We start from the raw sequence: 63949 nt of genomic DNA on the forward strand, positions 1-63949 counted from the left end.
GTGCCCACGCGTGTACTATACTGTAGTCAGTCTACATAATGCTCTTTTTTTCCCCACATGGATCATATGTGCACAAGTGCAGGGCCGCAGGAAGCCACACATACAGTACAAAGCACACCCAGCAACACACACGCACACACACACGCAAGTAATTAAGTCTGAAAATCTGAAATTAAATCACAAACACAGGCTAATTTCCTTGGTGATGGCACGGTGAACACATCTCTCCTTGTAACTGGCCATTTAGAGTGAGCCTGTGTCATTGTCTTAGCAAAAGAAGTAATCAGTGCGAGGGAGATAAAGACTGAATTATAGGAGAATAGAATATGAAAAAAAGGAGAGGTTGAGAGGACAGGAGATGGATGGAGGAAAAGAAAGAGGGCCTTTGTGAACGCAAGTGCTAGATGTATACATCTATAATCTGCTTAATTTTACATGCTGTTTAAACAGGCAATCCATTTTTAAATACTGCCATTTTCCTTGGCGAGCGCTTTCTGTGCCGACGTAAGAGAGCTCGTTCTTCACTGCCATCGGCTCAGACACGGAGACACAGAGGAGAGCTGGAAGCGCCAAAGCCATTACTGTAACATCCTCGTGAAGCTATGTCAATCACTTCTGAAACATTACCCTGAAAACAGTTGTTGTTTCTGCCTTGTTCTGCTTTTAAAAGTGAATTTTACTCAGATTAAGGTTCATAAAAACGACCTACCTTGAAGCGATTCTTTGTTTCTCTGTTATCTCTGTCATTTTTCTTCCTCCTCAGATCCAGTTAGGCTATACATCTCAGTATATGCAGATGTCAAGCCGCTTCAAATTTTGAAAGATAAGCACCATCCATCAACATGAAGTGTCTGTTTTAGTTATCTAAATTTATTTTTATGTTTATTTTTTTCAAAAAAAACAACCTGGACGCAAGTGTGGAAATTATGGGGCGACAGAGGGGTCCAGATCCCAGAAAGCAGGAGCAATTTTCAATAACTATAATTAAGAGAAATTATAATTATTGTAATCAAAATTCTGTTTTCAAAAATCGTAGGTACCCTCTTGTTCTTCAAAGCATTATGTAAAATTTCATTTTTCTATTTATGTCTCCGTGGGTTTTTGCAGCAATGTAGTCCTTTGTGTTTTGTATCATGATCAGCTCATCATCAAGCCTCTGCAGAAGCCTGACAACAACCTGATCATGTGAATCAGGTGTGTTGGAGCAGGGAAACATCGAAAAAAAAACATGCAGGGCAGGGGTCCCTGAGGACAAGGGCTGGGAAACACTGTCCTAATGCATGTATGCCAATGTAGGCAGGAGGTCTATCCTCATTTAAAATCAACATAACTCGCTGAAATTCCTGCTGATTTTCCGTCCAAGTCAGACTAGTTGGTACAGGATGCTTGGTTAAATTAAAAATGCTCGTTCTCACACCAAAACACTCTTTGTAGATTCTAACAGTAATTATTATAATATAATATTTATTTATAATATAATAATATTTTTTTCAAACACTATGTTAAAATGTTAAAGTTCAGCAGGCTTCGTAGCATTCTGGATTTTTTTCATATACAGCAGTGCTTTGGATGGCACTTGGTGTCCCCTTCAGGAAATGTGCTTGAGAAATATTTCTATTTATTACACCCCCTCACCCCCCAACCTCAAGATAAAAATGAAATTATGAAGAAAAAATGCTGCTTATGTTGAAAGAGACAACTTTCATTGCACTTCTAGAAAATAAAGAGTAAGAAACACTCAGCTGCTTACAGTAGATTTTCAGAGACAGTGTTAAATATTACTTAACAAAAAGCCCCAGCCTATACAAGAAAGCCATATGGAGAAATGGCTTGTGGGAAATGAAAAGCAGCAGTGCAGCAAGGGAAATAAACCACTAAGTTAAAAAATGATGAGTATTTCTTTCAGCGAACCAGTTGTCAGATGTGTACCTGCACTTCCAACAAAATCTCACACCCTCATGGCTGCCAGCTTTCGCTAAATCAACAAACCTTAATGTGCGCTTGTTTTGTGCCGCAGGAAATCTCCCCAGTGTGAGACGCGTTTACGCTTGCGTGGCTGCGGCGGCCAGCTCTGAGCGTTCAGCGTGGTCTTCTAACTCTGCCGAGCGAACTTCCCTCCGGCGTGCCAGACCCTGACCCTGGCTCCAGGCCTGCCCTGGGGGTGCAGGACTCATTTATAAGCCACGATGACATTCTGGTGCTGGATTCCTCCTCATAACCAGCTCGGTTGGTTTCTGACTAGTCTGAAGATTTCATTTGCCACCAGCTGCAGCTTGCATGTTACTGGAATGTGAATGGAGAGAGGAGTATCTGCTCTGTGGGGAAGGAAAGGAGGAGAGAATATCAAAGAACTGAGCTAAAAATGGACTACATTTACTACCATATAAGGGTGGAAAATATATTGTAAATACCTAAACATACATGATTTTAAAGAACCGAATAAGGAGAAGAAAGCCATCATTTGTCTTCAGAGAGCTCTAACACACCAGGGAATGATTGCCATTTAGGCAACTGAGGTAATAAAATACATTAGATAATAAACAGTGTATGTCTTGTTAATATTTATTCTGTTATAGCCAGGCGGATTACATGTAACAATATTACACAAATAGGATACAACAAATTGTAACTGTATTGCATTATAGTTACAGAAAAAAAAAGAATTTATACAGATACATTTTGCAAACTGGATTATTAGCAAGATTAGAATTTTAAAATACATTTTTAAACAAATGCATGAAAATGTTAAAAGTCTAGCTACAGAGGCCACAGAGGCCAACCGCTAACTTAAGCTATGCAGAAATCCAGTTAGCTAAATGCTACTATTACTTACAGAAAAGTGTGTTGGGACTGTAGGTGGTGATGCTGGTGATCAGGATGGTGTGTGGGTAAAAAAAAACCCAGAAGCATCAGTTTCTGTCTCGACAAACGATTAATAAAAATATAACATAAAACATTACATTAGACTACTGTTTCACCATATTTGGTGTGGAGGTACTATTAAAAACTAATGGAAAGTAATCACATTATATTGTGATGCTTGGATTAGGTTACTAACCCTGACCACTAATACGGTTTTAAAGTTACTGGCCCAAGTCTAAGTATGCAAAAGTTTGGGTGAGTAAATCCTTTGTTGGGTGTTTCTCTGCTGTGACTGGTGCTGTTTCTGGGTGATGGGTTTGTGTGGTGTAAAGTCACTCAGCGGGGGTGGCAGTGATTTATGTGTCGTGCAGGAGGGAGGCTACACATCTTGCTGACACAACTCAGCCATCAACAGGAGTTATGTCCACCCAAAACCACAAAGCAAACTCTGAAGGTGGACCAAAACAGGACATAAAGTAAGCTTTTGTTATTACCTCTCACTCTCTGGTTCGCACACAAACACACACGCACACACACATACACACACACACACACACACACATACACACGCACGAAAGCCTCCGGGCTGGCCCTCCTTCACTCGCTGTTTGTTCATCTGTTCCTCTTTGCCCAGCAAGAAATGTATGCATTGCCACGAAGCATAAATAAACATAGACACACACATGCACACACAAGCGGAGGCATAGATTCACACATACACATGCAATACAAAACAAACAAACCAGATCACACTGTAAATAAGCATATTTAAACACACTCACACAAGCAAACAAAAATGCCCTCGCAGTTTATAAAGATTAGCAAACCTACGTGCAGTCGGCTGGCAGGAAACACACTAATTAGTTTTTATTTATTAGCCGATTGTTTCTCAACAATATGTTTCTTTTGAATTAATGAGTTCTATATTCCTTATCTTATCAGAAAGACACAGACTGATGGATGCAATTGTTGCTCATAACAAAGTGGAGCAGAACTGGAAATAACACTGTTGTCTTTATGCATGTAAGAGCATGATAACATGCATAAACAACATGCATAAATTTGTGGTCATGGTCTTGAGGTGTCAATCTCTCCCCCGCTTCACTCCTCTGAATTACCAATTTCAACTCAGAGGCAGCCAGCTTTATTCTGCTGCCATGTGACTGCAGAGGCAACGTACAACAACCAACTCTGCAGCAGCAGTTCACATAACAAAGTTGCCATTCTGTTTCTTGCTCTGGCCTCTGAGTCTGAAAGCAGTTGCTGCCAACTTGGTGATATGCCATACAAAACTGGCAATGATGGCTTAGCAGGGGCTGGACTGCAGCCAATATATCCCCCCCTCTTATAAACTACACATGCTCGCAGAATAATACACAGCTGTGCTTACAAAGCCAATGCAAAGTTCAGTATAATATACAGAAACATTTAGGCAATGCAAGGTTCGATATAATATTCAGAAACAAGCATGTGGACTGTAGGTATATTTGCATGCAGCACACACACGCAAATCCAAACAGACAACAGAAAACTCCTGAAGCCACTCAGAACCTCGATGCATCTCTGCAAGTAATATAACTTTATTATTTTCTGTTACTTTTGGATTACATTAGTATCAAACATGGTTTTATATTGTTTATCCTAATATAATATTTTATGGTCATTGCTATGTGTTTGTTATTAATTGTTTGTCAAGATATCCTTTCCTCTGATATGTGTGAACAGGTGTAACAGGTGTAATTATGTGTTACAAGCAATTTGTGAGAAAGTCTAATTCATTTCCAGACAAAAGTAATTCATCTGAAAAGTTATTTTCATCCTTTCCTTAATACAGTTTTAATGTTATTCTATGTTCAGAACATGTAATTTCTTGTTTGGTTTTAAAATGTGTTAGTAATGTGTGTATTAGTATTGGTAACTGTTTAAGTACTGTTCACGCAAGTAGCGATACTAAAAAAGGAACACAGATAGCTCATGCAGATCCTTGTCTATGTGGGTCGATTGCTCGCCGATCTGTTAGTAATGCCTTGGGAGCTCCTTCAGGGGGATCGCGCTCCTCTCCCTCACGCAATACAGACGAGAGCTGCGTGTGCACATATGCATGTATGCACATTTAAATGTACTCTGTTAAGCAACTGACACTTCATACTCAAATGTCACATAAACTTATGATGGTCAGCAGCTTGTGTTTTTACCCACACACCATCCTGGTCGCCAGCATCTATAGCATTTAACATTTATTTTAAAATTGCTAATGAGCCCCACTTTTACTATATGTGTCTATAATCCTTTTTTCTGTAAATACCTTTTTTGTATCTTAATTACAAATCCTGCTACTCCTCAAGCCTGCTCAACTTAATGCAAAATAAAGTTTTCTAAAAAGTGGCAGCACATTGTCCTGAGTAACAGGTCCAGACGACACTGGTGACCTTTCGTAATGCAGAGCCAGACAAAGCAGGATGAGGGGAGAGGAGGCGGGCAGCCAGCTAAACACACTCCACCCTTTGCGTCACATTGGTGTGTGTGCTCAGGGCTACACAGGTCTGATTAAGAGCAGCTCAGAGGCTTTTTCCGTACCAATAAACCATTTCCTCCCTCCGTCTTGTTTTTCTCCCTCCGCCTCTCCTGCTATTTCCTCCAAACATGCTGTACTTTTTGTTTTGCTGTGGTGTTTGTGCTCCGAGTACTTCTGGGTGACTCACCTCTCCACCAGGTAACTGACAACATGTCGTGGACATCAGCGAGCTCATTAACATTCTGAAGCATCACTGCCATGGTTGCCATGACGTCAGTGTCTCTGTGGAAACTCATTCTGGGGATCAGGGTCAGATTCACATTCTGCCACGACGATCACGTTACTATTCATCCCGTCAGGCTGTCGGAGAACACACTTAGAATAATTAGTTGCATATTTCTGTCTGTTCTCATAATAACCGTAATTTACAATCAAAACTGTTGTTCTGTGCTGTTGATGCTAAATAGTCTGAAACACCTGCGGGGCACAAGTGCACTCTTAGAAATAAGGGTTCCAAAGGGGCTCTTCAAGGAGAGCTGATGTTCTACCCAGAACCAGTGGCTTCTGAATAAACCTTTTGTGAAGAAATTCTTTGTCGAGGGTTCTTTGTAAGACTAAGGGTTCCATGAAGAACCCTTTTTATCCAAAGAAGCCCTCAAGGATTTCAACAATCCTTGTGGGGTTCATCAAAGTTTGCTTTTTAGAGGGTTCTTGCAAGGGTTCTTTGTAGAACCCCCAGAGGGTATTCTAGATAAAACCCTTGAAATATAAAAAGGTTCTTGGTAGAACACCCTCGGTTGGTTTTCGTAAAACCCTTGGAATATAAAAAGGTTCTTTGTAGAACCCCCTTGGTTGGTTCTAAATAAAAAAGATTTGAAATTCATAAAGGTTGTTGTCAGAATCTCCTTGGCTGGTTCTCAATAAAACCCTTGGAATATAAAAGGGTTCTCAACACCCTTGTTTGGTTCTGAAAACCTGAGAATATAAAACTTTTCTTGGTAGAACCCCCTTGGTTGGTTCTATATAAAACCCTTTGAATTTATAAAAGGTTCTTGGTAGAACCCCCTTGGTTGGTCCTCAGTAAAACCCACTGGAATATAAACAATTCTCAGTAAAAACAAAAAACATCCTTGTTTGGTTCTAGGAAAAACCTTAGAAAAGGTTCTTGGTAGAACCCCCTTTCCTGGTTCTCAATAAAACCCTCAGAATATAAAAAGGTTCTCTGTAGAATGTCCTCAGTTGGTTTTAGAAAAAAAAAAAACTTGGAAGATAGAAAGGTTCTCAGTAGAACTCCTTTTATATGTTCTTATTAGCACCTTCAGAAGATGAAGGTCTGGATCAAACCCCCTCAAGAGGGTTCTGGGTGGAACCATTCACAGATGCTTCAAAGTATAACTCTTCATGTTGGTTTCTGGGTAAAACTCTCTGAAAGGGTTCCAAGAGAAAACCTTTATGGTTCTAGTTAGCATCTTTATTTGTGTGAGTGTGTGAGAAGAAGAATCCAGCAGCGGAGAGAGGTGACAGAACACCTGACTGGTTCTCTAATGTGTGTTTAATTGTCCAAACCAGACTCACACTGCATCAGGACGCCTGTTAGCTCGTGTGAGCAGGAGGATGATTTCAGCATCAGATTAGCCAGCCTGACAAACCTGCTCTGCGATACACAAGTGGACACGAGTTTTATTACTCTATAATCACCTCGACTGAGCCAGCAAGAGGCTGAGACACTTTCTCCCCAGAGAGACGACGGATGATGAGCCTGTCTCCTCGCTGACATTATGTTTGGACAGTCTGGGTTGCTTATTCTCATATCCAGCGGTGGAGCAAGATTATAATTATCTAAAGTGCCGTTCTCGTGCACACGGCACAGGGTATTACGTACAAGAAATTACACATTTTCAGTCTCAAGCTGAGTGATTGTATTATACAAGCCAACATGATAAGCTGTTTATTGTTTAAAGGCCTCAATTACACTTTCTTGAGCCTGAAATCTGTGACTGTTTGGGTATAAATATGGTAATTTTGTTTCATCTGCATTGTTGAGAGTTGAAACTGGCACCTTCACTGTGGCAAATGTTGCTGTTCAGCTTCATATTGGTCTGGGTTTCGCTGTTCTTCTGGCAATACCAGTGATGTTCTGAAAGATCCTGAGAGCTTCCTCCTGTATCACAAAATCAAAATAATACTATGTTACTTCAAAGGGACAGTTCACCCACAAATCAAAAAATGTTTCCTCTTACCTGTAGTGCTACTCAAGCATCAACCATTCACCTAGATAGTTTTGGTGTGAGTAGCAGAGTTTCAGAGATGCCTCCTCCTCAGTACAAAGGGACTAAATGGCACTCAAATATATTAGAATTTCTTTGTACTTGAAAGAAAGTAGCTCCTACACGGAACTGCTCACAACAAGGTGTGGATTTGGGTCATGATGTCTGGAAAGAGACATTGCTGCTGAATTTTACAAATTATTAATTTTTTTAGTGCCATTTAGTCCCAATATATTGGAGAGAATTCAGACATGTCTGTGGCCGATACCTCCAAAATCTAGATAAGTAGATAAGTAGATAAGTAATCTAGATGGATAAGTAGCACTACAGATAAGAGGAAAAATATGTATTTCCGACATTGGGGTGAACTATCCCTTTAATGTGTGCAGTATAGAAAGCTAGAAGATTGCTGTCAGTAGAGTGCAGATCTCCACCAGCTAGCCTTGTATAGCCATACACCTCCTCCACAGCGCTTAGAGCTGGAGAAAGATCTGGCTTGAAGTTTGCAGGGATCCCTGCAAAATAACATCAGAAGAGAATTGGCTTTGGTGGAACATTTGCACGTAGGGAGGCAAGCCCTGGCATTAAAATGTCTAAATCCATGGAAAAGAAAAGAAAAGCTGCTAACTTGGTGACATTCGCGCCCTTAGTAATCAGGTGCTAATTGGACATTTCAGCATGTAGGTTGCTAGCTGTGAGCTTAGTTGCTGTTTGCCAGGGACGTTGAAAACACAATCGAGCATCCTGGTTTCAACTGGTTCAACCACCTGTACAAACTTTAAAAGCAACCAAACCTCAAAGCACGTTTTTTCAGCTAAAAACAATAATTCTGGCTATTCATTAGTGTTGCTGATTGACTCGGGATCCAGATATTTTAGTGTAAAATACATGAATTCTACATATTGTGCTGTGATTATCTATATGTTTATTTATTCTAGACTGTGTGTTCTGTGTCTCATCTGGCTGCAAGACCAATTTTCTCTTGAGAACAATCAAGTTAAATTTGCAGCATCATAAGCACCGCTCTGGATGCTCTGCCATCTTTATGTTGTACAGATTTTATCAGCTTTTTTTTTTCATTTAATATTCACCCTCCAACATGATTGCTGCCTTCCAATAATAATAATTACATTTTATTGACCAGCTTTATTGTGGAGATCGTGGGATGTGACGACGCTGTTATTGATCAGTCAGGTGTTTAAATTCGGTTTAACTCAATTATCTAAACCACTTCATTGCAGGTAAAAAAAAAATGGGGGGGCACCCTATCTGTAAACCAAAATGCAACACAATGGGTTTAAACTGAATATTTCGGTAATTATTTGAAAGTACTGCAGAAATAAAATGAGCGAAGCCTGGAAGCCATAAAAAAAATTAGCATTTCAGGTTTCTCATGGAAATGAACTTTATCTTTTTTTTTTAACCAAATGACATTTACCGCAGTTTCTTGACATATGTCAAGATATGAAATTTCGCTGAAAACTAATTTTAAAAGGAGTTCTGACAACAGGTCAAACTGTAACAGGAATGGGTGAAATTATCTCACCCTATTGGCAGCAGTGAATAGATAATGCTCTCCTCTCCCTCTGTGGTTGACAGTGACGTGCCCTTTATTAAGGCACTAAACCCCCAACTGCTCCAGTCGAGCTGCTCGGTGGCCAAACAGTGAACAGCTAAAAGGGTATCTCCCTAATGTGTCACTATGTAAATGGGAGACGCCCTGCAGCAAATATGAGAATTCCAACCTAAATGGCTGAGGGGGTGAGAGGGGGACGTTGGGATTTATTGACCTATGCCAGAACAAAAAAAAGATGAGAGACTGTTTAAATAAATTAGTCTGCTACATTATAATTATAGCAGATTAAGTGACATCAAATCATATCTTGAAAAAGCTTTTTATTAATACTAGTGCACGGTTTTAATTCTATCATCTCTCTGTATATATGTCTTATTATTATTTTTATTTTTTTTAATATATTATTGTTGGGTATCTTATTTCATTTTATTTTAGTATAATAATTTTATTTGCATCATTTTCGTCCAGAAAGTTTTAATTCTGGTTTAACCATGTAAAGCACCTTATTATATTATTATTTAATTTTTAGACCGTGAGGAGCCACATAAAGCTGAGTCAGTTTCCATGGTGATGTTATGCAGCAGGCGGTATAGCAGACTGATGACCTCCAGTCCTCAAATTTGACTGACGTGAGCAAGAAAACTCAAGCAGTCTGCTCGATCGTCCCAAAAATATTGAACAGCTGTTTGCAAGGTGACAAAGTATTTCAACTGCAACACGCTTCTGGAGTTATTCGCCACATAATTAGCTGCTGGCAGGTGGTTGGTTTTGCCTGAGCTTGATCAAATAGTCAGAAAACAAATATCCATCAGATTCAGACAGGCTTTCACTTTATAAATGTACGTCAACTCTGTAGCTGCTGCAGGCGAGCACAGCTGGACTCATAACATTACTGTAGCATGAAATATGTAGCTTTCCCCAGCTTTCAAAAATGAGTGCAGTAATCGGTATATTAGGTGTAATAGGCTGAATCTCTATTTAATATACAATCTATGGTACAAGTTGTTTCCCCCTGCCTCCTCCTCCATGGACTCAAAGCAGTCTGCAGGCTGAGAGTCTTACATTTCTGATTTTGTTTTTTTTTTGTTTTTACAGTGCAGTTATTTCATAGAAATTTCATACGTTTCTTCTTTAATATGCTCACAGTTTCAATGCTAACATGCTCATGTAATCAGAAAATGTTTACCATGCTCACAATTTAGCATGTTAGCATGGTATATTTTGCTAATTTGCAGGTATTTGTTCCAAAGTTCTGGACAAAGTGAGATTTTGATCTGATGATGGTACTGTTTTGTGGAAGTTTGTGCTGAAGGAAAGGTGAGAGTATTGCCAAAGCAATCATCTGGGAACCATGATTGTCTACAAAATTTGGTGCCAATCCATCATGTAGATATTGAGATGTGAGGTGAATATTTGAGCCAAGTCTGAATATTTTTTTTTCTAAAAGTTCTTGAGATATCACAAGATTCATAAGAAAGGGACGGACTGCCAAACAACCTGAAAACATAATTCCTCAGATTACAGCTGTCTCCAGAGCAGAGGCATAAAAAACCCAGCCCACCTTGACTGGACACAGCGATGCGACTCTTGATAAATACTTAAAATTTGTTCTGCACAATGACAGATTGTGACGCACTCCAAGACGTCTATCAGTCTGTGGACTCCAATTTAAAAACTCAGCACTGGATACTGCATATCGCTGCCAAACCACTCCATCTTTCTTGTCTTTTCAGACCTCCCTTTGCACAGCTCAGTCACACAGCTCATACACTGCCTCTAATCCCTCAGGGAAATGCTGCATGTGTGCATCCACCTGAAAACACATGATGGAAAAAACACTACCTTCTAAAATATCAATAACTTCTCCCATCAGTCAATCTCTCCCTGTACTGCTGTTGATGTTGAGAGACATAAAAATATTTTCTCCGTAATAAGACGCTGGCCCCACTTCACACACGCAGATGAATAAAGACATACACACACACACACACACTGACAAATTATATGAAAGCACACACTCACACATTTTAATTAGCAGCACTTTAGTGCAGAAAGCACTAAACCGTAGGATAATTAATCTCTACAGTCTGTGTTTTCACAGCTATACCACCTCGGGGAGGGGCCCAGGTTGGTCTCTGCTTTGTTGAGTTCATCTGCTGGGAAACAGGAAACAATAAAGTTGAGAACCTTAAGAGGGAACAGGGGAAAGGTCGTCGGTTTAATATGCTGTTGAAGGCATTTGCTTGTGCTGTACACTGATGGTCAATTCCCGCACTATGAATGTGGAATGCCAACGATCTCTGCCCGCTTCCTGTGTGTGTGTGTGTGTGTGTGTGTGTGTCTGTTTGTGTGTGTGTGCGAGTTTGATTTGGTCACACACTGCTTCTCATTACAAATCCTCTCATGACTGTATGCAATTTGTGGCTGTGCTCTGTAGCCTTTTGTCAGCAGGCAGGCCAAGTACTGTCTCTCTCTGTCTGTCTCACTGTCCATCACTGCCCCTCAGTGTGTCTCTGTCAATCGCTCTGCCATGTCCTCTCTCTTAGAAATAACAGTTCCAAAAGGGTTTGTCCTGAAGGGCTGAGGTTCTACCATAATGATTTGCTCCTGAAAAAAAAAGGGTTGTTTTCTAAGGGTTTTTTCTAGATAAAACCCTTAGAATATTAAAGCATTCTTGATAGAAAGAATAGATGAAACTCTTGCAGTATATAAAGGTTCTCAATAGAACTCCCTGAGAGAGTGTTCTAGATAAGGCCCTTGGACTATAAAAGTGTTCTCAGTAGAATACCTTGGGTGGATTTTAGATAAAACTCCTTGGAATTTAAAAAAGGTTCTCAGTAGAATTCCCTTGCACGGTTCTAAAAACCTTTAGAACATAAAATCATTCTCAGTATGAACCCCTGGTGAGTTCTAGGTAAAACCTTTGGAAACCCTATAATGGTTTCTCTGTAGAACCCCCTGAGTGTGTTTTAGATAGAACCCATGGAATATAAAATTGTTCTTTGAAGAAACCCTTGGATGGGCTCTGGATAAAACACTTGAAAGGTTCTCGTTGAACCCCTTGAGGATGTTCTGAATAGTGAGTTTGAGGTGAAACTTTCAGAGATGGTTCTAGGTATAACCCTTTATGTTGGGTCCTAGGTAGAACTCTCTGAAACAGTTTCAAGTGGAACCTTATAAAAGGTTCCACCAGCAAGCAAAAAGGGTTCTTCTATGGGGACAAGCCAAAGAACCTTTTACAATTCTAGTCAGCACCTTTATTTCTAAAAGTGTAGAGGCACAACCCCATCTGCAAATTGTGGTAATTAGCCGAGAGTGTCTGTGATCATGTACTTCCTGTGTGGATGACGTAGGTTCTGCTTGTTCGGGGAGAACATGACCGGGCCTCTCTGTGTTTGTCAGAGCCACTTGGAACAGAAGAGAATCGAAGAGGAAATTCAAGAATGTAGAATCAGAGCGTGAACCCACAAAGGTACTTCTAATCCTCCTGGCGTCTCAGCGGTAAAGGGCAAATGGCTGATCAGATTGCTGAAATCGAGGCTAGACATCCTGCAGTAATAAACCTGCCTGTGTGTGGGAGCAGATTGTCAAGATAAACTCTGATGCTGGTCTAATTTTACAAACAACGCAGCAGCTGATTTGTCTTCATCTTAGCGAGATGTACACGTCTGTATCGGCGTCTGGATGACTGCTTCATTTGATGGATATGCGGGCTGATGGGGAAATGCAGGCCAGTGCAACAGAGACAATGCTGCCCAGTTAAATGCACAAACACACACACACACACACACACACACACACATACATACACACAGTGGCAGCGCAAGACTAATCCCCTTTAAGTGTCAGTCCGAACTGTAGGGGCACAGCAGGTCTTATACCCCTGCTGTGGGTGCTGGCCTCATTTCCACCGCTCATTTCCTGCCCTGGGCACCACCTTCCTGCAGCTCCTCTGTGACTCCTGTGTCCATCCAAAAAATGTCCCACCTCCTTTTTTTCTGCTTTAAGTATTACACAACTGGAAATCTTTTCAGCACTGAATACTCACATCTTTCTATGCTTTATAAGCTGTGCTATGAAAGTTGGCGTGCTCCTTTTGCAAATTTGTGTTGTAGCTTTTGCTCCTCATCAGAGATTGCATGAGCTGGCCACAGAGTTTTTGAACTGTTAAGAGGTAAATCAGTCCCTCCAGGAAGGTTGTGATGTTGCGATCACTTAACACAAATTCAACCAATCCCTGTGAATTGTGCACAACAACCGAAGTTTGTCCAATCACTGCAACTTTTTTGCAAATTTGACCAATCATCGTAGCTTCTTGTGAGTTGAACAAATTACCAGTCCCCTGTGCAAGAGTCATACATGTTACATACATACAAGTTATTTTTGTATTTTTGTATTTTTTTTTATTTTGTCACTGATACTGAAGAGAACACAACGTTTCTTGTTATCCATGACATTTTTATATTTTCTAATTTTGTGCTTGCTGTTTTGACTGAGTTTAAGGTCCAAAAAGTTTTGGCTTCTTAGTGGAATACCCCCCAGGTGCACTTCTTTATTTATGAATAAAACATATTTTGTTTTATTGTTTTATTTATTTGTTTTGCATTTTTGTAATCCTTTGCCTTTTTGGTAAGTTTCCTTAGAACACTCAGAACAAACTGTGGTTTTATCCTGACTTTGATCTTTGCAGTTTTTATTTGCTTCCACAATTTCATTGCAAAAAACGCCATTGCAACATGCATCATAATTTTTTTTTTAAAGCTGGCATTTTCAGGCATTTTAGGCTGCAACAATCCCCAAAAAAGCCTCCAAAATCCTTGAGGCAGTGGTAAGACTCTCAAAAAGAACAAATCTGAGAAAAGCCAGAAAAAATTTTACCTTGCTGAAATGTGCTGTCCTATCTCGCTATTTACTGACACCCTCAGAGTTATCTTCCCAAACTCCACACTGGACTGGCATTTTAATGCCAGCTTTCTTGCCACAATGTCACTGTGACTCAGTTGTAACAGCTGTAGATTAAAGCTCAGTCTGCAACTTCTGCCCTCCAAAATAGGACAGAGTCACTTTACTTGTACTCAAAACACAGGTCTTTTATTTTGAAGGATACTGTTAACACAATTGATAAAATGTTGTTAATTAACATAGCTGGCAAGTCACAAAAATGTTGATACTAAATGCATCAGTAAAACATTCACTGACAGTGCATTTCCTCTGTTTTCCACCAGAATAGGCAGTCTTGCACTGTGCTATCCAGCCATAGTGACTACAACATTATTCAAATGTCAGCAGTGACTTGAGATTTGTTTATCAATATTTAATCAGAATTATAATCCATCCCTAAACTTAACCAAAGTTATTTTGTTGCAGAACGCAAACTGTGGTGTTAAAAGTCTTGCGGTTTGTATGTTACGTTGTCACCACAACGTACGTATGAAAACAATCTAGTAATATACAAATGTAGGAGACAGGGTGGCAAAAGATATATCTTTGGTTTATATTCCTTTAATCACTACCTGTCACTTTTCTTTTTGTTTCTTGTCTCAGCTTGTTTCTCTCTTCATTTATCCCAGTTTCTCTGACATTTCATCCATCATTTGAGCTCATCCTGTCAATGCTTTAATGTCTCGCAGCGATGTACTGCAACAACAGTTAAGTTGGCAGACAACGCCGACAGTTATAAAGGTAAAGCTTTCAGCTGCTGCCAGAGTGTTTTGACTTACAGTAGATGGGCCTGTCCACCATCACCTCCACCTAAATGCTGTCAAGACGCAGCAGCCTGCCAACTGCAGAAACGCTCCTGACAGAAAGTCCTGCTGCTGGAGAGAAGCTGTCTGTGTTGAGACTGACCAATGGACTGTTTTACAGAAACAACTCAGGAAAAAAAAAAACAACAACTTTGAAAGGTCTGAAGTCCCAGAATCAACTGGGCGGCCAAATTGTTCTCTGCGGATGAAAGAGCTCACATGTCATGTCATCTGTCGTACTGAATAGACTTGAAGCTCTTGTAACAGTATGGAGTCAGTCATTCAAAAACACTACATTAGTCCGCCGGTGCTGCTGCAGTGCAGTTCAATTTTGTTTTTGCCAGCTGAGAGGTCTGCACACTGTGCACATTACCTTGAACGACTGACTCATTCTTCAGGCTGCAGTGCTGTTTGATTTGCAGGGCAACATGAGAGCACGGAGATTAAATTAACAAAGGAAAAGGACAGTTGTTATTTACTGATTTAACTTTTGAAGCTGGTAGACAGGGCCGTAGGAAGGATTTTAGAAATACTGAGGTCATGAGTCCTGACCAGGGGAGTTGGGGATATGATACCCTGAAAATTTTTAAGATTATAGTACTGAGAATATTTGAGATAAACAATAATCATGTAGAGAAATAATGTTCATGCCTACTTATAGCTGAGATGAAAACTGAATAAAAAAAATTATTATTCTTTTTTAGTTTAGTTCCTTCGTGCAGTAAAATCACTTTCACTGTCAAACTGCAGTATCTTTCAGGTTTTGCTCTAAATTACCTGTCAAGTGTTCTAACACTCATTACTCAGGTTCATCCAAACAATCAAAGCAAGTCATAATCGAAAAGTTTCACAAGGCATAACAGTAAAAAAGTAGTGTGCAAAATGTCTTGTCTTGTCTTAAAATCTCTTTAAATATAAACCAATACAATACATCATATTGCGTGCTGAACTATGAAATTTTTCACTTTAACATTTTAGGAAATATAAACGTTAACAGATTTTAAAAAGACCCAGAAAACATCAAGGACATGACCTCGATGTCCTCAGTGGTAACTACATGGCTGCTGGTAAATGAAAGCACATGGATGGGAAGTTGTAGAGAAAAGACTGAGCATTATGAATGATTGGTTTGCTCCATCTAATCATAATGACACAGTTGGTTTCAGTCTGTAATAATCACATGATCTACATATTTGATGCCATTTAAAGGTCCAGTGTGTAAGATTTACAGGGATTTATTGGCAGTATGTGGCATAATTATGTCCATAAGTGTGTAGTAGTGTACAATCACCTGAAAATAAGATTTAGAATGAGCTGTTTACATCTACAGAACATGTTGGCACTCTTCCTCAGAGGCCGCCATGTTACACAGCCACAGTTACTACAGTAGCCTAGAACTGACAAACCAAACACTGGCTCTAACTATGGTCCATGGCCACTGTGTGACATCAAAAAATGATCTGTACCCTGCAGCCACAGTGGCCTTGATGCCCCGCCCTCACTGCTGCAGCTGATATTGCTGTCAATACAGTTTTTAGAAACCAGTGTATTTTGTCAAAGTTATGATTGGGCAACATCAAGGGAAACGCTGTGCACATACCAATGAACCGCTGTTTAACTGTGAGAACTCGCAGCATGAAAGAAAAATGCTTGAACCAGCCAAGAAAGGGAGCGTGCCACTTTTGACAACATTGTCGAGAACATGATATAAACTTTCTTTGATCATGAAGTCTATCTTACTCTACTCTTCTGTGGTTTACACCATAGACTGGAGTCTCTGTTAAGCAGCTGGATCCATGTTATACTCTCTTCTCCTATGAAACGTCTGTATTTTGCACTGCTGTCCAGGCACCATCTCTCTCTATGGAAGCCCATTACCACCAATGAAATGACAAAAAAAAGATCCTTATTATAATGAGAAATCATCATTATAACAAGAAACTTTCTCAACATAACAGCTTATCTCAAAATAGTGAGTTAATATGTCAAAGTAATGAAACTTTCACAAAATGAGAAAACTTTTCATTATTTACTTCTTTCTACTTTCCCTGTAGAGTTAGTATATCAAATAATAAATAAAGAAATCATTCTTAACCTTTAGGTTCAATTCATTATTTCCATGAACTTAATAACTTTGCTTTATATGATGGCCTTTCTGCCCTGGCAGTTGGCCTTTTGGGCCTTCAAGAAAATGACAACACCAAAAGTCAAGTGGCCTTGCCCTTAAAATGATGAAATTCCAGGCCCGTCCTACACATGTGGAGGGAAGGGGAGGGTAAAGCGAGCGGTATTCAGTTGGCTGCCATCTATAACCTCACTGTTAGATGTCACTGAATCCTACACACTGGTTGTTTAATGAAAAAAAGGAATGAAACTTTCTGTCCTTTCCCCATACAGTCAAGCTGCTGCTTTATTTTAGATTTCAGTGAAAGTACAACAAAATAGCCCTAACATTTTACCACTTTATTGTCCACAAATAAACATCTTTAAAATAGCGACAACAGCATTTTCTTCAGTGAATCAAACTGACACAGTTGGAGCTGATGGGAAAAATAGTGTTAAATGAGCAAAATAAGATCAGATATGTTGTGACTCTTTTTCTAAAATGCACTTGTGGTAGTAATGCTCACACAAACCTTCACAACATTTCAGTGTTACAAAAAACTCATGTCCAGCTTCTCGTGTTTGGTTTGAGCCATCATTCATCTAATCACTAGAATCCCTTTTCAGCATTACTGCACATAAAGGTTGTCCTCTCAAGTCTGCCAACAGGAAGCAGCTTGAGACGGTGCAGCAAGACAGTTAGTCCTCATGTTCGCTGAGCAGCACTGTCTTTGAAAACAACAAGCTTCATCCTCAGATGTCCTGCTTCAACATGGTTCTCCTCATATGCACTTCACTGTTCTTGCCATCGCCGTGGTGCCATCCTCTTATTAGAGCGGTTTCAGGAAATTAATTCCTTTTTAATACCCAGGACTAGCCGGCACTTCCGCTGTCACAGCTTCCTCATATCCAGAGGGTTAGTCCAATTTGTCATCATTTCAAAACAACACAAATATGTAAACAGTTTAGAAAATATGCACACACGCAACAAAAAAAGAGAAAAAAATCCAAAGCATTTCTTTCCACAGCGCAGTGTTTCTTTTTTCCTCACTCCTCTGCAGTGCAAAAAATGAAGATACGAGGAAAAAACAACAACAAAAAAAACAATAAATAGACTTCCTCTGTTATATATTTCTGTGTTTATGTATATACATATATTTATATATATTTATAGTTATCGGTCTCTACATGAGCACACAGCTCTTGGCCCGGTCCTTCCTCATGGCCGGGGCCTGGTCCATTTGCTCAGTCCGACCCGGCAGCGGAGGCAAAGGGAGCTGTGAGACTCGTTTCAGGCCTCTGCGGGAACTGCTTCGCTTTAGCTGCGGCTTGTGTGGCCGCCGCACCGACGCCACCGTGGTGATGTGGAACACGTCCCGGACGCTGTTCTCTGAAACCTTGGAGGTGCATTCTACGTAGGCCACCGCGCTGATCTGTCGAGCTATCGTGCTGCCCTGGAAGACGGAGACAGACGATTAGCAAGCACGCAAAGCTAGAGGGTAACGTCAGCCTGGATCCTTTTGTCACATGTTTTTGTGTCATCCTCATTTAAACTCTACAGAAACAAAATAAAACTGAATAAAGGGTGTATTTCCACTAATCCAGAGTTGGTAAGTATATGTATAGTGGAAAGATGAGCCAAGATGTTTTCAGGGAGTTTTGTTCAGTCAATCAATCAGGATCAGGATCAGTTCAAAAAATTTGCTATTCCCATTAGTCACTTAGACACAAAAACAGGAGAATAGGGTTCAGGTTGAAAAATGCAGCAGTTACTTTTTCACTTATATAGCATTTTTCAAAACTGAAGCAACAAAATGCTTTGCATGAAAAATAAAAAAAGAGACTACATGCAATATTTGATCTGCAGTGCTACAAAAAACACAGGCACAACAAACTTTTGTGCACCTTCACAATTAATTTCTGTTGCTCTTTTTCTCTTTTCACTGGTTTGTTGTGGTTTTGTATTCACCTTCTTTTCTAATAGAATTCCTGACTGTGACAAAACAATGTCTTTTCCCTTGTTTCCTCAGGCTCTCAGAGGTGTTAGATGCAAGTTCACTCCACATCAAGGTGCCGTGTGAGCCATTCACAAAGAAAATGAAATTTCACAATATGCATCCGATCCATTACTGTGCCTTGGTGTAAGCAGGCACTATATCTCAACAGTGGAGGACTAAATGTCCCTGAAAGAGGCAGCAGATCTGAGGCAAAGATTCTGATCTAAACCATAGACTGAATGTCAACGGTCTTAACACGTCTAGAGACAAATGAAGCTCCTCCATCTGAGGCATGAATAATGAAGATGCTCTGACTCCTCAATCTGCAGTAAGAGACTGGGAACAGAGCGGCTCAGAGCCCACTGGGCCAGTGCTGACATGGTCTATACAGCTATTTAGAGAGAAGAGGCTCCACTCCTCCATCACTACCCATGAGTACTGTTACAATACACCCAGTTAATTAAGACCGTAAATTGTTTGCTTGAGGTCAAATCAGAGACTAATTTAATTTTTAAAGCCCATCGGCCTCTCTTTTCACTACAGTCCAGTCTTGTCTCTTGTTTCATGATCAGACTTTAAAGGAGCAATATGTAGTAACTGCACGTCCAAAATGAGTACTACAGTCCAAATAGTGAGTTGGATATTAAACTTAAATAGGTCGAAATCTTATTTAATATATGATCTATGGTTGGAGCCAGTTGCCTCCCACTGCCTCCTCTTCCCCATACTCCTGGAGGCTCAGGCAGGAACACTACAGGAGCACAAGACATGCGCAACAGTGTAATTTCACAAGAACAAGCAAAGATAAGTCCTACTTGCATGCACATCCTGCGCTCCTGCAGAGTCTGGGGAGGAGGGGGCGGGGGAAATAACTCGCTTCAACCATTAACTGGATATGAAATAGGATTTCCACCTATTTAATATACAGTCTATTGCTCCAACTCCCTATATGTTTTGCTGTACTCACTTCTGCACATGCAATTGCTACATATTGGCAAACAAAATCAGTCATTCTGGCTCAGAATAGAAATTTCAAAGGAGGACACTGTGCCTGTAGCATTGCTGTCAATTTCAACATACTTACTTACAGCAAATATATTATAGATTTCTCCACATTCATGCAGGATGAACACATGCAAAGGCTGTAACAAATGAGACAGGACTGCATTTCCCACGACCCAATCGCATGCTCTCTAACACAGAGAGCTCTGTTGCTTGATTTTTATCGCGGCTGTGTACTGAGCCACATATAAGAAGCAATGAACTCCTCATTAGGTGGAATGGCAGAACTGGATTCAGGGGTGGCGGCGGCAGCGGCGGCGAGAGGGGGCCGAGGTAGAGATTGCCGTGACAAGCGGAAAAGCTCGATCGGATCTCAGGCAGATTAGTGCGGAAATGTCTGGAGTTCACCCAGTGGTCACTCTCTCCGGCAACTCCTCAGCTGTGTTGGAATTCAATTTAAGATCAGCAACAGGATAACAACACAGGCTATTGGATTAGAGCACCAAAATGTTTATTGTACACAGCTTTGGCATCTGCTGTGTGACACATATTTTCCGGGCATGTCAGAGGGGCAAACAGTAGTTGCCTCGGATGAAAATAGTGAGAAGGAGCAAAACAATAGCTTAATGTAGGCCTGGCCACAAATGGTCCCCGGCTATTTTACATCAGCTCTGTGGTCTGCCACTCCGGCTTTTGTTTATGTATCTTATTTACATGAACTGTCTGTTTTTCTCAGTTGCTGATTTTTTGGAGGCTGCGTGCTTTTAGCCTCCGGCGAGCTCTCAGACAGCAGCAGAAAAAAAGACTCCTTTGTTCTGAGGGCTTTTGTGCGGTGGTGAAAAAGCCCCTCCACTTTTTGTATGTCCAACACGGGAGAGCACATAATGAACACGCTGAAAGCTGATTAAAATTCACAGATTTACAGAACAGTTTATCATCCCCTCCCTCCGCTCCCCGTCCCCTTGGCTTTGAGGTCATGGCGGCGTGCAATAAAAGGGCTCACTCATTCATCAATGTCCGTTTTTCTATTCAACCTGCATTTTGAAAATCCCTAAATCTGCATGAATATTTCATTTCAGGGGGAAGGAAAAAAAACGTGTCCCTAGATATAAACTCTACTAACCGCCCGCGCCTCTTCCGCAGCCCTCGCCATAAGCAACCTTACATCGCTTGTCAGCAAATTTCGGTCAAAATGCCAACCCCAGCAACATGTCCCCGAGGGGTTTCACACCACTCTTATTCTGCGGCGGTTGATTGTGTTGTGTGAGCCTCCTCTCACACTCCCTTCCTGTGGGACATCTTGCCACTGCTGATCCAAGATAGAAAAATCGAAAATAATCGCCGGATTGCTTTCTAATTTCCTTTCCGCGTCAGTGGTTGTTTTCAGATCTGTCTCTCATCCCAAAGTCTGTCTTATTTATCCCACTACTTTCTTCTCACGTATCCATCATGTGCGTGTTCTCACCTGCTCGTGGGTGACAGGGATGAGGCGCTGCTTGGAGAGTTCCCTCAGGGTGTTGACATCTGTCCTCATGTCCAGTTTACAGCCCACCAGCACGACTTTGGCGTTGGGACAAAACTCCTGCGTCTCCCCTTGCCACTGTTGAGACATGAGCCGACAGCGAGACACAGAAATACATCAGTGATTCTGCCAAATCTGAGAGCAGAGCTGCCTGTACTGACTGGTGCAGTGACAACCTTTGGCTCCTCTGACACCGGATACCTGAGCCTGAGAGAGAATTATGCTCTCTCCATAGAGGATATTTTTTCAACTAAGCAGTCAAACTGAAAGAAAAGTGTCTTATCAGTGCTTTTACAACTTCGAATCTACTGCGAGATTAAATAAGTAGAAGAGGTCGATTCCTCCATATTTTGGAACATGAAACATTAGTGCTGAAACAATGAGGCAAGGAAAATTTATTTGCGTAGCACATTTCAACAATAAAACAATCCAAAGTAATTTACAAAAAAACATAAAAAACGTCAAGACAAAATAAAAAAGAAGACAAGCAATATAAAAAGACACTTCAACACAATTAAAAGAGTTGAATAGAAAATAAAAAATAAGATAAAACAGAAAAATAAAAGTTGTAGTGCAGTTTAAGACTCATATTTGAGGTAATCAAAGACAGTCTTCAGTCTTGATTTGAAAGAACTAAGAGCTGCAGCAGACCTGCAGTTTTCTGGGATTTTGTTCCAGATATGTGGTGCATAAAATCTGAATGCTGCATTTCCAGTAGAGCTGCAATGATTAATCAAATAACTGAACAATATTTGGTTTCTTTCCTCCTCTCTGAAAGTAAACTGGGAGGCTGGGAGTAAAACAAGACATATGAAGATGTCATCTTAGGCTTTGGGAAACACTGATTGACACAAAGTGAACCTGTCCCAGACGACCTTAGAGGCCTGGATGATTCGTAACGATCAGAAATGGCCCTAAACCATTCAGTGCTTTATAAACCAACAGCAGTACTTTAAAATCAGTTCTTTGGCAGACAGGAAGCTGGTGTAAAGACCTCAGAACTGGAGTGATGTGATCCACTTTTTTGGTCTTTGCGAGGACACGAGGTGCAGCTGTCTCATCGATTTTTATAGAGAGACCTTTAAAGACGCTGTTACAGTAGTCAAGTTGACTGAAGAGAAGTGCAGGTTTTTACAAAAACCCGCTGAGACATAAGTCCTTCAATATTTGATATACTCTTCAGGTGGTAGACAGCTGATTTTATAACTACGGGAAACTCCACAGGTCATTTTTGTCAGCTCCACTTTTTCAGTCAACAGAGAATGAAACAAAAACATTTTGATTTTATATGAATCGTTTCAGACGTTTATCTGACAGGTTTTGAGGTTGTTTTTCTGTTTCATACAAAGTTAAATTGAAAATGTTTTTGAACCAGAACAATTTGAAGACATCACCTTGTACTCTGGGACATAGTGATCTCACTATGTTTTGCCCTTTTATAGACTGAACAATTAATCAATTAATGAGCCAGTGTGCAAGATGTACAGGATATTTCAGCAGAAGAGGCAGAAATGGAATATAATCTTCCTCAGTATGTTTTCATTAGTTTATTAGCACCTTAAAATAAGAATCGGTGTGTGTTTGTCACCTTAGAATGAACCATTTATCCACAGAGGATGCAGCTCCTCTTCCACAGAGGCTGTCGTGCAGCACTGCCATGTTTCTACAGTAGCCCAGATCGCACAAACCAAACACTGCCTCCAGATAAGGTCTTTTGCATTATCATGACTTTCATGGCCAGTCTGCAAGCTCACTACCATATGCTACTAAATCCTCTATCAGACCTGTTCAACTGCTTTTTTGATGGGCCAGATTTGAAAAAAGTTCAGACTTTAACAATAGTATGTAGTATAGTAACAATAGGGCTCATGATAATTTCCTAAATTCCGAATCCTTCACAAAAACCAACAGATATTGACTTTTCTTTCCCACAAGACAAAGAAAAAGAACAAATTCCCACAGAGAATGTTTGTCATAACTAATCAATTGTTTGAATCATTGCAGTTCTAAGTGAAAGCATGGTTAATAAAGCCACGTCTTATTTTTTAAGAATCCCATGCACTGTTCACTGTTTCACTGCAACATTAAAGTTTCATTACGTTAAGCTCAACTAAGCTGCATGATGAAAATATAAGAACTTTATTCATGGAAGCTTGGCTCAGGATCCTGCAGTACCTGACGTGTGTTAAACCTTCCTCGCGCAGCCCGCATCAACAAATCTATTTCAGGTTCTGTGCAGAAAAGGTTGAGCAGTCTTCCTTCTAAAATCACCCTGAGATTAAATGTCACTTCAGAAACTCAGCTGAACCAACACAGTCTCTCTTCGCCGCGACGCAAATACACAACAGCAGCCAGCCGACAGCTCTGAAATATTCCACATGCCGTGTGCAGAATGTCAGGGTGTCCATTCATCCCTCACACTGAAAACAACCTCCGACCTCTCAAGCCCGTCCCTATTCTGACGACAACATCCAGTCAAACGCTTTGATTGTTTAACCCTCACTCCTCCCCCAGCTGTCATCCCGAAACCTTTGTGACCTGCTTGCTTCTGGAGGTCAAGAGTCTAATTTGGGACGGTGATTGTGCAACAGGTTTTCCATGTGCCCCCCAAGCTTCAGAGATTACCAGGGCGACAGCTCGGGGTCAGGGGTCATGGCGACCCCCCGCCGAGGGATTCATGGGAAAACCAAAAGCTTGACGGCAGCTCCGCTTCCCCCTGTTGACAGAGGGCACTGGTGCTTGTGAGATATTTGTGGGTTAAAAAAAAAGGTGTCCCGGGTTAGATCTACAAAGTCTGCAGGAGCATTTTAGCAGCTCCCCTCAGACCACTAAACACGTCAACGCACCAGCCGTGGGAACAAGGAGCGCAGTTCAAAGGCAAACACACACACATGGCTTCAAGATGAGAGACCGCTAAAAGGCACAGGCCTGTTTTACATGACACACATGCACGCAAACAAACCCATTAAGTTGAATGTCTCAACACATACAGTAGTTATTCCCACCAACAGTAAAAACACATCCATGACCACAACCCCACCCGGACAGCACCACACTCGAGCTGCCACCCAAATCCCAGCATTACAACATCTGTCCCAGAGGCATGCACCCCACCCCTCCCTATTTTCCCTGGAGATTTCTGTTTTTCATTGCCCTCTCCTGGTTTTTCCTCCCGGAGTCACAATTCTCTTGTATTTATGACAAATTATTATATTTTTTCCTTTTCATTATCACAATTTCTTTCTGGCCCTGTGCAACGTGTCCACGCCCTTCAACTCTAAAAATCTGTTTCCACCCAAGAAAGTCCCATGTTACTGCGGTGAGAATCGAGTCACGTCAAGATGCTGTTCAGGTCAAGCAAGTCACAAGTCAAGTCACACAAAGTTCTGATGGTCCCTACATTGAAATTATTTCGAAGACAAGGCTCATGAAAGGCTGAGTTTTATTTTAGCATTGAGAAAAAGAGTTGCAGCCAGCCTCATTAATTTTGCTGATACTTGACATTTTGTGGCATCAATAACAAGCGGCTAAAATGAACAAGAGCTCTCAAATTATAATATAGCCCTACAACTCTACATGGCTAAAAGTGATGACAGAAGCCACTTCTAACTAGTTTTGTATCATTCATATCGATAATTATTTATTACGTAGACTGTTACTGTCTACATGTTGTGTACTCCAAGGGGTTGAAGCGACTAAGGTGAAAAAAAGTAGTAAAAACCCCATATGTTTGATCAAATACTACTATTGGTGCTTTCACAAATTATTAATCCAATGAGATCTGTTGAAAATCACTGGTAAAGACAAATAATAGAACAGCTAGAACAGTCTGGTACAACTTTACTGTAATGCAACCTTTAAAAACAGGAAAAGACACTTGATATATCACAATATAACTACAGCCCTACTTTAAACTTAACATTAGTTTTCTTGTTACATACCACTGTTCTCTTCTTACTACCATAACTGACAACATAACTGTTGAATCCAGATTTTTCTTTTAAATTTTTGACGAGCTCCCTCCATGAGAGCTGCCTCATGCCTTGGCCTCTGCTGGTCTGCTGAGTAGGTTGCCAGCTTTGCACTAGAAATCACCAAATGATGTTTCAAAAACAAAAAAAAATAACTCAATTTTCAGAACAACTCAATATTTAGAACAACTTAAATATTTCATTTTTTAAAAAAGAAGTTCTTTCAGGTCATCTGCTTCAAGTCTCAAGTCAAGTCTCGAGTCATAAATAGTCAAAGTCAAGTCAAGTCTTTTATCAGTGTTGGTCAAACAAGTCTCAAGTCCTCAAACTGTGTGACTCAGCTCTGACTGGAGTGAGGTCATGTGACATGAATCCAGTGGCACCAGAATAAGTTTTGAAGTGGGATGATGTAGCACTATTATGCCACTGTATGTTGGAAGTGTTTTCCTACATATCTGCTGATTCAACTGAGAAGACAATTCATCTTTTGACACCTTGGCATCAAAGTTAAACTATTACCCAACAGTACTGTTTGATAAATGAGAGCTGGGATAAAAATACCATGATAAGCATGAAGATGCTTTGATAAATTGATTTTAAAATTTCTGGTACTCACCTCCAGGGGTGGTTCAAATGTCGCATTATTGTGAAACTGAAGAGCAAAGTGAGTCAAAACTCTACGTACATGAAAGGTGTGTTTTGACGTTGAGGAGTATGTTTGTGAGCCTCTGTCAACTACAACTATTTGCAAGCATCCGTTTGCAAAAGAAATATATAATCATTATTTTGTTATTTTCATTATTTAAAAGAACGCAGGAGACAGAGTCTGCGAAAGGGCGACTTACAAATGTTAAGTGCCACCAACTGCTCTGCATAAAACTTTAAATTTTAAATGCCCACAGAGAGGCAGTTCCTCTTTGATATGGCTGGTGCAGCTAATTTGCGTATCTGATATTCCTCTCCAACCCACCAGGCTGAAAAGCCTCTCCTCTCATTGTTCATTCTGACCTTCCATTCCTCGGAGGGACGAGGGTCAAGTATCCATGGACGTTTTGATGAGATAAAGGAACGAGGGGCTCTAACCTCTGTGCTGATTTGCTCTATTGTTGAGCCGTGAAAATGCAAGCTGCTGCCACAGAAATCCGAGTGCATACGAGATGCTGATGAGGAAAAACTGAATTTTTTCCGGTTAGTTCTCCGGTGTCACAGCAGATATTAAATGCTGATCAAAGGGTTGAGAGGAGGAGATGAAATAAAAAAAAACACTGACCTTCTTTATGACGCTGTCCAAAGTCTCTGGGCGGCTGATGTCGAAACAGATGAGGACTGCATCTGAATCAGGATACGCCAGCGGCCTCACATTATCGTAATAAGAGGAACCTGCAGACACACAATAACATATGGCATAAGGTCAGGGTGTTTTCTGAGCATTTCCTGTATGAACTCGTTTTTAACCCCATGAGGTTCTTCATCCCAACCATATGGCAGATTCTGTCAATTAGAAACAAGCTACACACCCCTAGAAGGTGATCTAAAGGTCATTAATACACGAATACCCCATTAAAGCAGAGGGACTTGGACATGCTGCAGCTTGAATGCACTCCACACATGCAAATGAGTCTTGATCTTAACAGTTGTGTGCACATATTTGAGTTTCTTTGTCTCTCGGGCTTCCACACAGCTGTGGCCTCCCTTTATCACAAGAATGTCAAGGGGTTACTCAGAGAAGCGCACACACACGTACACTCAAAAGTGAATTATAGTGGGTTGAGGACAGGGGGACTTGTGCACACAATCCATTATCATCTTGAAACAACAGCGAACGCCAGCACAAAGGCCAAACTAAAGGTTGAACCCCTTAATTCTCTCAACTCATCCCTCTTCCTGCCTCTCTTGCAAATGGTCCTTGTTTCCAAATCTTTTTTTTTTCTGACTGTATGAGATTCACATGCGCTCACACGCCTCTCCCCGCTCTCACTTTTCATTTCTGTACCTTGATCAAATTTGAAGGCAGAGTGGTGCCTCTGTACTTTCACAAGCCGCTCAGTTACACGGGTCCTGCTCTCTTACAGCTCTCATTAGGAGGCTTGTAAAAATATCTGGGCTTTCTGGGAAATGTGGCTGTGGCTGCGGGCAGGCACCCTCCCTCCTGCCTGCCACCCCTGGGAGCTGGAGCGGACCTGAACTCTTACATTTCGATAGCAACAGCACCCTGGCTGCATAAATTTAGTGTCAAGGAAACTCACAGGTTTGGTGACAAATCACCTCTTTTTACACTTATAACTGTGCATAAAAATGTGCATAAATCTGTGATTCACATCCGGCAGACGGATGTTGCACACTTTACATCTACAAATATTGCATTTTATCCCTTAAAAGGACAGTTCACACCAAATCATACATACATATTTTCCTCTGGCCTGTTGTACTATTTATCCTTCTAGATAGTTTTGGTGTGAGTTGCAGAATTTTGGAGATATCAGCTATAGAGATTTCTGCCCTCTGCCTTCTAGTAGAGAGAAAGTAGTTCCAGGTGAACTGTCCCTTTAAGGTCACACAAACATATTGTGATGATGATAGATTATCTCCGTACTTGTTGATATCACACTTCATACCAGATGTACACAATAGACAGCCCATTAAAGCACTGCATGCCTTTGTCTGTGGGGGTAAATGGAGTCTGCACAATGGTGCTACAGCCTGTTTTAGCATCAGTGTGTCCTCTTTGTTAATGATGGAATGAGACTATGACAATAGCTGCACGCGGCCCGTAGCCCCCATCATTCAGCTGGCTGTCCTACGGTGACCTGCTCTCTCCCTACTGCGAACAATGCAACAGGCTGCACATTAAAGATTGATGCTTTTTGTGCCTCTAAATGAGGGAACCAGTTCTGATTACATTCTGTTTCTCACCAAAATGCACCTTGTCATTAAGGTCTAACACACTGAATGCCTGTCCAGTCCTATTAGACTTTTAGAAAAAATGTTTTTTAAACATTTAGGGGTGTGACGATTACTGCAATACCGCTGTCATGTCATTACCGTCATTACTGCAAATCTTATTTTGAAGGGTCAGTGTCACAATGCATTTTATATTAGCACATGGATCTATTAATACACCTAAGGATCAGCGCTGCCACACATGACAAGTCAGAAATAAAACCTCTGATGGGTTATCAGGTCTGGAAAACAGCCCCTGTTTGATCAAAAGATTCAACCCAAAGCATCAGGGGTTTGCCAGTGGGGGGGCTAAGAACATGCCAATGACAACAACAACTGTTTTCAAGACAGAGAAGTGGATAAATAACTACAGAAGACATTCACACATGGGTTTATTTTACAGCACCTCAAAAAAAAATGCCACAGTTCAAGATCACAGATTAGAAAGTTCCAAAAAGGGATTCAGTTGCATTATAAGGCTACAACACTAGCATTAGCATTAGCATTAGCATTAGCATTAGCGTAACTTCAGGGCTAATCCCCTTCATGTTTCCAGCAGGTGGGAAACAACAGGCAAGACTTTTCTTGGTCTTGAGAAGCTGTAGCATTTATTAACTGACACATTGTAACCTGAACTGTACATTTATTGCCACATTGATAATATACTGTTAAGTTTCTGCTCCGCTATGAGCACCACCGTCACTCTAATTAATTAATCCGCTATTCCGTGGGAATTTATAGCCTTTTCACTGCGGCCCCACAAACATGCAATTTTAATATTAACCTTGCAGTCTTCAACTCTCCTTTTATTGTGGCACTAATACCAGTGATGATATGCATTACTGCCCTCTGCCATCAGCATAAATATGCAGCCGATCACATCCTTGCTTGTGGCGTGTAAAGCATGGATGTATTAAGATAACTGGATGTGGTCTTACAAACCGGTGCCCCATTAATTCTAGAAACCTTCTCACTGCATACACCATAAGTTAAGTCTCATCTGCATTTTGTGGCCTACAGAGCATGTACAAGAACTCTTCTGGCTGACTTGAAGGACAAGAAAATAATATACTGATACAGCACCTTGAAACTTTTTTTATTGGCTCTAATGACTCAATTTTTTATTGTTTTCCCCTTGTGAGTCTGAGTGTGTGTGTGTCAGGGTGACCAGATGAGAATGGGTGAGATTCAGAAGAGGGAGTTGGAGGTGGGTGTGTCATGTCATAAGGATTAAAATAGAAGAATTTAGAGTAACATAATTTTTTAAATGAATATTATGAAGATGAGTCACAGATTCTGAGCATGATATGAAGCACAGTGTCCTGGCACAGGTGTTTCATCTTAAACATCTTTTCAGCAGATAAGACTGTCATTAAGCTGCAGGACCTTGCAAAAACATTTTTATTTTTTTAGACTTTTTTTTTTATTCACAAATTCCTCCCACAGTGGCAGCTGCACTCTCCGTCATCTGGTTTAAAACAGGTCGAATGACATCAACAAGCTGTTATTTATGATAACTTAATCAGTGCAACAGACAAGTGAAAATACATTAATTATACTCTGACATATTTTACAAAAACTAAGGACTAAACTCGGACATTTTTTAATAATTACAAGCAGAAATTATCGTCTACATACATTTTCAATGAGAATATTTTTACAGACTTGTGTTGTTCATATTATTTTTATTAATAAAATTGGGATTCGAACAGCTGCTTGTAATTCAGGACTGTGTTTGTGTCATCATGGGAAAATCTGGTCCTGGACACCGACTGTGTCTGCAGGTTGATGGCATATATAAAAACACCAAAAGTTGAGATGCAAAAGCACAAAGCACAGACAAAAGCAGATTGATGGCACATAAAAAACATTTAAGAATACATAAAAAAGCACATAAACGCAGATAAACACATAAACAATTAGGAGGACAATGACATAACTACTGGTCCAGATCATGACAGCATGTTTGATTGTGCAGTGACAGCTGTTTTATAGATTTGGAGAACAAGCTAAGAGATGTGATGTTCCTTTGTTCTCTGGGTATAGTGTTCCAGGTAAGTGCTGCTCGATAGGAAAAGGCTGTACTCTTTCTATACAGTCTTTCACAATCCCCCCTGGTAGAAGCTCTGGTAGGAGAGTTTTGAATTTGTTTAATGATTTTTTTTTTTCCACCATTTTAACAGCAGGTCGTTTTGTAATGATTGGTTAGGGCAAAAGTGTTTCTGGGCTGTGTGCATCATGTGACTTACAATTTCAACTGTAATAACTGCATTCCAAAATCACTGCACAGCCTGACGCTGTTCCTGGGAGTCTGGTGCATTTGAAAACAGTACAGGGACCATCTCAACAAAACATTGCTCTTTCCAGTACTTTTGGTGGTCAGAAACAAGCTGTTGTCCTTAAACTCTTTAGGCAAAAGCCTAAAGGAAGTTTTACTAAATCTTCGATACAAACACCTTTTACAATCTTTTTTCTCCACCTTTAAAGAAGCAGTATGTAGCAGCTCCACAGTACTGCAGTTCAGGTAGCCAGTTTGAGCCATATGTTGTATATTAAATAGGTTGAAATCCTATTTAATATGCGACCTATCACTAAAGCAGTTGTTTCCCCCTGCCCACTTTTCTCCAGACAACAGGAAGCTCAGAGAACACTGCAGGAGCGACAAGTGCTACACTGCAAGATAATCAGCTGTTTATAACTATTAGTTATCTGTCAATGTAAAGTTAAGCCTGATACCCTGAATACAAAAGCCCTCTGCTCTGAAAACACACACTCTGGAGTTTGAGTTCAGTGACTGCCTGCCAAACCCCATTAACATATTTCTTCAGTTTTAACATTATAAACATCTACTCCTTCTAAAAGATTATTAATGATTTCATACAACTCATAAACAGACACTTACTCATTCTGCAAGCATTCAGCATTAATTTGACCCCTAATAAACCTGAAAAAGGGGCAAACAATACCAATTATAAAGAAAGATAAAATGTCATTTTACCCTACACCTTACAGGAAGTCATTAGGAATTCATAGTCCCCTTCTCGTCTTATTAACACAAGATTTCTACTGTTTTGTACTGCTGAGAGAGCAGGATTGACACACACACACACACACACACACACACACACACAAAAGCCCAATCACACGGATGCCAAGTCCAACAGTCAGCAAAGCACACATTGTACAACAGCGAGCTCTGATTGGTAGCGGTCACACATGAGGTGCTGTAGCTGCTGAAGTTGGTCTTTAGTATGTATCACAGTGCAGCAGACCTGTACTGAGGTTAGAGCTGAAGAAGAAAAGAGATGGAGCATTTGGGGGGTGGAGAGGGGACAGAAAAGATTTAATGACTTTGACGCTGCGGCGAGGGGAAAGGTGCAGAAGCATGCGATGAGGAGAGAAGCGACTGGGAATTAAAGCAGAATCCAGATGAAGGGGAAGAGACGTCAGATGAAGGGGAAGTTGAGAGAACAGCACTTGTTTGACTTAAGGTGTAATTAGAGGCTGGAACGAGGCCGTTGGGATCAATTTGTCAATTCCAACGATCAAAATGATTGGCAGGTCACGGTCAAAACAGGCCTTGTCACAGCACAGCAGCAATTCAGATCTCCTCCGCCCTGAGCGACAGGGAAGCTTCCTCAGCACTTTTGCAAAGTCAGAAAAAAGTCCTTAGAGGGAGAGAAGAGGGGAAAAAGTGCTGTGTTTAAAAGGAGCAGAGCAGGCACAAATAAAAGCCAATCACCATAACAATCAAGAACATGAGGAGGGGGAGGAAAAAAACAGTTGTCTCCTGATTGTAAAATATATCACCGTCACTGCCTGAACTGTACTCGCCACCCCCTACCAGCGAAAAGACATGGCCAGAGATAAAAGAGGATGTAGCCGTGGAGGAGTGGAGGAGAGGGGTGGCGGTGCAGTGGGTGTTTGGGTAGGTAATGAAAGCACTGGACAGATCAAATAAAGAGGTATGAGAGCTCTGGCTTGGCTATTGGTGGAGGTGGCCTGTGCCCATTCACTGCGAGGTGGAACAAAAGGTCAATTGAATTTCAGACAGAGGCAGGACGAGATGGATGGGGCAGGAAGGTGAGGGAGGGGAGCGCAGCCTGGCAGGAACCGCTAAAAACCATCACGCCTGGCAAGGAGCGGGACCCCGCCACGTCGTGCCAAGGACAGGCATAAAACACCCCTCACAAAACCTCCTCCTCGAGCATTAGCATTAGCCTGATTTAGCGCCGGTGATCTCTCACAGAGGAAAGTGGATTTCTGTCTTTATTTCCACGGGGCTAATTAGCGCTAAGCCACGCTGCTGCAGCGCCGCGCAGGAGGCTCCGCCGAGCAGCAGAGAGGTGACAGAGGTGGGAGGAAAGCGTTCCTCACCAGCCGTCAGTCGAGCCTCATCAAAGGACAGAAATATCCCAGAGGATGTTGAGGCGGACAGGAACTTAGTGGAGCGCTAATGTACAGTAATAAGGCTGGAGGGTTTGTGGTATGACTTCATTTATGCCTCCCGTCCCCTGACACTTGGACAACCCTGTGGGGACAATCTGTCTCAAAGATGACAGCTCTCTATCTGCTTATTCAAACACTCCTCTGTGAGAATTTCCATTTCATGACAGCAAACAATAAATAAACTTGAAGAGACCGCTCACCCAAAATCAAAAATACATATTTTTCCTATAGTGTTATTTATCTGTCTATAGATCAGAGGCGGGCCTCCCCAAGGGAGCTCAAGATAGTTTCAGGGGAGGCTCAGTGAATGGAAGTGAATAAATATTAGTTTGGTTATCAAAAGGAGATTAGAATAGCCTAAATGTGTGTGATTCTGTTAAAACGACAGGTCAGAGATCCACTAGTTTGGAAGAACTTTTACAATTTTTCAACTTTCCAACAGTCAGGAACTAATAAATGCCTTAGGACAGACCTTTTTCATGTACAAGTCTTTTTCAGACTTCGAAAACCCCTGATCTAGACTGTTTTGGTGTGAGTTGCAGAGTTTTGGAGACATCTGCCGTAGAAATGTCTGTCTTCAGTTTGTCTTCTACAGACCTGGTTGTGAGCAGTTTCATGAGGGAACTACTTTCTTTCTTGCTAAAAGAAAGAAGTTACAGTAGCTTCTACCTAAGAAAGAAAACAGTTCCAAGGGTCATGCTTTATGGAAAGATATATTGCAAAGGATTTTTTCAAAGGTATTTTTGGTGCTTCGAGGACCACAAGCTGGGTTCCATTTAGCCCCATTATATTCAAGAGACGCAGGCATCTCTACCACCAATAAAAGCTCAGTAACACAAGAAATCTAGCTGGATAAATATCACCACAGAGAAAAATCTACAATATTTGTTTATTTTGATTCAAATGAGCCCTTTAAAACCCTAACCTACATTACTAGGCCTAGCAGGGCTACATCACTAGATTGCTATGTCTTAAGAAACTTTCTTGGGAGCAAAAAAATCAGTCAATGCAGAGGTGATGCAGGAGTTGACTTTTCTTCGTTGAATTGTTTTCTTTGATTCCCTGCATCACATGAGAGACCAAGCAAATGGTGTGTGTGTTGCCATCTAATCATCTAAATTACTCAAAGAGCCAGAAGAAAAATATTTATGTTTTTGATTTTGAGGGTGAACTATCCCTTTAACAACAAAACAAATGGTGCAGTTTGACTGAGAAGATTCTGCTGGAAACCTGTGGAATTTCGCGAGCATCAGCATCTAACAAAGCCTTCCGGTCCTCAGTGCATTAATCTGTACCATCACAGCAGGAATTTTCTCTTCCTCTCTCTGTTTGCTGCATGCAGACACAGCTAAAAAGCAAAACCATTATGAGTGAGGGGAAAAGAAAAGTCTGTGCCTCGAGGCTCTCTGATGTGTTCGTGCACATATGGCATGGAGTCAACAACAACTAACAGCCTCATTAGGCCATATAGACAATGAAAAACACCCATGCACACAAAATGAAGTCAGGGTATAAGGAAGAAAACGCCCTCTCAAATGTCACCAAATAAACGAAAGCAGTTTGCGTGATTGAGTTAGCCGCAACCTTAGAAACAAAGCACATTCAGCGACGCATACACTGTGTCTTTTTTCTCCTCCTGCAGCTGTTTTCCTCTTGAAATGCACCTTCAAAGCAAAGGCAAAACATTTCAAGTTGGGGTGGCCGAGTATCGTAGCAACCTGGAGGGATGCAAATGGCTTCATTGTGAGGCCCTTGAAAGGAGGTACGGAAGAAGAGAGCAGGAGAGCGAGGGGATCATGGAGGCTAATGACTCCGGTGCATTGATGATTAGAGGTGACTAAAAGGAAGAGAAGAAGAGGGTTGGTTGCTCCATCCTTTCAGAGGTTGAGCAGACTTTTCATCGCTGAAGGTCCGGTCTGTGTTACGAACTGTTAGAATCAGGGTTCTTACTCAAACAGAGATAAACAGACACTGCAGCCAAGACACCCCACAGGAGGAGGTGGAGTTAGTTTGACCCGGTGCACCACTCCACCGATCAAGACAGCGTGCATTTTATTATGTGAATATCAGCCGGAAATAAAAAACATTCTTTTACATTCACATTCATCCAGAATTCAATACGGTTTACCACATATGTACCCACTGACCTCGACAGAAATATTTACCTCACTCCCCAATCTATGGGCATCACAGTACAAGAATTTTAAACTTTGATACAATACTAGAAAACAATACTCAATACCTCTTTCGAAATCATGGCAACAAGAAAAAAAAAAAAGACGTAAATAAAGATGAGCACACAGAGCTTGTACAGAAAAAGTTACAGACCGCTGTCTGGTTTTGCTGCAAGCCAAATTTCATGCACAACAATAAAGACTCAATTGAACTGAGGTCTGAAATGAGAACTTAAATCATTTTTGTGTAGGCTTAGTACTGTACTTAAAAAGGGGGAAAAACTATTGACATTTTGATACTTCTGATAACCTTACTCAAATCTGTCTGGCAGATTGGCATAAAACTAGTATTCCTCATAAAGAGTAAGTTGGAGACTCATGACTCAAACTATCAGCTGCTTATCAAGGTCTGCGGACTGAGAAGGAGCTCAAAAGCTCCAAACAATAGTTCATATTTTTCACAGATTTTTTTAGGCATGATACTCATACTGTTCCAGGCAGCCACTGGCTTCCTTTAGTTTCCAAATGATATGAAAATCAGTGCACACTTGTTTGAGGTGTATAATCCATTCTCACTGAAGATTACGATCTGTAGCGTTAGAATATCATTGCATTTTAATGCAGTTAAAAAGAATAGTTCGACATTTTTCCTAATGAGGAGAGAGCGTCTGCAGCAGCCTTGAGAAAAGTTTTTCCCAGGGCACTGCCTTTTTTTTGTGCAGCAGCTCCAAACACCTCTAGTTGAAAATCTCCAAACTTTTTGAGAAAGGTGCTAGTGTCGTCACTGTCTGTTTTGTTCAGCCAACCAATCTTGTATTAGATGGGGAGTCATCACCTTGGTTTGTGTTTAGCAGAGTTCCACAGCGTGATTGCAACCACAGGCAAATGATGCAATGTGTAATGCCTCCCAGTAAGTTACATGACTCACATGGTAAAGGACAATTAAAAGCCTCTCAAACACATACTGTATGTTAAATCTTGATACACGAAACACCAAAGGGGTTCATTTAATTTTTCTAACAACACAGTGATGCATCAATCACTTGATATTCCAAAGATGGACTTCTTGGCATCGGTGGATTAATATGGGTTTTTATATTTTATCGACTTGTTGAGATCCAGTACTTTTTAATTAAAGGGATAGTTCTGATTATTTTAAGTGCATTGTATTGCTCTTAGGCGGCGGTCGGCATGCCCCATGCCACCACAGCTTTGATCTGTTAGTTAGTTAGTGTTATTGCATGACTTTCTAAAACACCAAAGTCACACAATAACACAAACACGTGTCATGTGATCATGGCAGCAGCAGACCAGCAACTCACATGTTCTGTGAGTAAAATTACTGATTTTGCCTATGGAGTTTGGAGCAACATTTGGCTTATATAATGGCAGTTTCCCATCATAAAAGCCTGTCTGACAGCCAAGTAAAGCTCTAAAAATATTCTAATCATAATGCATTCTTGAAGTGATATTGATTTTTTTAGGTGGACCTCTTTTAAGGTGCTAAAATCTGTTTGTTGATGACTCTGTCTGCAGCAGTACAGTGCTGTGCTAAGCTTCCATGCTGGTACTCCTCTCTGCTTCTCCTAACTGGGTGTGTGCTGACTGCCATCTACTGTAGGTAATACACTGACTATTGATAAGTACCTCATACACATACTTGTCAACCTTGGGACCTCAAAAGTATTGAGTATTTCGATAAACTAGAGTCAAAGACTTTGTTTCCTACATTCTAGTGACTTTTAAAGAATGAAAATAACAAAATAACACTGCAGAAGCACAAAGTACACTCATTGCATTAATTTTACTTTTAATTCCCAGGAAAGAATGCAGAATAATTGACCTCTCTAACATGGATCTGCATAAATCTCTGGCATGAACTAATATTCATCAATTTTCTTTCTTTCATTTACTTTTTTGCCCCTAAAACCAAATCGCTGCTGCAGATTTTAAAATCTGTTTTTAAAAGTCTCGTTTGCTGTTTTGTTAGGTGGAAACAGTTGACTTTTAAAGTTGTCTGGGGCTTGTACATGCTGTACAGTGTCAGAAACAGGTTGTGTTGATGAAAAGTGAAAATTTGTCAGAAATCGTGAGAAATACCAGAGAACTGTGATCCTCAGGCGTGTCCTGGGAAAATCTGGAGGGTTGGCTTCAAATAATCCAAACTGATTCATTATTTCGTCAGAAGGAAAAATTATGTTTCCAGCGTTCAGTGTTCTACCTTGTATGTAACAGTGGGGGACAGCTGGGCTGCAGGTATTTAATTCTCTTGTGATGTAACTTCAACATGTCCAGTGATATAGGCTCTATACTGCATGTGTGAAATATTGAACCTGGGAGGTAATATTGCAATTGTGACTTTCAGATTACGCCACCGCATGAAATGTTGGCTAGATTTTGTGCAATATGCAGCAGCAAATGACATAAACAGAACACTTACAGCTTTGATACACTCAACACACTATAATTGCCACAGCCTTATATATATAAGAAGCTTGAGGCAATGAATCCATGAGTGAAAAATCATTAAAAAGCCTGTAATGAAGCAACCTCAGCCGGCCTGCACTCTGGACTGGGGCTTAAATCTCATGAAGTTTGACTTACAGGATGTGCAAGTGCATGTACAACGCACAAAGACACACACAAATAGAGCTGTTGATCTGCAATAGAGATGGTTGTGTCAAGTTTTCAAAGGCATTAGCACACAGCTGGGACAGTGGAGGTGACACTGGGTTAAATGGCCATTAACCTTCCATGTCTGCAGCCTTCACACGGGGGATATTGATCAAAGCCCCTGCGCCTCTCCCTCTGGAGGAAGTGCAGCCTTTGAAGGGCGTTGAGCACCTTCCACTGATCTGCTCTGAGCTCCGCTGCCAAGGAGTTAATGCCTGTGTCTGTTGTCCAATCGCAGGTTGAAAAGCGAGGCCCGGCCGCAGCGCTGACAGCTCAGGCAGGGGACAGAGTGGCATTACTGTCTGTCTCCTGCTCCTCGCCCCAGGGGTATGGAAATGTAGTGTGTCCGCTTTCAGTTTCTCCTCACCCCGCCCCCCCAGCCCTTCTTTTATTATCACACACACAGACACACTCTCATTCCACCAGAGATATAGCTATGCATTTCATCTCCTGTTGTTTGATCTCTCTGTCTGTCTGGTTCATGTTGCGCTTTGCTTTTAAAGATCACTATGCTTCTTTTGTTGCTCACTTCCTCTGTCGATCTATATATTCCCTGTCTCGCTTTAAAAGAAAAAAATACCAAACATATCTCGTCTTTGGTTTTCTTCTTCTGACTGTTTCAGACATGACTTCAGATTTGGCGTGGCAATCTACACTGGCGCAGCCCTCAGTGACACTTTTAATTCCTTGGAGATATTCGTGTGTTTGGATGTTACAGTACAAACACTACCCTGCGTTTGTTTGTGTGAGGGAGTCAAGTAGCTGTGAACGGCTGCTGGCTGTGCGCAGGGAGCACACGCAGAACCTGTTTTTATCTGATTCTGTGTTTCCTCAAACTCTCACACCAAAACCGTTGAGTCTCGTTAACGCAGCAGTAGCAGACTGTTTGGACAAGATCCACCAAATAACACAGTTAAAAAAAAAAGAGAGACAGGAGCCGGTTAAAGAGGGCCAGATGCTGACTTAAAGATTGTCTGTTCTTTGCACAATCTCTTTTACCGCTCAATCGCGCAGTCAGTGTTGGACCCCAGCTGGTTCTGATATTCCAAACACTGACTGCAAGTCTGTTTACTTTTTATTTGGTTTCTCAAATTGAACATGTAAAAGCAGATTTCAGAGAAAAAAGGCCAGTTCGAATATACAGTTTTACATCTTAAAAGTTGGATTAGGATCTTTGCCCTAACAGATTTGCACTGAGGTGGACCTTCTCTAGAGTGTCAAAGCGTGCTGGACCCGCCTCCAAGTGAGCTGTGGAGACATCTCACCAACTGCGTCTCACTCTTCTCCTCATCAAATCAGCACGTTGAGAAACTGAACTCACGTCTGTGCAGGAAAGCAGAAAGACAGATGTTTTTAAAACTCTCTGTGTGTTCAGCTCTCACTAATTTTGTAGCTTCTGACTGAATCTCTGTGGTTTTAAGTTTAGTTTCTCTCCTGCATCCCTGTTCCTCTTTCTGGTATCTGCTTTATTTTGCTGTTTTATGTTTATTTTCAGCTGTATATGAGTCGTTTTAAGTTACTGTTGATGAAACCCCAACATTTCCTCATTTCACTGCATCATAATAAAAATATTTCAATAACAAAATAACAGAGAGGGAATTTATAAGAATTGAAGTACTAATACACCATTTCAAAACCATTTGACATGAGCTAAGTTTGTGACGAGTTAAAAGACACACCCTCAAGTGGGAAGCTTGGTTGCAATAGAGATGCAAATCCCTGCCATGCTGGGCTGATGTGCAGAGTCAAACCAAGTCAAGCAAAGGCAGTACATGTCTATGGATAAGAGATATTAGGCCTGAGTGATAAAACGATAGTGATATCTATCAGTAAGAAACAAGTTTAATAAAGATAGTTTCCGTTAAATGCATTAAATACAACAACCACAACAGCAAGTAACAAATTCGCCACACTTCATATCTATAGCCTGTCATATCCCATGATAATGGGGAGTAACAAGCAAACAGCCAATCATTTAACAGATGTGTTGTTGGGTTGCCCCACAGCGACCGCTCCGCCTTCACATCAAAAGGTGCCAGCTGAGGTGGAGGAGGTGAAAAGCGTTGCTGAAGAGAGGGACGTCATGCTCGGCTTGATACCATCATGACCCGTGAAAGAAAATGGATTGATGGATGGATGGATGGATGGATGGATGGAAAACACCATTGTATGTAAACTGCAGGAATATCTTCCCGACTAACAAACAACAAACTTATTTTATCACCTCAGCTGCTTCCACCTTTTGGATTACACAACTTTTGGTCAGTTATCATTATCTACTGCTATGACACTTCACTATTGCGACAGACTTTTCAGTTATATCACCCAGGCCTATAGTGCGAAAATGTTTGGCTAAAACCGTAAAGACCTGCAGCTTATTAAGTGACTCCGTTTGGCAAGGATGCTAATAATTGAAAAAACTTCAAGCTGCATCGAGTATTGTATTTGTTTTACAGCACCATTTTCGAAAGTCTTTGAGAACACGCCAAAAGGTTTCCTGCCAGCATTAGACACCCACTCTAATTCTTTGACCAAGTACTGGTGATTGCCATGGCACAATGAGTTCTGCGCTGAAAAGCTCCCAGACCTCCTCGGAGACTTCTGTCACCTCACACATACACACGCTTAGTATTCAAATCCATCTCTTTCACCTGTAAAACAGCAGAGATCACATCCTTTATTTCCACTCCTACACATCTTTCAATCTCATACTCTGCTCTCGAAACTTGTACTCCGGCTCGAGGATTTTCATTAAAACTTGTAATAACTGCAGCTTCTCTGTCCACAGCTGTCTGTCTGATATGAAAGCAGAAGTGCGAATATTCAGACAGCAGCTCGGCAGGCATATGAGAGAAAAACTTGCGAGTGGAAAAGGACATCCTCTGCTCCATCGACTCCACTTCCTCCAGTGCATAACCATCCAAACACATCCCTATCACAGTGCTATCTATCTCCCAGCCCACTCTGCTACCCCCCAGGGAGGCCAACAGGGAGACATGGCGCTACTTCAAGAGCAATTTCACTTCCACAAAAGCAGCAGCAGCGAGACAGAGAGCACACTGGATCTTGTTTATAAATAAAGTCATCCATAAATGATGGGATCTGTCGAGAGTGTGTGTGTGAGCGAGGTGCAGGTGGGGAGGCGGGGGGTGGGGTGTGAAGGATGGAGGTGAAAGACGGCCTCTCTGCCTGTATCCCCTTACGCTCGGATGGGCTGCAGACGGATGCTGAGAGGGTTTTGCTCCCGTGGAGGTGGGGGGGAGGGGGGCCGCAGGGACCGAGCGCTGGCTTTGGGAGCAGCAGAACCAGTCAGTGTGGCTGTTTGAAGTGGGCTGATCAAAGCTGGCGCTGCATCGGGTTCTGTTGCACTCAGTAGAGAGAGTGGACGGGGATAAAACACACAGAGCCACAGTTCCCTGGGTGGGTTTCCTGTCGGGCTGGATGACTGAGGCATTCACTGCTGTCGCTGCTGCCGCTGCTGCTGGACAGGAACAAATGCCTGGTTCAGTGCCAGGGCACATTAGTTTGTATCTCTTCTCTTGTTGAAGTCAATTTTCCAAACAGATGAACAGTGCTGGGGCATTATAATGATATAATGTGCTAATGTAACCACATTACCAGCGGTGGACGAGGTATTCAGGGGCCCCATTACAGATTTTCCAAACTATATGTTCATATACTATATGAACTCTTTGGTAACCATGGCAATTAGAGTTAGGACATGAAAAAATCATTAGCGATGAACAGTTCCTATCCTAACTTAAGATAGGAACATTTATTGCACAAGTATCCCAACTTCCCAAAATCTTAAATAAACTCTCCTACCTTGGTTACCCGTTAAGCTGTCCTAATTTTCACTTTCTCACTCCGTAGTGGCATCCAAACTCCTACTTAGATAAGTAAGCATTGGCATCAAAATATACCTCAAAATTACCCATCTCAGAACTATATATTATTGGATTATGATTACTTTTGCATTAATGCATAAGGATGTTGCAGCAGGGAAAAGTGGAGTTTTAAATACTTTATATACTGTTGGGTAGCTTAATCTGTAGAATATATCATAATCTTCTAGAAAATTTAGTATGAATAACAATGTAGTGGGGTTATGTAGAATATGAAAATGAAGAGCCTGTGAAGTTACTCCATTTAGCATCGATAACTTCCTGCTGTGTCAATGGACTCCTTTGCATCGTGCCATACATCATGTTACTTCAGGTCAATGAAGACTGAGGTTGCACAATTAAAGCATGCTTCCTCCATCTCTGAATACAACAGACAAAACACGGCATTAAATCCCCAACAGGATTACTTATATCGCCATATGCAGCTCATTGTTTGGCATGTAACAAGAGTGCAGCAGTGGTTTAAAAGTGTGACACAGTTGGCGTTTGTGTATCTGCATCCCCGAGGACCCCAGTGGGTCAGGTCCCAAGGGTGTCACCGACAAACCTTACACACAACAAAAAGCCTGGAAGGGTGGGGTGGCGGTTGGGGGTGGGAAAAGCACAGATGCCCCCTTCTCCTTCTGTCTACTCCTTCTGTCCCCTTCCCCGGTTTTCAATCTAGTGAACACTTGCTGCTCTCTTAACATGCTCTGAGGGCAGCACCCCCACGCCTTCCATGCTTTAACTCACTCCCCCAATCTGTTTGCCTATTGGTTGAAGCAGCTGCTCCGCTTTCCAGCTTCATTGTGCCCTGGCTCCCACCCCAGCGTCCCTCATCAGCCCCCATTACGCCTCTGGTCAGCTGAGAGACAATAGGAGAGGTCAGGGGTCAAAGCAGTTGGAATTCCTAAACACAAACCCATTCAATCACACACATGCCCAAACACATGTATACATGCACTCACGCTCATCCATTACACATGCATATTTGTCTTTTTAATCAGTTGCAACCATCTCTCTTTCACTTTACAATGTCTTTTAACTGGAGACCAATCAGTAAAGTTTGTTAAAGCAACTATAAACAACATTTTTATCATAACAATTTATCAAATTTAGATGAAACGGTATAGAGTCCTGCACTGGGTCAGGTACTCAAATGGTGACCCCCAAAATGGTTGTGCAATCGGTGAAAAACACCTGCAATACAATAGTATCTATTTTTCCCCTGGAAAAATCAGATGATTGTGCAATATTTTTAACATTTATATTTGGTAATATAGTAATATCAAGCCTAATCAGCTGCCAGGACACAACTTTTGGCCCTCTGACAGCTAAAACTGATGACATAAAGGCAAAATTAGCCAGTGGAGGATACCAAATTGTGGACAATACATCATCAAAGGCCAAGTTGGATGTTTAAACTAAACTAAGCTCAAATACTGTAAGAATAACGCTGTCGGTGGCTTTGCTGCTTGTAAAAAGTCTTTTAAAGTGTTAGCTTTTGATAGCCACAAGCTAGGCTCGTCGTCATTTTGGGAGCACGTTGACAGCTGCACGAGCACAAGGGCTGTGCCAGTCGAGAACACAATCGAGCGACTGTGTATGTGTGTTTAACTGCGGGTAACGGGTCAATTGTGGTTCTCAGTTTTGCGGGTGCAGGCAGGTTCGCAAAACCAGACCCATGCAGGACTGAAACGGTATGAAAATTTAATATTATAGTGACTGAAATTGGCTCTTCCTAAGTCCTGGTCCTTTTGGAATCTCTGTCAACTTTTTTCTTTCTTGTTAGCCATACTTAACTATGCTATGTGTTAGGCTCATCTACTGCATGTTACATCTATCATAGTATTGTTGAAATGTCCTGAAAATATGTTCAAAAAGTACTGTTTCACTCGCTGAAATTATTTCAGTGTTACATTTAAAAGGCACCATGTCCTTTGCAGGGTCACAGTCTTCAATGATGCAAACAAACCCATGCTGCTTTACCTGCATCTGGGATACTGTTGCAAACTTTGGTTGACAGTATCAAATGACGCTCACAGTGATGAACCAGAGAATCAGCACCTGAATCCGCAGCTCCCCTCCGCTGTACTCAGCCTTATAGTGCGTTTCAGCTCGTTGTTTAGCTCTCTGGCCCACAGCTGTACTGTTTTGGTTCATGGTGTGTTTTTGGCCACAGCAGGCAGCTGATTTCAGCTCTGACAACCCACTGTGCACTACCCGATCAGCACCAGCAACAGCAGACAGACAGACACAGTCAGCGTGTAGCTGGTGAACATTTAATGGCTGAATAGCCAGAAATTCCCCTCAGGAGTTGGTACTATAGACTATAATTAAAGTTTTTAGGGGATTTAAAACTTTATGTGTTTTCCTGAGTTAATTAACTATATAAAAAAGTTACTACAAGGAGTTTTTAACTAGCTATGAAACAGTCTCTATTTAATATTGATGTTTCTATATGACTTATATAAGCAAACAAGTCCATCAGCAATAAGATTGGCTGTTTCTATTTTAGTAATCCAGGTTGGATTCTCCCTGAAATCAGATGAAACAAGCCTGTGTTAACATTTTGCCAGACAAAGTTACAAAGTTACAGTGGTAAGTGTGTGACCCTGTTAAAAAGAATTGGAAGGAGATTTTTATTTGGGCAACTTTTTGACATGTTTTGTGGTTATGACAAGAAGAGGCCTTCCTTGCAGCGGCTTTAAATTTGATCAACACCAATAAACTAGATGTATTTATATACCTCCTGTATATAAGTTAGCATGGCTGATATGATATCATTAATTCAATCAGACTTTATTTTATGTAGCACTTTTCACACAAATAGAATGTAAAACAAAGCGCTTCACACAATAAAACAATAACCTCCCTCCCACACACACACGCCCACAGCCATGACTTTGTAATTGATAAAGCACTAAAACGAGAACAGCACTCATTATAAAGTGGAACTGAGGAAACGCTGTCATAAATGAAGAAACCAGATGCAGGATAAACAAAACTAAAAATTAAAAAATAAGGAAATAAATTAAAATAAATAAACAAATTAATAAAAACTCCAAAAAAGTAGATAAATAGTGAGTGAAAAGTTACAAACACACAATAAAATAATAATATATTAAAAGAAAAAGCAAAGGTCAGATAATAAAAGGAAAACAATCCAGAGAATAAAAGATAAGTAAATAAGTTAATTATAATGAATGACTAGTAATAATGACTAGTAAGACTAAAATGTATAAATAAAAAGACAATAAATAGATAAAGTTCAATCCAAGGCCAGACCAAAATGTTAGGTCTTGAGTTTGCTTTTAAAAATATCAATACGGATGTAATGCCCATGCATGCTAACTTCTGAATCCTAAGTTGTCCTTTATTGATCCCTGTGGGGGAATTCATTCTCTGCATTTAAAGTCTTTAAGAGCAGCAGGCAGCAACAGTTTAGCACTGTGCACCAACAGGAGAATGAAGCTAACATACGTGTTCCCTGGAGGGAACCCACACAAACACAGGGAGAACATGCAAACTTCACACGGAAAGGCCCTGACCCAGCTGGGATTTGGGCAGACAACCTTCTTGCTGTGAGGCAACAGTGCTAAAAACTGCTGTTCATCTGTAATACTGTCCTTCTGTAGTATGAATGCGATTATCCATGTATATACAACAGTATGTGAGCTATAAAAGCAGAATGCAATGATTTGCAAATACAAGATATTTAAGGCTCAAACTGATAAACTTTGTCAGTTCAGTTAAGTGTCGTGTCGTATCGTGTTAAGTCGTGTCCTCCGGGCTAAAGAGCAGAAGGACTGTCTATATTATTACCAGTGCTAACTTAAAAAACAATCGTCTGTGATGGTATGGGGGTGTGTTAGTGCCCATGGCATCATGGGTAACTGTCACATCTGTGAAGGCTTATTTCAGCAAGACAATGCCAGGAAACATTCTGCATGTGTTACAACAGTGTGGCTTCGTACTAAAAGAGTTTAGCTACCAGACTGACCTGCCTGCAGTCCAGACTTGTCTCCCGCTGAAAATGTGTGGTGCATTATGAAGCACAAAATACAGAGACACCAGACTGTCGAGCACCTCGGGTCATATATCACGCAAGAATGAGAAAGAATTTCACTTTTAAAACTTTGACAATCAGCGTCCTCGGTTCTCAAACACTGACTGAGTGTTGTTAATAGAGCCTTTCTTTTAATCACAGTGGTAAACATGCCGCGGTTTTTTGGAAGCTATTGCAGGCCATCAAACTCTGAAGAATGAGTGTAAATATACACAAAACAACAAAGTGAAACAGTTTGAACTTTAATTATCTTGTCTTTGTACTGTACTCAACTGAATACAGGCCAAAAGGATAAACAGTGGAAACAAGTATGACTCAGAATAATGAATACTGAATAATGGTGACAATGTCTTTATTGTGCATTGCCTACTTCTAATTACAATTTATTCTTATATCGGCTTCTTTGTATCCCTGTCGCCTTTAAGCTTGGCAACAGAAGAGTTTATATCATCATTTTATTCCATGTCAGTCATAATAGTTCCATCCTCCTCTGTTAGTGGCACAGCATGGCAGGACTTAAGACACTGCTTGTAATCTGAGTCAGTGTGAGCTCATCAAAAGCATTAAGTGCTCTTTCACTTCACGACGCACCAAAAGACTCCTTTCAATTCTGTCCAGTTAATGTTCATTCCCTAATAACTTATCACTTTGATTATACCATTGGCACATTAGCTAAGTAAAAGCCATATACAGCCTATCAGCAGTGTGCAGTGCTGTTCAGCAGTGGACATGCTATTTAAGCAGATTATACACTTTTGCCTGGTGCTCAGCATTAAGCTGACAGTGCACGGGGGCTGAGACGTGGGGAAGGAATGTGTGGTGGCTCTCGGCTCATCGCTGTATCCATGCTCACATTTACAGGCTCCTCTGACAGAGATAAGAGATCAGAGGGACGGGGAAGCTGCTGTATCCTACGGAGGCCCCAAGAGTGCCTGTTTCACTGTTTATGTGCGGGTGGACGTATGCGATGCTCAGGACGTTTTGTAAGCGTGTAAAAACAGGCTGAACGGAGGGTATATGCTTGTGTGGTGCAGTGGGGCATCCTGCACTTGGCATTTGTGTGAGTGAAGGTCTCTGTTCATGTGTGTGTGTTTCACTGTGTCTCCGAGGAGAGCATATTCTGTGCGGTAATTACAGCCTGTGTGTTCCTGTCAGTGTGGCTGGCTCGCTTTCATGCAGCACTTCTGCCCACCCCCTGCTTAACGCGGCCCCTGACTGCTGGTGACCTCAGCGCCGAGCTTCAGCAGCCGCCTTGACTAATGGCCTATCTGAGATGAAGAAGATCAACCAATAAAAGCACAGAGAAAAAAAGATAACTGACAATCCACCTCAAGAGACCTTACTGTGCACATTTTACTGTCATGCAATTTAACATTTCTCATGCCCTCCCTGAAGGGTTTACATTACACTCAGAACTATTTGCATGTGAAGAACTCTTTATCAAGGGTTCTTTGTAATCCAGAGAACCATTGTTGGAAGAAAGAGATCTTCAAGGATTGTTGAGATCCTGGAAGAACTCTTTTGACAAAAAGTTATTTTTACTATAATATATAAGGGTCTTGGTAGAACCCCATGAGTGGGTTCTAGATAAAACTCTTGGAATATAAACAGGTCAGTAGATCACCTCAGTAGGTTCTGGGTAGAATTATTACACCATAGAAGTGTCCTCTTTAGAACTTCTCACTGGGGGTTCTGGGTTAAACCTTATTTACAAAAGTGTAGTTTCCTTTGTTTCTTCATGTCCTCTTGCAGCTCCTATAACATATGGGCAGTCATTTCCTCCTCAGCTTGTTGACCCTTGGTGTAATAGTCTGGGATTCTTTGTGTAATAGTCTAAGATTATGATTCACGGAGAGCTGAGCTCCAGGGATGGAGCACAGCTGCTCGCCTGCTCAAGAAGCAAGACCTCCAGCCCAGCAGCCAGGACTGCCGGCTGCCCTCCACAGTTTCCATAATGTCACACAAACCCACTCAGAGAGTCAGAGTGCAATGAACTGCAGCGCTGTGCATGAGACCATCATTATTCAAGAAGTTTAGAGCCAGAGACCGTCGGCAAAGAGGGAGAGAGGAAGCATATAGGAGGAGTGGAAGAACACAGAGGAGACGTGTTATTTTAATCCAAAAATAATTACAGTTATTTACAATACGAGGTATGGATGCATCTGTATTTCTGTGGATGTGATTTTAGTTATATGCATTCATGTGTAACTGTGGAGCAATTATGTTTCATGAGCTGTAAAATACATTTTAGTAATTGTTTAATGAAAAACCTGCACATTTAGGGCTCTCAACAGCCTCTCAGCGCTTGTTTAGGAAAAGCAAATGGTCACTACATTATTTTCCTATTTGGAGCTGAAATACATGTATTTGCATGCATTACTGAGTGAATTAAAATAATTATAATCAACTAAAGGAAGTTTTTTACATGCGGTTTTACAGACTCTTTATGAGTTGTCAGTTCAGAAGTCACAAAAATCGTCAGCTATAAAATGTGTGTATCATTTGCAGCAAAGATATTGTTCCTAACCCCTTTGACTTCTGTCTTTGGTGTAGTGCCGGACGAGATGCAATTATCATCAAATCAGGTAGAGGCTCTAGCGTTTCCCACAATATTGGCTAGATGACTGATTCTTTTTAGTTAGAGAAGAGCTGATTAAACTTTATTGTCCCTGAGGGGAAATCTGCCTTGGGCTCAGTGCTACAGCTGTTGCTTCACATAAAAACATCACAGATGAAATAAAGCATGTTTGTTTGGTACAGACCCCCAAAAATGTCACATCATGACAATTTTCATAGGGGGTTTTAATACCAAAAATGAAAATATTAATGCAAAAATGAACGTTTCCAGTAACTGTATCACACATTGCAATCGCAATATTAAAATATGACTTTTTCACAATATCGTGCTGACCTACATTCAACACAATACCAGACAGTCACGTCGCATGAAAGCATCATAAAAGAGACTTTTAATTGTCTTTGGCATCGACCATTTGACACTGGAAGAAGGCAGTACCATCCCATTAATGCTGGGTGGATGAGGTGATGGTACATCTCACACTTGAGCACTTTAAACGCACCATCCAAGGCTCTTCTTTAAGTTCTCGGTCTGGCACCTCAAGATGGGACCAATCTGATCCAGTATTGGTGCCTGATATTGATATTCATCGGATCACTGGCTCACAACATCATTCTGCATTTTAATCTAAATTACACAACATCAGGTGTTTGCACAGGTTGTCTATTTTCAAACACTGCACAAAAGCACAACGGTTTAAAAACTCGAAAAACATTTGAATAATAATAACGTGTGTAGAGCTGTAAAAGTGGTGTGTTCATTTCGCAGTACAGTGACACACAAAGACTGCAAATCCACTTCACCTCACGCAGCGCTTGCCGTTTGATTTCTCATATGTAAAACGTCTTTGTGGGCTCCAACCATTAACTGTAATCCCTGGGATTATCAGGTTCAGCCTGCCAGAGAGGCTGCAGGCTCATCCCAAACTTGACGCCAGGGGGATGAGAGTCGAGGAGGAGCCGGAATATGTTCTCTGAGATTCTTCTGTCAAGCTTGTAAGGTCCCAGAGGACAGAACGGCACCCCCCCTTTCCAAAAATACCTTCACAGGCATTCCAGAGCTGTCAATGGAGATTGGAGACCTGGCACAAAGGACCAAGTTTATTTCCAACCCTTGCAAAAATCCAACATGGCAGTCACATGTCAAACAAACTGCTGTTCTAGCACTCACACTTCAGCCACCAAATTATAAACTTCCATTAAATGTGTACATGGGTTCTTTTCACAAACACATCACAAAATGTTACACCTGATGTGCCTGGTCATGCTTCATGAGTCTACAGCCATGTTGGGTTTTGGACTATTGGTCGGAAAAAAAGCAATTCAAAGACACTGCCTTGGGGTCTGAGAAACACGTTGTATAGACTTATCAATACATTGCAAGAACCATCACTATTACATAATGTCACATGTAAGGATGAACTGCTAAGGAGTGACTTTCTAGTCTTCTTCACTGGATGTCTTTGTTTAATTACGAAGGCACAAAGAGTTATTTTAAGTTACCGTATTTCACCAAGCTTGCACTATCTTCTGTTTACTCATTACCCGAAACTGTCATGCAGGCGTTCTCCCCCTGTGCAGGGGAGTGCCTCCCAGCCTGTTATGCATCATCAAAACAGGTTTCGTTTAGGCAGTTATCGCCCTGGGCTGGTTAGGCAAAGAGCAGGAACAACTTTCAGGGCTTAGGCTCCGCGCATACATTCAGGCTTGTGAACAACAGTTGAGCAGATGTCGTCATCCTCCCTTCAGGATGCTGACAAAAATAAACAAAAGGTATATTTACTCTTTCATGCAGCTGCCTTTCCAGCAGGCTGCAACCACCTTAGCAGCTTCTAATTCTCCAATAGTTTGAGAAAAGAGAAGGAAAATGTGAATCCTTTTGTTTTTAACCGTTAAATGTTAACATTATTCAAGGAGGCCAAACAGACCAAGTGTAACAGCCAAGAGTAGATAATGTTATCTTCTGTGATCTCTGGTCTGGTAGTACTTTCTGAGCATCCTCTGGCTCCAGTGAGCTGTAGGTTGGAGGGCAGAGGGGGGAGGGTCTGTTGGTTTTATTTCTACTCTGCGTTGTGGCTGTAGTTCACTCATTCTCTATTAAAGATTAATCAAGCGGAAAGTGTTGAGGAGCAGAAAGCCAACTGAACTCAGCGTGTTTTTACAGGCCTCTGGATGCCCTACTGGTCCAGCGCGCGGAGAATGTGGAGTTTAAAGAGCATAAAGACACCAGGAATGTTGGGAAGTTGGTATGAGAGGAAGGAGGCAGCCAGACTGTGACTCCGGGAGTGGTGTTACGCACTCGCTGTGTCTCGTCTTTCAAGACAAAAACAATCACACCTCTGACTGAGAAAACACAAGACAGCTTTGTCATGAGAAATGAGCCATTAAAAAACATGACACTTGACTTTAAAGGAACAGTTCACCCCAAAATCAGAGTAATGGCTGTAGAGATATCGGCCTTCTCCCAGGATTAAATGGCTTGTGGCGCTCAAAGAACAAAAAAATACATTTGAAAAATTCAACACCAGTCATTCTTTCCAGAAATTATGAACCGGTTACTCAAGATAGTCCACTAATGGAGAATTTTGTTCGATATCTTTTTTCAAAGTTTCTTCCTTATGATACTTGTGGTGATTAGCTGCGAGAAAAACCACATAAATAGTATTTTTTTTCCTATAGTATGTAGAGTTTCTTGTTTAATTTGTTTGCAAATTTCTCAAACTGTAGTCATAAATCGCCTGGTGGTTTTCCAGATGTTCATAACAGGCTAAAAATTTAACCCACTATTGGTTATTTCTACAGTGTTTCACTTGATGTTAAGAATTCAGATTCTCAACAGAAGACACTGGTGTCTACAAACTGTATTGACAGGAAAGAGGCAGAGGAGAAAACAGTGAAATCAGCTGGGGCAGTGTGGGCAGAGCATCAAAGCCACAGCGGCCTCGGGGCAGATTATTTTTTGAGGAGCAAAAGGCCATGAAACTCCTGCGCTGGTGCCGCTTTACATATGAATCTGTCTGCTACAAAGAAAGTAGTTCCTAAATGAAATTGATCACAACAAGGTCTGTGGGTTACCTTAAGTGACTCAGTCATGATTCCTAGAAAGAGACATTGCTGTTGAATTTCTTAAATTTAGTTTTTTTGGAGCTCCACAAGTCAAGTGCCATCTACTGTGATTATATTCAAGAGAAGGCGCACATCTCTACGGCTGATATCTCAAAAAAGAAACTCTGCAACTCACAGCAAAACAATGGACATAAACAGATAATGAGTACTAGAGCAGAAAAACATGCATTTTTGATTTTTGGGTGAACTGTTCCTTTAACAGAGGAAGACAGATGGGACTCATGTGAGAGTTAATTTTATCAAAGAATCTCTTGGAGTAATAAACAGTGACATTTTCAAATAAGCACATGGGTTTTTTTTTCTGCTTTCTATGCTGAATACTGAATGCACCACAATGGTGCTTCAAACTGCAGCCAGTTCATGAAAGCTTTTATATTTTGTTGTTGTGAACACCCAGTGTCAGGCAGGTCTATTGCAGGAAAAATCCTCCACTGCACAGCAAGTGATGCGTTTTATGTTCCCAGCAGCAGCAACAGCACTTTGTTTGGAAATAAATAGAGAAAGAATTGGGTGGTTACAATGAGAGGCAATAGCCAACATCAGGCTGATCATGCACAGAACCTCAACAGAAACTCAAATTTCATCGACAGAAGTTCTCAGGATAAGAGCGAGGGGACACGTGGTTCGAATGACAAGCGATTCTGGGAAGTACAGTGGAAAAAGCACCACAGCATGAGCGATTAGCAGCAAAGATGTCAGCAAAAGACAAAAGCAAAACAAGATTCCTGTGGATTGCCTCTTGAAAGCACACTCCAGCATGACTGAACAGAATGTAAGAGTTCCAGTCTTCATGTGAGAATCAGGTCAGGCATTAGAGAGGCAGCAGAGAAGAAAAACAGAAAGAGACGGGAGCATACTGCTGTGGGAAGTTTTGGGAAAACCCAGCCTGTCATGATTCGGACTTGTAAGAAACAGCACGCACACCTCTTAGTACGGTATTAGTCTGATGCCAAAGCTGGAGGGAGTCTTTCCCAGGCACCCTTACCATATTGGGAAGAGAGGAAGAGTGCGTTAATGCCTCAGGCTCAGTAAAAAAACCCAGACTGGCTGACTACCAATGGGCCCCGTGAGCCTCGACAGTAATCGCTAATGGCCCTCCGACAAGTTATCACCAAACCACGCTGACATTTTGACTACTTAACAGCCTGGGGTTGCTTTACAAGTCAATTAAGACACACACACACACTCTTTAAAATAAGGGTTCCAAAGGGGCTCTTCCTCAAGGCTGAGGTTCTACCCAGAACAACATGCTTCAAATACCCCATTATTGAAGAAAGGATTGGTGTTGATGTAAATATTGAAAAAACAATTAATGGCAACATATATCGTTAAAAAGATGGACAATAGAATACAATATGGTTCTTTGTAGAACCTTCAGAGGACAAGAGGGTGGGGGTGAAACCTTTATAAAATGTACTTTTAGATCCCTCTGGGTGGGTTTGAAATGAAACTATTGGCAAATAAAGGGGTTCTTTGTAGAACACCCTGGGTGGGGTTCTCAATAAAAACCTTGGAGTATAAAACATTCTTGGTAGAACACCCTCTGTATGTTCTAGATCAAACTGGGCAGGTTCTAGATAAAAAAGATGGAGGATAGAATACAACATGGTTCTTTGTAGAGCCCTCAGAGGACAAGAGGATTATAGGTGAAACCCTTGTAAAATGTATTTTTAGATCCCTCTGGGTGGGTTTTTGATGAAACCCTGAGAATATAAATGGGTCTCTGAGTAGAACACCCCGGGTGGGTTCTAGATGAAAACCTTGTAATATAAAAGAGTTCTTGGTAGAACACCTTGGGTTGGTTTTAGATAAAAGTCTTGGAATGTAAACACGTCTCTGGGTACAACACCCTGAATAAGGTTCTAGATAAAATTCTCGAGATATAAAAGGGTTCCTGTGGGGGGAACCTAGAATCATGTTAAAGGGTTTGAGGTGGAACCTTTAGTCAGGGTTCTACCAGGAACCAAAAAGCCAAACAACCCTATGGTTCTAGCCAGGACTTTTATTTTCCAGAGTGTAACAGATTACACCGACTATCACTACGTGGCTGCTCACACATGTAACATAAATACACACACATACAGTGTCTTCGCTCATTGGAATTCATTCAATCACTTTCTAATTGATTTATTCTCCAGATGGTCTGGAGCTGAATGCAGAGCCGAGTACAAAGCGCGGCTGAAAGTTGTCCTCTGGTTCCCAGAAGCCACAAAACTGTTTTTGTTTAATGCATCTTTAAAAACCCATTCATTTAGAGCCACAGCACACACACACACACACACACACACACACACACACACACACACACACACACACACACACACACATATATATGCAGACACTGAGATTTACACTCAGTAATGACCTCAATTAGATAAACACCTCATACCCGTTCTCACCCATCCTGCAAGGACTAGACCTTGTGGAAGAACCAGAATTAATGAGACCAAACTAATCAATGGTGGACTTGCATGCTACAACAACAAATGCTGAGAGCTTTTTTTAATGGCAATACACATCTAACCATGCCGTAGAAATGTGAACCAGGCGAGGCGCAAGCTGTTTAAATAGCCTTGCCTCGGATAGCGATCAATAATGCTTTGTGAACGGAGCCAGACCACAGCAGGCAGACTTCACCAGCAATTAAAAGGCAGACAATACTTTATGTGAAGAGGCTGCAAGCTTGGTTGTCAGAAAGAAAACAGCTGTATATCTGAGGAGGATGAGGCTGCGGGTCTGGAAGAGCAAGTGGAGGACTGACTGATGCAAATGTCAGGTCCAAATGAAACTGTGAAATGTTCTGTAGCCTGTAGCCACCAGAATGTGGAACAGCACAATTCGGTTATTTCCCCAAAAGAGAAGGCACTCACTCTTAAATAAGGGTTCTTCCTGATGGGCCGAAGTTCTACGCAGAGCCATTTGCTTCTGAAGAACCATTTTCTGAAGAAAGGGTTCATCAAGGGCTCTTTGTAATCCAGAGAAACCTTGTTGGAAGAACTCTTTCATCAGGGGTTCTTTGTACAATAATATAAATAGTCTTAGTAGAACCTCCTGGGTGGGTGCTAGATAAAACACCTAGAATATAAAAAGGGTCTTGGAAGAATCCCCTGGGTGGGTTCTTGTTAGCACCCTTAGAAGGTGTAAAAATTGTGGATAGAAACCTTCTGAGCATTCTGTGTGGAACCATTACACCATAGAAGGGTTCTTCTTTAGAGTATCTCATTGCTGATTTAGATGTACTGTTCTTCTCTTGCTTGCGCCGAGTTCTGTTAAAAGAAAACTGGGTTCTAAGAGGAAAATCTCTGCTGGCATTGCTCTTCATTTGGCACACAGCTACCATGAGAAGTTCCTATATTTCGGACTCTGCGGTTCTCCGTTCCCTCAAAGGTCAGTGCTGTCAGGATGTTTTGCAGGTGTCCCACAGAGTGAATTCACAGGCCAGAGTTTACCTGAGTTTAACTCTATACCAAAGCATGTCACACCGTTACGTCACCTCTGTGAATAATTCCTCTGATCACGGCGATTCAAGTGAAATAAATTGATTTCAGTCTGAGATGTCTCTGTTATAAATCATGGTGTGACCATGCCCAAGAGCCTGGTGTGACTGCTGCTGCTGCTGCTGAGGGTGGTGGTGTACATGAGAGGATTCTTTAAAAAAGCAAAGCCAGAAAAGGGGAGCTGAAGGAGAAGAGGGGGTGAAGCAATAAAAAAAAAAATCAGACTCTAAAAGAGGAACGAGGGGAGACATGCTATTTTCTTCAGATGAAAGCCTTTTTCATCCAAGTGTGAGCCAATTATTTTTCTTGTTGAGAGAAAATATGAACATCTGTGTTTGCTGTGAATCAGTGAATAATGGCAGAACCACACAAGGACCCCTGAAAGCACACACACGCAGTAGCACACATGCTTAGCAAACACACACACACACACACACACATTTGCCCTGTGGGTTGGGTGACGTCATGTTTGTTGTGGGGTGGGCGGCTCCTGGCTGAAGATTAAAGTCTAACACTGCCAAAGGTGGTTTAGGCTTTTAAAGATGGACAGAAGCGCAACATTCCCACTACATCATTAGGCTCTCACAGCCTGAAGATAAGGAACTCCTCTAAGTTGTGGCCCCGGGCCCCAGAGGACCTCGACCCCTGACTGACAGGCTAAAGCAGATTTACTCTGCAGGTCAGCATGAGGTCCAAGGAAAAACAACATTCCTTCACTGACTGACCATGAAACATAAAAACACTCCCATCATCATCTCTCCCGGAAGATACTTTTAGGTTTGGGAATGTTTATGGTAAAAGATGGAATTCCCCCTGGAATGACCCCATATCCAGCCCTCTGACTGGTCAGCCATGTCGCTGGTCAGATAGTCAACAGGAGCCTGGGATGACTATGATGAGATGCAGATCTCAGGGTAGCTCAGAGCAGTTAATCCATCCATGCTGACAAACTGGATGAAAGTAGAGCAAGGCTTTCTATGCAGGAGTTTCAGTGATGCAACTGGCTGCCTTGTGGCCAAAACTACTTCCCCAGCAAGAAGCCCATCCGCACACTGAACCACAAGAGAAGTCATTGACTGGACAGAGTGAAAGGATGATTCGCTTTCAGAGAAAGTCCCCTTCTGATGGCACAACACTGCCGACATGGATTCCTGTCTGTGGAACAACAACGTTTTCACTGACGTCAGCAGCAGTTGTTATTCTGAGAACATCAACATATCTGAATCTGACATTTTTAATACCTCTAGAGTTTTATACAGGTGGGAAGAGCTCCTGAAACAATATTTACAGGATCACAATTCACTAAAACTCTCAGTTGAAGCTTTGATGAATGAGTCTGAAAAAGAGTTAAAAGGGAGAGTTCTCCCCAAAATCAAAAAACTTATTTTTCCCCTGGCCTCTAATGCTATTTATCATCCAGAGTTTTTTGGTGTGAGTTGCAAAATTTTGGAGAGGTCTGCTTTCTCTCCAGTATAATGGAGATAAGTAGCACTGACCTTACGGTGAGCAAAGCATTTATTTTCTAGTAGAAAGAAAATAGTTCTGGTAGATTCTACTGCAGAAAGAGCATGAAACTGTTCACAACAAGGTCTGTGAATATTATCTTGAGTAACTGGGTCATAATTGGTTTTGAATTTTTCAATTCTTTTTTTTTTTTTTTAAGTGCTTTGAGCACCACAAGGCAAGCACAATTTAGTCTAATTATGTTGGTGAGAAGGCAAAACAAAGCAGTGTAGCTGAACAACTAGCACTACAGGCCAAGAAAGACATACATTTCCAATTCTGGGGTGAACTGTCCCTTTAACGTCACATATACATCAGTATCTGACTCAACAATGACAAAAAAGTTATTCTGTAGATATTCTCAAGTATTTTAATGGTTTTTCAAACTTTTTCTTTCTTTTTCTTTTTATGGAAAACAATTAAAAACTTTTGATGACTCACCCTGCTCTCAGGGGCATTAATTAATTATTTATTTTTTCCTCTTTTTTCCTTTCTCAGTTAAGATAATACCAGACCATATAGAAAGGGAAAACTTTCATGCTCTGGAACAGACTGCAGCATTTCTGGGGGCATCATATTTAAAAAAAAGCACAACTATATAACTTAATTCACTAATTTGGGTGATACTGGTTCATATTTTAGGGAGAAAATATTTTCTGGTGTCTCCTCTGATGTCCTCCGGCTGCTCCGCTTCTACTATGCAATTTAATTACACAGTTTCCTGATGGACAGATATAGCTTTAGCTTTTTTTCTAAAGTAGCCAACCGTAACTGTTAGCTGCTGTAAAAAGGCAACGGGAACAGGCTCAGTAGTCTCTCAGTCAACATTGCTGGTCACCAGGATGAACAAAACCTCCAAGACTGACGGAGAACACAGTACCAAGTGTTTTAAGACCAGATGTAAATGCAGTGATAGACACAAAATTGTGGGAAAATAGCATCCAGGTTAGAAGTTACCCTTTAATGAAGTGACTGTCTGTATGTCTGGAAATGTGGCTCAATTAAACCAGCAACATGACAACATGCCAAATATCTGGCCCAATATGAGCCGATATGACAGCAAACCACAGCATCGGTCAAACTCTGATGAACACACTCAAACAGTCAGGGCAGTCACTCGTCCCTTTAGGCACATCCTGTCTCAATTATCCACGCCCGCACGCCTTTCTCCCCCGACAGTCGCCTGACCCTGGCCAGAGCATGGGAAGAGCCAGCCACACACAGTGGACAGACCAGGAAGGAATGCAAACACAAGGCACCAGGAGAAACGACTGGCACCAAAGTTCCTAGCAAAGACAAGTCACAAATAGCAGATACCCTGAGCTAAAAAAAAAACAAATAAAAACAAAAGACATCCGTGTGACGTTGGCAAGGTCAAAGCAATTTGTCAAAGGGATGACTGCTGGAAAAGTTGGAGAGGGGAGTTTGGAGGCAGTCCTCCCACGGTCGCAGCCAGGGACAGACACCATGGTGGGGCTGGGAGTGGATTGATGTGATGTCTGCAGCCTTTAAGAGACAGAGATGATATGGAATTGTCTTACCTGACGTGTCCCACATATTCAGCTCAATCCGGTGCTTGTCTATCTCAAAACTGGCTGTGTAGTTTTCAAACACAGTGGGGACGTAGTTCTGAAAATAAAGCATTTATTTTAGTGAACAAATTAAAGAGGCACAAGATAAGCCTGTGTTTACACAGCCACAGAGGGAATATTATAGTTTAAAGGTCTAATCTGCAACATTTTCTCAAAGAAAGCAATGCTTTGTCTCATACAATCATAATCCCTTTCAATCACCACTTATGATCTGCTAAAAGTGTGTGCTGGTGTCTGTATATGCAGAGACCACGTCTGCCTGTATTTCCTTATTTTTTCTCATTGTTTTGCTCAGGACGTTTTGCCAATTCAGTGCGTGGGTATTTGACGTCCTGATGCATTTAGGAACAGCTCGGACAAAATCCTGCAGACTCTACCTTTGAATGATGCAGCAGACATAGATTTTGCCAATATTGGGGTTCTGTAGTTTTATCTTTTTTGCAAATACTTAAAAAAAAGAACACCAGTTCAATAATTATCAATGATCTATCCAGACTGGGCCGATATAATGGATTTATAATGGGCATTTTTAACTGACGTTCACATAAGCTCAAGCAAGTGAGCCCTTTCTACTCTGGAATAAATTCCTAAAATTAAATTAAGATAAATTTAATTAAGTTATGCAACCCGTTTTCTAAAAAACAGGCCAAACACACAATGAAAAACACTGTGCTGCAAATTTACCTTGTGTGGAGTCAATTTAGCACCGATGCAATACTGGATCCATTTTACCCAGTACCAATGGGCAGAGACTCACCCACCAGAGGGGATGTTTGATCCAGTAACCCAACAATATTATAAAAAATACCACCAACACTGGGTCAAGTTGACCCATTGTATTGGTGCTATATTCACCCCACAGTGAGTACATTTTTAGCAGTGTCTTTTATTGTGTATTATTGGTAGTTGTTACAGAGGGGCTCACTTACTTGAACTAACATGAATGTCATTTAAAAATGCCCAATATTAACTATTATACAGGCCCAGTGTGGGTAGATTTTTGTTCATTATCATTTTGTAATGATCTGTCTTGTTTTAAATCTAAAATAAACACATTTCATAGCAAATCTAGTGCTGTGAGTCCCTGTGGGGATATTTTAGAAATAGTGATATTATAGCAGATGAAGACAACGCCTTAAAGTTTTATTGCAGTACTGCAGACTCAATAAAAGTCCATTTTGACACCACAGGACTATAATAGTGATTTTACAGGCATTTATTACAGTCCCTCTCCAGCAGCGCCTTCTCTCTACGTTTTCACGTTTCCGTCTGTAAGCAGGTGGATGAAACCTACTGAACAAGTGCTGAAGTTCAACTGTTCAGTTTTACATTTCCCCAGTGCCCCTCACTCTCATTTCTCTTCACATTAAAAACAATAAGTTCATACTTTTACACAGACCTACCTCTGGATAGCAGTCCTTGGCGAAAACGTGCAGGAGCGCCGTTTTCCCACACTGCGTGTCCCCGACCACCACAATCTTACAGCGGCTGCCTAAACTGTCCATGGTTCGTCCGTCAGAGGTGTGTTGTTGACGCGGGGATGGTTTGCATCCAGCATCCGATCAGAGGCGCCGCGGAATCAAAGACGGGAAAGAAAAAAAGAAAAATGAGCAAATGCATGCGCCGACCCGGTGCGCTTTATCCAGCAGCTCGTCCTGTCCTGCGCGCAGCTCTCAGGTCCCGTTGAGCTGACACACTGTGTCTGACTGGTCGGAGACCAAAACCAGAGGAAGGACGCGCACAGACAGCCCTCCCTGCAAACCGGTACTTTGATTACTGGCCACGCCTTCCTAATGTTCACGTCTGAGTCCCATCACTCAACTGACTGATCTTATTGGAAATAAATAAAGGCTCTGTGGAACACGCTGTTTATAGTGACCTCATCCTGTTTGTTTTTCCTTTTAATATCTCCATGATATGACTAAAGTAGTCAGTGAATCATGGAGTTCATGGAAACAATTCTGCCTCCTGTTTTAGCCCCACAGTGTCTATATTATATTGTGCATCTGATTGCCTCCTACTGTGTCACTGCAAATAATATTAGGGTAGACTGGGGACGGTTAGAAGCGGGGATGGTTAGAACAAATCTTATTCCTCCAATCAGAAACACGCAAGAATGTTGATCCTCATGCTGATCGATCCGCTGTCCAAAACAAAACTTGTTTTCATGTATGAAATGGCTGAGACGATAACTGTATTAGCGCAATATCGCTGTCATGTGATGCTTGCCGTGCAATCTCATGTTGAGATCAGTGCATTGATCTATCAATGCATCTAAGGTTCAGCACTGTCAAACACAAATCAGAAGCAAGGCCTCTGATTAGTCAACAGACTCCACCCCACATTCTGGGATTTTGTCACACTGTTCATGCCTTTAGTATGAATTCATCAAAACTTTCTCAGTTTGATTCCTTGTTTTGTTGACTTCTGAGTGACATGTTGCAATGACGGTCATTGCAACCATCCACAAGCTAAGCAGCCATATCAGAATCGACCACATGACAGCATTTTGTCTCACGCTGAAAAACAGAATAGCATCTGTAGTACCTATCAACATGTAAATAACTGTTATCTGATAAACATAACTAACCAACTACACAATACTATAATCATATTGTAAAACAACGTATTTGTGGAATATGCCTTTTGGAACAAAAAACAAAAGTTAATTTGGGAAATTTAATGGATTTTTAATATGTTGCAACTGTCTGCAGGGTTGATCCGGCTGCAACATCTGACTTCTTCATTTCAAATAAATATTGTGAATGATATCTCATATGTAATCATCTTTAAATGGTATGGGTAATTGGCAGACAGATGTAAGTATCATAAAGATTTGGTTTAGTCCAAATAGTCTCTGAGTAACTGATAGAAATGCAAAAAGTTTTACGACCATCCCCACTCTCACCTACTATGAAATATAAGAGTGCGACTTGACAAAGATTTCCTGTCATACTTAATGTTTTATCTTCAATGTTAATATCAAGTAAGATAACTATAAAAGGTTATAAGTACTGTTATAAGATCTTGTTAGAGCTCACTGACATCACATGGTTGGCCCTTCTTTTCTTCTCATATGAACTTGTCATGATATGCTTAAATGTTATATTTTATCTTATTTTATGACACTATTTATTTTATTATTGTTGGCCAGCAACAGCTAGATTTGGATGCTGACATTGAATGATGTATTCACCACAGAAAAAGTCACTCTGCTTCTGAATATTTTATATGAACGCATGTTAAAATAATTCTTACTTTTTCTGATTTTGTCTCATTATTTATTTGCTCATAATGGTGTTTGCTGATAAGTCACTAAAGACCTATTTTTCCCCCATTATTGATGGGAAAGCAGTATAAATACTCTCTGCCTCTTGATTTAGTGTCATCATGACCTCTTAATGGGGATACAATAAATGCAGCGTACATGAATAAAATAGTCCATCAAATTAAGTAGTTAGAGGTGACTGGTCTGTGTTTTATGGCCCTTTTCGCCTTTCCTTTATGTCATATTCATTGGAAGAGCCCTGCTGAGGAGTTATTGGTTTTGTGAATGAGATAATTAAATGACGCGGTACCACGTGCCAGGACAGATCACTGTTGAGTCATCTTTTGTCCCCCAAAGAGTGACACTGACACCTTCTGGAAAAAAGTGGTATTACATCACATTCAACTTACAAGTGACAAGAGAACTATCAGTCAGAATATTGAGAAACATTACAGTTTTTCTCAATTGTTTTGGCTTATTTCTCACAACAGTCTTAATTTTCTCTGAGCTGTATGTGCAATTGTCACAACTGTTTCATGGGACATCAAAATTCTGTTGCATGTTTGCAAAAGGCAGTAGCTCACCCAACACCTTTTTTCCCCTTCATTGATTGATCCAGTCGATCTGATAGATGAATAAACTCCAGCCTCATTTCAAAGAGGTGAGTTTACTTGGGTTTACTCCGCACCACACCCCTGGTTACATATACTGTAAGCAGAAAATTTAATTTTACATAGAAAACTTACCATAAAATGACGTCCATGTGATTTCTATTTCTCTGTCATTACTGTAACCTGGGAGGTCATTTGTCAATTTACTAAACATCACAAACAACATTTCATGGGTATTTATGGACTATACATGAATGTCTCATGTGCAAGAGTCATGCGCAAGTGATTACTGTGCAAAACTCAACATACTACTTGATGAGCAGTGTTGGGACTACAAAGTAACGCGTTACTGTAACGCCGTTATTATTTGCACTAACTAGTAATCTAACGCATTATTTTTTTTAATTCAGTAACTAAGTTAACGTTACTAAATGATGCGTTACTCCGTTATTTTACCTTATTTTTTGTGTAGTCTTGGCTAGAGACTGAGCTGCAGCCAGGGCCGTGTAGTCCTGAATCTTCCCCTGTGTGTGTGTGTGGGTGCGTGCGTGTGTCTCCGCGTGGATACGGGAGAAGACACGCTGTGTGGGCCTGTCTGTTTACAAGACTGGTATCATCATGGCGTCGGCGGCGGAGCCCAAGTCAAGTTTCTTCACATGGAGATATTCTCACTACTTGACCTTTGTCGAGCACAAAGACAAGAACGTTTTAGTTAAATGTAAGTTGTGTCTTGGATCAAAGATCTTATCCACTGCCCAAAATAGCAATTCAAACCTGTTGAAACACCTACAGAAACAATATGCTGCGACGAAGCTAGTAGCTAAGAGTACAGACACAGACTGATGCCACTTCACCTCCACCACCTCAGCAACAGCGGCTGGATTTGAACCGAGGGACTGACTGCTCCTGCTAACCAGAAAAAAGTTGATAAAGCCATTGCAAGGTATGTTGTTAAAGACATGCAGCCAATTTCTACTGTGGAGTCGCCCGCTTTCAGGAAGCTAGTTAGCATGATACCGGGCGACACACAGCAAATGGGACGAAACACTTTTTCTAAGTACCTGCAGAGCGAATACGCAAAAATGGAAACCGAGCTAAAGAAAACTTAACTCAAAACTTAATGGGAGACCTTTTTTTCATAGTAACTGTAGAAATTAGTCCTTCTGTATGTGTGTGAGAGTCATTAATCACTCCGGCGTATGACAGAACTGCAGGATTTATTGTTAGCTGCCACATAGCTGACCAGGTGGACATCATAAAACAAACCGCGTCTTCCTGACTCACTGAACTGCCAGTACAACAAGCATTCTGATTGGCTGACTGTAAAACAGAACTACAAGTATGGTAGCTCGCAAGGGACAAACAGAACAAACACTTGGCCAGACGATCTACGGTAAGTAAAGAGTTACTTTTCACAGTACTGCGTTACCTTTTGGTGTAAGTAATCAGTAAAGTAACTGAGTTACTTTTGAAATTAAGTAACTAGTAACGGTAACTAGTTACTGGTTTTCAGTAACTAGCACAACACTGTTGATGAGAGATTTTAATTTAACGTTTTGAAAACTGTTGTTCTCATTTGAAAATTGAGCCGAAGTGAATGAGAAAATCTGTAAACTAGTAATTTAATTAATAGCTTGGTGGTAGCTCCACTACTTTTATATTTGCTTAATGATGCAATTAATGATTTTATCTTTATTTTGCAGTTGTTTCTCCACTGTCCTGAATACATGCATACACTGTATACAAAACCAAAGCAGTAGTGTTTTAAAATATTGTTTGTTGTTGTTTGTTTTGTTTTGGGGTATTTTTTGTACAACCTGTGAACAGCTGGACACTTTTAGCAGTAAATTCACTTGACTGGGATTTTCTAGTATGTGAAGTTTTGTATGATATTTAGTTATACTTTCATATCATATATATGTCATCAATTTGCTAATTTCTTACAAACAATATTGAACAATATTTTGTTTATTATACATTTTAAGGTGAAATCCTAACCTGAACTAGCCGTCAAATTAATGGTCCAG

General features: G+C 41.1%; 1 protein-coding gene across 1 annotated transcript; it reads right to left on the reverse strand.

Moving 5' to 3' along the window:
• Positions 1-17339: 17339 nt before the first annotated feature.
• rnd2 (Rho family GTPase 2) lies at positions 17340-59798 on the reverse strand. Its single transcript, XM_084743592.1, has 5 exons — positions 59447-59798; positions 57993-58080; positions 26830-26939; positions 21532-21666; positions 17340-18521 (listed from the first exon to the last, which is right to left on the reverse strand). The coding sequence occupies exons 1-5, from the start codon at positions 59546-59548 to the stop codon at positions 18252-18254; spliced, it is 705 nt and encodes a 234-aa protein (XP_084599718.1). The 5' UTR covers positions 59549-59798; the 3' UTR covers positions 17340-18251.
• Positions 59799-63949: the final 4151 nt, after the last annotated feature.

This window comes from Lutjanus erythropterus, chromosome 19 (genome assembly GCF_056507025.1).
Source record: "Lutjanus erythropterus isolate fLutEry1 chromosome 19, fLutEry1.hap2, whole genome shotgun sequence".
Classification (NCBI taxonomy): Eukaryota; Metazoa; Chordata; class Actinopteri; order Lutjaniformes; family Lutjanidae; genus Lutjanus; species Lutjanus erythropterus.

Coding starts and splice junctions, on each gene's coding strand:
- rnd2 (XM_084743592.1), bottom strand. CDS start 59,548: ATGGACAGTTTAGGCAGCCGCTGTAAGATTGTGGTGGTCGGGGACACG. Junction 21,667..26,829: donor TGGACAGCGTCATAAAGAAG/GTCAGTGTTTTT, acceptor ATGTCTCAACAG/TGGCAAGGGGAGACGCAGGA. Junction 18,522..21,531: donor TCCCTGTCACCCACGAGCAG/GTGAGAACACGC, acceptor TCCGTCTTCCAG/GGCAGCACGATAGCTCGACA.